The sequence below is a fragment of the Coregonus lavaretus genome (genome assembly GCF_964263955.1).
Source record: "Coregonus lavaretus genome assembly, chromosome: 28".
In the NCBI taxonomy this organism is placed as follows: Eukaryota; Metazoa; Chordata; class Actinopteri; order Salmoniformes; family Salmonidae; genus Coregonus; species Coregonus lavaretus.
Window position 1 is genome coordinate 38,396,806 of NC_140015.1, and position 72,089 is coordinate 38,468,894.

General features: G+C 41.4%; 3 protein-coding genes and 2 pseudogenes across 5 annotated transcripts; all 5 read left to right on the forward strand.

The window, feature by feature from the left end:
* Nucleotides 1-4,518: 4,518 nt before the first annotated feature.
* Nucleotides 4,519-10,781, forward strand: LOC311104049 (uncharacterized protein; the record flags this gene model as incomplete). The annotated part of the gene is made up of 2 exons (XM_084145702.1): nucleotides 4,519-4,599; nucleotides 7,980-10,781. The coding sequence occupies 2 exons, from the start codon at nucleotides 4,519-4,521 to the stop codon at nucleotides 10,779-10,781; spliced, it is 2,883 nt and encodes a 960-aa protein (XP_084001828.1).
* A 5,417-nt stretch (nucleotides 10,782-16,198) lies between these two features.
* Nucleotides 16,199-24,427, forward strand: LOC311103702 (annotated as a pseudogene). The gene is made up of 2 exons: nucleotides 16,199-16,457; nucleotides 21,785-24,427. The product of its transcript is annotated as an uncharacterized misc_RNA (transcript).
* Nucleotides 24,428-30,799: 6,372 nt separating this feature from the next.
* Nucleotides 30,800-31,500, forward strand: LOC311103258 (toll-like receptor 13; annotated as a pseudogene). Its single transcript has one exon. The product of its transcript is annotated as a toll-like receptor 13 (transcript).
* A 12,006-nt stretch (nucleotides 31,501-43,506) lies between these two features.
* On the forward strand, nucleotides 43,507-46,432 carry LOC311103629 (uncharacterized protein; the record flags this gene model as incomplete). The annotated part of the gene is made up of 1 exon (XM_084145229.1): nucleotides 43,507-46,432. The coding sequence occupies one exon, from the start codon at nucleotides 43,507-43,509 to the stop codon at nucleotides 46,387-46,389; it is 2,883 nt and encodes a 960-aa protein (XP_084001355.1). The 3' UTR covers nucleotides 46,390-46,432.
* Nucleotides 46,433-58,419: 11,987 nt separating this feature from the next.
* Nucleotides 58,420-61,345, forward strand: LOC311103703 (uncharacterized protein; the record flags this gene model as incomplete). The annotated part of the gene is made up of 1 exon (XM_084145317.1): nucleotides 58,420-61,345. The coding sequence occupies one exon, from the start codon at nucleotides 58,420-58,422 to the stop codon at nucleotides 61,300-61,302; it is 2,883 nt and encodes a 960-aa protein (XP_084001443.1). The 3' UTR covers nucleotides 61,303-61,345.
* Between the last annotated feature and the right edge of the window lie 10,744 nt (nucleotides 61,346-72,089).

The window sequence follows — 72,089 nt, forward strand, 5'->3', positions numbered from 1 at the left end:
GAGGTCTAGCATTGTCTTGCATTAGGAGGAACCCAGGGCCAACCGCACCAGCATATGGTCTCACAAGGGGTCTGAGGATCTCATCTCGGTACCTAATGGCAGTCAGGCTACCTCTGGCGAGCACATGGAGGGCTGTGCGGCCCCCCAAAGAAATGCCACCCCACACCATGACTGACCCACCGCCAAACCGGTCATGCTGGAGGATGTTGTAGGCAGCAGAACGTTCTCCACGGCGTCTTCAGACTCTGTCATGTCTGTCACATGTGCTCAGTGTGAACCTGCTTTCATCTGTGAAGAGCACAGGGCGCCAGTGGCGAATTTGCCAATCTTGGTGTTCTCTGGCGAATGCCAAACGTCCTGCACGGTGTTGGGCTGTAAGCACAACCCCCACCTGTGGACGTCGGGCCCTCATACCACCCTCATGGAGTCTGTTTCTGACCGTTTGAGCAGACACATGCACATTTGTGGCCTGCTGGAGGTCATTTTGCAGGGCTCTGGCAGTGCTCCTCCTGCTCCTCCTTGCACAAAGGCGGAGGTAGCAGTCCTGCTGCTGGGTTGTTGCCCTCCTACGGCCTCCTCCACATCTCCTGATGTACTGGCCTGTCTCCTGGTAGCGCCTCCATGCTCTGGACAGACACAGCAAACCTTCTTGGCACAGCTCGCATTGATGTGCCATCCTGGATGAGCTGCACTACCTGAGCCACTTGTGTGGGTTGTAGACTCCGTCTCATGCTACCACTAGAGTGAAAGCACCGCCAGCATTCAAAAGTGACCAAAACATCAGCCAGGAAGCATAGGAACTGAGAAGTGGTCTGTGGTCACCACCTGCAGAACCACTTCTTTATTGGGGGTGTCTTGCTAATTGCCTATGATTTCGACCTGTTGTCTATTCCATTTGCACAACAGCATGTGACATTTATTGTCAATCAGTGTTGCTTCCTAAGTGGACAGTTTGATTTCACAGAAGTGTGATTGACTTGGAGTTCCATTGTGTTGTTTAAGTGTTCCCTTTATTTTTTTGAGCAGTGTATTATGGACCCTACACCAGACATGTGTTCAAAGTATTCATTTTCTTTCAAATACTTTTAAGTGTGCTTTATTGGGCTGGCCTGGCTTGATGGAACCAATGTAATAGTCCCAAAAGAGCAACCCATGCCTATCGGTTACAACAGTAATGCTATTTGAACCCAGGTCTGGATCCAACAAAACCTCCCCATCCAGCTTGGTTAGAGAGGTAGGGAGGGAGGGAGGAAGGAAGGAAGGAAGGAGCAAGGGAGGGAGGGAGGGAGGGAGGGAGGGAAGGAAGGAAGGAAGGAAGGAAGGAAGGAAGGAAGGAAGGAAGGAAGGAAGGAAGGAAGGAAGGAAGGAAGGAAGGAAGGAAGGAACGAAGGAAGGAAGGAAGGAACGAAGGAACGAAGGAAGGGAGGAAGGAAGGAAGGAAGGAAGGAAGGAAGGAAGGAAGGAAGGAAGGAAGGAAGGAAGGAAGGAAGGAAGGAATGAAGGAAGGAAGGAAGGAAGGAAGGAAGGAAGGAAGGAAGGAAGGAAGGAAGGAAGGAAGGAAGGAAGGAAGGAAGGAAGGAAGGAAGGAAGGAAGGAAGGAAGGAAGGAAGGAAGGAAGGAAGGAAGGAAGGAAGGAAGGAAGGAAGGAAGGAAGGAAGGAAGGATGGAAGGAAGGAAGGAAGGAGGGGAACAGAGAGAGAGAAGGAAGGAGGGAGGCAAAGGCAGACTTGGTTGGGGAGAGAGAGAGCGAGAGAGAGAGAGAGAGAGAGAGAGAGAGAGAGAGAGAGAGAGAGAGAGAGAGAGAGAGAGAGAGAGAGAGAGAGAGAGAGAGATGTCATCTCTGTGACAATGAGTGGCAAGAACAGCCTTAAAACCATGGTAACTCTTGGAATTCAGCAGCATGCCTTCAGATGGAGTAAAACTGGGAGTAGATGAGGGGAGGAGGGAGGAGGGGGAAAGAGGAGGGAGGTGGGGAGGAGTGGAGGAGGGAGGAGGAAAGAAGGAGGATGGGAGGAGGGAGGAGAGAGGAGGGTGAGGAGGGAGGAAGGAGGATGGGAGGCAGGATTGGAGTCCATTGAGTTTAAGAATGTATTCATTATGGTCACAATCTAAGAATGAGAAAATATACATTTGAAGGGTTATGAAGCCTTTGTTAACCCTTTATAAGGGCTGTATAGATGATTCATAAATCATTCATTACCAATTATCATGCTGTATAAAGGGTGGCAAAAGGGTTGAATTAATTTGTTTTATTATGAACTTCCGTCAATCCAAAGTGTGATGGAACGCAGTCACAGAGGTGAGTAGGAGTTGTGATTGTGAACAGAACTTTGCAAACATATTTCTATTTGGAGACCCCTGTTAACATGTTTGGAACCTCATTGCCATGGATACATATCACTTCGACAACAACAACAGAAATAACAACAACAACAACAGCTACATCTTGAGATACAAAAAGCAACAAAACATAAGCAAAACAAAACCTTTGCTATTCTGCTTTATAGTGTGCTGTTTTGGGCTAAGGTCAAACCCTGTCAGAAGAAAACAGAGAAAGGGAATGTGGAATTTTCCAGGAGCAGATAGGCGATTCCACTGTATGGTGAATATGAATATGAGATAAACAGAGAGTAGTGAAAGAGGCATCTTGGGAAATCCCCTTGCTTGGCTCTAGCATGGCTTTAATATCCCTACTAGTCTCCTGAGTGGCGCAGTGGTCTAAGGCACTGCATTGCAGTGCTAACTGTGCCACTAGAGATCCTGGTTCGAATCCAGGCTCTGTCGCAGCCGGCCGCGACCGGGAGACTCATGGGCGGCGCACAATTGGCCCAGCGTCGTCCAGGGTAGGGGAGGGAATGGCCGGCAGGGATGTAGCTCAGTTGATAGAGCATGGCGTTTGCAACGCCAGGGTTGTGGGTTTGATTCCCACGGGGGGCCAGTATAAAAAAATATATATATGTATTCACTAACTGTAAGTCGCTCTGGATAAGAGAGTCTGCTAAATGACTAAAATGTAAATGTAAAATGTTTAATCCCAGGAGCAGACGTTTAACCAACCAATTAATTGCATAATCAGATTAAAGACTTGAAATGATCTCGGGTATGGCCCTATGGGCCCTGGTCAAAAGTAGTGCACTATAAAGGAAATAGGGTGCCATTTATCAAGCAGACTGTGTTAAGTGTTTGGGTCGCCCCAGGCACATATGAATATTATCCGCTAGGACTTTAATTGTTATTGTAAGATCTTGGTACTGTGTCCATATTAGGAAAGCCTCATTTCTGCTGAGACCGTCCCAGCAAGACAAAGGAGCTGATTGTGGACTACAGGAAACATTCACATCGACGGGGCTGTAGTGAAGTGGGTCGAGAGTTTCAAGTTCTTCTGTGTCCACATCACTAAAGATCTATCATGGTCCAAACACACCAACACAGTCGTGACGAGGGTACGACAACGCCTCTTCCCCCTCAGGAGAATGAAAAAATATGACATTGGCCCTCAGATCATCAAAAAGTTCCACAGCTGCATCATTCAGCGCATATTGTCTGGTTGCATCACCGCCTGGTATGGCAACTGCTTGGCATCCGACAGCAAGGCGCTACAGTGCGTACGGCCCTGTACATCACTGGGGCCAAGCTTCCTGCCATCCAGGACCTCTATACCAGGCGGTGTCAGAGGAAGGCCCTAAAAATGGTCAAAGACTCCAGCCACCCAAGCCATAGACTGTTCTCTCTGTTATAGCATGGCAAGCGGTACCAACGCACCACATCTGGAACCAACAGGACACTGAACAGTTTCTACCCCCAAGCCATAAGACTGCTAAACAGTTAGTTAAATAGTTAACCAAATAGCTACTCTGTTTTCTTTCTCTATGCAATGTTGGGAATGGCCCGTTAGTAAACATTTCACTGTTAGTCCACACCTGTTGTTTACGAAGCATGTGCTGTACTCCAATTCATATTTCATTACAAACTGCAGATATTTTAGTGAGACTCATCTATCCTCTGAAATCTATCACGTCCAAACAGGTCCTTCATGTAAATTGTCTTTTTTATAGACAGTACGTTTATTTTCAGGAACTGAAAGAGAGAAGCTGTTTAAAATACAGTGTGACTGTGCTGTACAAACAGGATGCTGCTCTTCGAATGTATACAGACATCAACTGTGATGGTCAGATAACACATTGTAGCTCTGTATTCATTTCTTCATTGACTGTGGGACATTTGATAATTTCTTTACTTTTGGAACCAAACTAAACATCAAATATTTATTCCAGTATCCTTGAGATACAATTCAACTGGAGGGTGAAAGGGCAGAATATTGGAACAACTGAAAGGTATGAGCTGCTGTTAGTTACCAAGGAGGAACCAATCTGACAAACAAGAAGAAGTAGAAAAGACTCTATACTGTTTGCAGCATTCTGAAGCGTGTTACTGTATCAAACCAACGTTCTACAGATATCAACCGGAACCAAACTATTCTGACAATTATCTCAGTAGATTTGACTGACGTCAGGAGAGATGAGAGCTATGTTTTCCCACCCTGCAGTCCTGTTCCTGTGGATTCAGAGTGCTAGCGGATGGATGCATCGCAAATGCCAGATTTAAAGGCCAAGAACAGCGCCGGAAGAAGATGGCTGCCGTTTTACAGCCCTCTAACCAATTGTACTATTATGTGTGTTTTTCCGCGTTATTTGTAATTTATTTTGTACATAATGTTTATGCCATCGTCTCTTATAACCAAAGAGAGCTTCTGGATATCAGGACAGCGATTACTCACCTCGCGTTGGACGAACACTTTTTTTTCAACGAGGCGTTCGCGAAGGATATTCTACAGACTCCAGACAAGGCCCAGATCCCCGTCATTCGCGTGAGGAAGAGACGGAGATACCGTGGACGTAGGTCGGGGTGCCTTGTAAAGATCCGACGGCGAACGAGTAAACTGCCTCTCCCATCAATCCTATTAGCCAACGTTCAAGCTTTGGATAATAAAATGGACGATTTAAGATTACGGTTATCCTACCAACGGGACATTAAAAACTGTAATATCTTATGTTTCACGGAGTCGTGGCTGAATGACAACAATGACAACATTCAGCTAGCAGGCTATACGCTACATCGGCAGGACAGAACGGCAGACTCGGGTAAGACGAGGGGTGGCGGTCTCTGTATTTTTGTAAACAACAGCTGGTGCACAAAATCAAATACTAAGGAAGTCTCAAGGTTTTGCTCGCCTGAGGTAGAGTATCTTATGATAAGCTGTAGACCACACTATTTACCAAGAGAGTTTTCATCTATACTTTTCATAGCTGTCTATTTACCACCACAAACCAATGCTGGCATTAAGATTGCACTGAATGAGTTGTACAAGGCCATTAATCAACAGGAAAACGCTCATCCAGATGCAGCGCTCCTAGTAGCAGGGGACTTTAATGCAGGGAAACTTAAATCCGTTCTACCTCATTTCTACCAGCATGTTAAATGTGCAACCAGAGGGGAAAAAACTCTAGACCACCTTTACTCCACACACAGAGACGCATACAAAGCTCTCCCTCGCCCTCCATTTGGCAAATCTGACCATAACTCTATCCTCCTGATTCCTGCTTATAAGCAAAAACTGAAGCAGGAAGCACCAGTGACTCGGCTAATAAAAAAGTGGTCAGATGACGCAGATGCTAAGCTACAGGACTGTTTTGCTAGCACAGACTGGAACATGTTCAGGGATTCTTCAGACAGCATTGAGGAGTACACCACATCAGTCACTGGCTTCATCAATAAGTGCATCGATGATGTCGTCCCCACAGTGACCGTACGTACATACCCCAACCAGAAGCCATGGATTACAGGAAACATCCGCACTGAGCTAAAGGGTAGAGCTGCCGCTTTCAAGGAACGGGACTCTAACCCGGACGCTTATAAGAAATCCCGCTATGACCTCCGACGAACCATCAAACAGGCAAAGAGTCAATACAGGTCTAAGATTGAATCATACTACACTGGCTCTGACGCTCGTCGGATGTGGCAGGGCTTGAAAACTATTACAGACTACAAAGGGAAGCACAGCCGCGAGCTGCCCAGTGACACAAGCCTACCAGACGAGCTAAACCACTTCTATGCTCGCTTCGAGGCAAGTAACACTGAAGCATGCATGAGAGCACCAGCTGTTCCGGACGACTATGTGATCACGCTCTCCGTAGCCGATGTGAGTAAGACTTTTAAGCAGGTCAACATTCACAAGGCCGCAGGGCCAGACGGATTACCAGGACGTGTACTCCGAGCATGTGCTGACCAACTGGCAAGTGTCTTCACTGACATTTTCAACATGTCCCTGACTGAGTCTGTAATACCAACATGTTTCAAGCAGACCACCATAGTCCCCGTGCCCAAGAACTCTAAGATAACCTGCCTAAATGACTACCGACCCGTGGCACTGACGTCTGTAGCCATGAAGTGCTTTGAAAGACTGGTCATGGCTCACATCAACAGCATAATCCCAGAAACCCTAGACCCACTCCAATTTGCATACCGCCCCAACAGATCCACAGATGATGCAATCTCTATCGCACTCCACACTGCCCTTTCCCACCTGGACAAGAGGAACACCTACGTGAGAATGCTATTCATTGACTACAGCTCAGCATTCAACACCATAGTGCCCTCAAAGCTCATCACTAAGCTAAGGATCCTGGGACTAAACACCTCCCTCTGCAACTGGATCCTGGACTTCCTGACGGGCCGCCCCCAGGTGGTAAGGGTAGGTAACAACACATCTGCCACACTGATCCTCAACACGGGGGCCCCTCAGGGGTGCGTGCTCAGTCCCCTCCTGTACTCTCTGTTCACCCATGACTGCATGGCCAGGCACGACTCCAACACCATCATTAAGTTTGCCGACGACACAACAGTGGTAGGCCTGATCACCGACAACGATGAGACAGCCTATAGGGAGGAGGTCAGAGATCTGGCCGTGTGGTGCCAGGACAACAACCTCTCCCTCAACGTGACCAAGACAAAGGAGATGATTGTGGACTACAGGAAAAAAAAGAGGACTGAGCACGCCCCCATTCTCATCGACGGGGCTGTAGTGGAACAGGTTGAGAGCTTCAAGTTCCTTGGTGTCCACATCACCAACGAACTATCATGGTCCAAACACACCAAGACAGTCGTGAAGAGGGCACGACAAAGCCTATTCCCCCTCAGGAGACTAAAAAGATTTGGCATGGGTCCTCAGATCCTCAAAAAATTCTACAGCTGCACCATCGAGAGCATCCTGACTGGTTGCATCACCGCCTGGTATGGCAACTGCTTGGCCTCTGACCGCAAGGCACTACAGAGGGTAGTGCGTACGGCCCAGTACATCACTGGGGCAAAGCTCCCTGCCATCCAGGACCTCTATACCAGGCGGTGTCAGAGGAAGGCCCTCAAAATTGTCAAAGACTCCAGTCACCCTAGTCATAGACTGTTCTCTCTGCTACCGCACGGCAAGCGGTACCGGAGTGCCAAGTCTAGGTCCAAAAGACTTCTCAACAGCTTCTACCCCCAAGCCATAAGACTCCTGAACAGCTAATCATGGCTACCCGGACTATTTGCACTGCCCCCCCACCCCATCCTTTTTACGCTGCTGCTACTCTGTTAAGTATTTATGCATAGTCACTTTAACTCTACCCACATGTACATATTACCTCAACTAGCCGGTGCCCCCGCACATTGACTATGCAACGGTACCCCCCTGTATATATAGCCTCCCTACTGTCACTTTATTCTATTGTATATATAGCCTCCCTACTGTCACTTTATTTTTTACTTCTGCTCTTTTTTTTTTTTTCTCAACACTTTTTTGTTGTTGTTTTATTCTTACTTTTTTGTTTAAAATAAATGCACTGTTGGTTAAGGGCTGTAAGTAAGCATTTCACTGTAATGTCTGCACCTGTTGTATTCGGCGCATGTGACCAATAAAATTTGATTTGATTTGATTTGATTTGATTTATGACAGTGGTGAAGACTTGGGTGACTTTGCCACCTGGAACTGCACCAACCTACCTCATCATGAAGAACATTACACTGCTGCCTGTGAAGATGTTACAGCCATCGAAGAAGATCTACTTGGACTTCCCCCTAATATCAATAACCTCTGCATAACTATGACACATGGCGAAAATAGATCCATGTCTCTTGGCTTTTTCTCTCAGTTTCAGGATCTGGAGTACCTGTACATTGACGGCTGTTTTGCTCAAATCCTTCCAACTGGGAATAGCCACCTTCCAAATCTGGAACACATGTACTTGATAGGTAAATGGGGAATGGGCTCTGGGTGCTGTGATTGTCATATTGGGCCTCATACATTCAGAGATCTAGTTAAGTTAAGTCATTTGACCATACATGGTTACAGGTTAAGAGCAATGACCCCAGATGTTTTCCATGGCATCCCTCAGTTACAAAGATTCAGCATTAGTGAAACCTGTGAAGAGGATTTGTCAGAGATACTATGCAGAATAATGAATATAAAGTCACTTATAGAGATAAGTGTAGACGCACCAGTGATACAATCGTTAAACCAATCAAACTGCTCCAACAACAACCAAAGCGTGACATCTGTTTTTAACAATCTAACAAGAGTTGACTTATTATTTGGTAAAATAACACATATAGAGGAAGGTGCAATGGCTTGGCTCCAGAACCTGACATTTTTAAATGCGGCTTTCAGCCAGGAAGTCCTACTGCGCCTTCCCCTTTCTGGGATTAAGCAAATCCAGCACTTCAGTTGCTGTGGTAGCAATGACATTGATATTGAAAGTATCTGTAATGTCGTGTTTTTGCTTTCAATCCAGCAAATATATGTATTCAATGCCAATACAAGCAGCCTCTCTATGTCCAGTTTTGAATTGTGCATTGGGCTAGAACATATGCATTTATCTGGACCTGGAGCCATCTATCCTACTCCCCATTTGAAATGGAATTTCATTTCCAGTCTCAAAAACCTTAATCAATTAACAATATATGGCCTGACAGATAACATACTTGATATTTGCTCCTGCCAAAAACAACCAATCACATGGTTAACAAAACTCACTTTAAGGTTGAACAATCCACAAATACTTTTTGCAAAACAATTTAGCTGTCTTGTTAAACTGCAGTACCTGGATTTAACACATAATTTTATTTCAAACATTGAAGACTTTGCTTTCCTGGGATTGACAAATCTGGAGTCCTTAATCATTACAAGAAACAACATAACACAGATCCATGCAAACACATTTTTTGGTTTAAGTAGTTTGACACGTTTAGACCTCAGGAACAATCCACTTATTCACAACATTGAGGCAATGTCTTTCACACACCTCACGTCTCTAAAACAAGTGTTTCTCGGGCAAGTGCACAATCCACTAACAGAACCTGTGATCAAGCTGAATCTGACACTTATATTTGGTGGCATTCTGAGTCAGCTGACTGATCTGTACATTAGTTCAGCTATGAGGCCGATGCAGTTGACTATCGGCAGTAACATCACATCTAAACAGAACCTGAGTCTCCAGGTCAAAGGCCAGACGGTTTCATTTGAAGACTGTGACAGACCATTCTTTCAGTCCGTAACCCATCTTAATACTGATGCTGAAGAATTCCTTTGTGGATCTGAATTCATGGGAAAGTACTTCACGTCTGTGGAGACATTTGACTACAGATCTAAGCTTTCAGCTAAAAGTGTTGATTTAACATCAATTAATCAGCTGATTCACCTGAGGAAACTGGCTCTAAGACGGGTGGATCTTTTAATACAGCGTTCTGCCAACATCATTTTTCACAACCTGACCAAACTGGAGGTTCTGGAACTTTATAACTGCAGGATTTATTCTTTGGAGGGGAGTTTAACTAAAGACTTAAAATCTTTGAAAACATTGTATTTGCATATCGAGAACATTTATAATGTATTCTACAGCTTTACTGAACCTCTCTCTAGCCTTAAGTATTTGATACTTTTGAAGTTTCAGATGTTTTGCAGTTGTGACAATGCTTGGCTCATTACATGGGCCAAGGGGTACAGGCAAGTTGAGGTGATCATGATTTCTCCGTATTCACATCAAGTTATGTATGCTCTGGACGATTTGATATGCTTGTCGGACAACGGAATAGACACACCTAATTTTGTAAAGTACACAGAAGACAACTGCTCAACAGAGGTGGACTTTGTGCTCTTTGCTGCGACTGGTCTGGGAGTCCTGTTCTTCATGCTGGTGGTGTTGGTTCACAACCTGGCCGGCCCCTACCTCCTCCCCCTCTACCACATCACCCTTGGCTGGCTGTCGGAGGCCATGCGATCCAACACCAGGGGGCGCTACCACTACGATGCGTTTGTCTCCTACAGCGGGAAGGACGAACACTGGGTGGTGGAGGACCTGCTTCCCAATTTGGAGCAGAGGGGTCCTCCTTTCCTGCGCCTCTGTCTGCACAGCAGGGACTTCCAGCTGGGGAAGGACATTGTGGAGAACATCACAGACAGCCTCTACCAGAGCCGCCACACCCTCTGCCTAGTCAGCCGCCACTACTTGCGCAGTAACTGGTGCTCCCTGGAGATGAAGCTGGCCACCTCCAGGCTGCAGGTGGAGCAAAGGGACGTCATCCTCCTGGTCTTCCTGGAGAAGATCCCCCCTCGCCAGCTGTCTGCCCACCACAGGCTGGCTCGCCTGGTGAAGACCAGGACCTATCTGGACTGGCCCCAAGACCCCAATCAGCACCAGGCATTCTGGGACAGACTGTGGGCTAAACTGAAACCTCACACTGAAGCGTGAGATCAGAGGTTGATGTAGAATCTTGTGTTTATGCAGATGTAATGTTGACACATATTTTGAGGTATTGAATTTGTCGTTTTTGAGATTTGTTAAGACAATTGTGATGAAGTCCTTTTAAATGCTCTGTCTGGAGTGTACTTTCTCTGATTCATCTGAAATTACTTAGAAATAATCCTATTTAAATTTCATAGAAAAAAAGCCAATAATTTTACTTCCCCAAATTTCATCAGCTCCTGTTTGTATTTTTCAACAACTAATCACTAACACAAATCTTTGCTTGTATATTTGTTGCTAAGAGGAACTGAAAAAGGTGTGATTTAGCTCATTTCTGTTGTATTTCAGATAACAACTACTGTATGCTCCTGTGAATGACAATACATGAATGACCAATGACCATGAACCATTTATTAACGGCAATCCGTGAATGACCAATGACCATGAAGCAGGTATTAATGACAATACATGAATTACCACGAAGCAGTTATTTTTATTTCAAAATCGATCAAAGAGTTTTATACAGAAATGTAGTTGCTAGTTGTTTAACTAAATGTGTTGCTAGTTGTTTAACTAAATGTGTTGCTAGTTGTTTAACTAAATGTGTTGCTAATTGGCAACTAAATGTGTTGCTAGTTGTTTATCTAAATGTGTTGCTAGTTGTTTAACTAAATGTGTTGCTAGTTGTTTAACTAAATGTGTTGCTAGTTGTTTAACTAAATGTGTTGCTAGTTGTTTAACTAAATGTGTTGCTAGTTGTTTAACTAAATGTGTTGCTAGTTGTTTATCTAAATGTGTTGCTAGTTGTTTAACTAAATGTGTTGCTAGTTGTTTAACTAAATGTGTTGCTAGTTGTTTAACTAAATGTGTTGCTAGTTGTTTATCTAAATGTGTTGCTAGTTGTTTAACTAAATGTGTTGCTAGTTGTTTAACTAAATGTGTTGCTAGTTGTTTAACTAAATGTGTTGCTAGTTTTTTAACTAAATGTGTTGTTTGAATGTTGTCTGTATATGGTTTATTACACATTTATTTGATACATTTCTTATCTCATGGGCGTGGGGAGGTGTCCCCCTTTCTGGCCAATGAAGTGATTTCTGCACAATATTTGTTGGAAACTGGCATCTGTTTCTGATTTGAAATAAAATGCTATATGTCCCTGCTCCCTGCCTTAGCATTACTCATTTTAATGTTATATTCTAGAATGCCTCCATATTCTATATTCTACATGTTCTTCGCTCTCAAATCAAATAATATTTTATTCATCACATGCGCCGAATACCACATGTGTAGACCTTACCGTGAAGTGCTTACTTACAAGCCCTTAACCAACAATGCAGTTCAAGAAATAGAGTTAAGAGAAAATGTACAAAATAAACTAAAGTAAAATAATAAAATCAAAAAGTAACACAATAAAATTACATAACAGTAACGAGGCTATATACAGGGGGTACCGGTACCGAGTCAATGTGCGGGGGTGACTGTAATAAACAGCGAGTATAAACAGCGAGTAGCAGCAGTTTAAAAACAATGGGGGCGGGGGGTGAAATGTAAATTGTCTGGGTGGCCAGTTGATTAATTGTTCAGGAGTCTTATGGCTTGGGGGAAGAAGCTGTTAAGGACACTTTTGGTTATAGACTTGGCGCTCCGGTACCGCTTGCCATGCTGTAGCTGGGAGAACAGTCTAAGGCTTGGGTGACTTGTGTCTTTGACAATTTTTTGGGCCTTCCTCTGACATTGTCTAGTACATAGGTCCTGGATGTCTGGAATGTTGGCCAAATTGATGTACTGGGCAGTACGCACTACCTCTCCCTTAATGTGAGCAACACAAAGGAGCTGATCGTGGACTATAGGAAAAGGAGGGCCGAACAGGCCCCCATTAACATCGACAGGCCTGAAGTGGAGCGGGTTGAGAGTTTCAAGTTCCCTGGTGTCCACATCACCAATCATGGTCCAAACACACCAAGACAGTTGTGAAGAGGGCACGACAACACCATTTCCCCCTCAGGAGACTGAAAAGTTTTGGCATGGGTCCCCAGTTCCTCAAAAGGTTATACAGCTGCACCATCGAGAGCATCCTGACCAGTTGCATCACTGCCTGGTATTGCAACTGCTCTGCATCTGACCATAAGGCGCTACAGAAGGTAGAGCGTACGGTCTTCTGAGCAGGTCAATGTAGGAGTAGGTGAAAGTCCCATACAGACAGCAGACAGACCAGTCTATAATCTCACAGGGGCTCCCAGTCATTGTCTAGTTTGCTTTTGGCTCCATAGAGAGTAGGGGGCTACATACACGTGACCTTGTCACAGGGAAAGCCAGGGGGGATGGGACTGGAGCTGTCTGAGCTTCCTGGTTGGGTGGGGTTACAGAGGTGAGGAGGAGGAAGAGGAATCAAAAGACCTCTGTTGTGTTTTCAGCCACATAAACACAAAGTAGCTCTGTCATACTGTACATTCCTGTAGATTGGAACAGATAGCTTTTAGTGAGTACAGTAGAATATCTAATCAGAGTGGAACAGTTACCTTTTAGTGAGTACAGTATAATTTCTAATCAGAGTGGAACAGTTACCTTTTAGTGAGTACAGTAGGATATCTAACCAGAGTGGAAAGGGAACATTTTTGTGAGTAGAGTAGGATATATAACCAGAGTGGAACACATACCTTTTAGTGAGTACAGTAGCATATCTAACCAGAGTGGAACAGATACCTTTTAGTGAGTACAGTAGGATATATAACCAGAGTGGAACAGATACCTTTTAGTGAGTACAGTAGGATATCTAACCAGAGTGGAACAGATAGCTTTTAGTGAGTACAGTAGGATATCTAACCAGAGTGGAACAGATAGCTTTTAGTGAGTACAGTAGGATATCTAACCAGAGTGGAACAGATAGCTTTCAGTGAGTACAGTTGGATATCTAATCAGAGTGGAACAGATACCTTTTAGTGAATAGAGAAGTATATTTAACCAGAGTGGAAAGGAAACCTTTAGTGAGTAGAATAGGATATATAACCAGAGTGGAACAGATAGCTTTCAGTGAGTTGTAGTGTATTAGGATTATGTCTTTGTTAATGGTTTTTAAGTGGAACTGAAGGGATGTTTATTTTTGTTCAAAAGTAGCCATTTGTAGGGTGACGCCCCACGGGAGACAGGTGATTGGACAGCAGGGGCAGCAACCCATATTTTTGCATTCTTTATAAGTATAGGCTGGAGGCAGAGGGGGTTGGAACAGACAGATTATCTTTGGAACACTGTTCTCAAGCCCTGCAGGGTCTGTAAACTTATGCTGACATCTTGTGATATGAATAAAACTTATAATCAAAGTGCAGCCTAAGCGGACTCTTTGTTTGACAGCAATAATCACCAGCATCGACGCGATACGACAAATGGGGGCTCGTCCGAGATCTGTCTGCATCGTTCTTTGTTCCATTCCTGAGTCGCGAGGTGACTACCGCTCAAGCCGGCTATAAGGTGAGATTTCTCACAAAAATTGGGCGTTAGTTGTTTCGCTGGCTCATTGGGGGGCATTGGAAGGGTGTACCGTGTAAATTACTTGGGTTTGTGCTGATGTGGTGTTATTGGAACAGATAGCTTTTAGTGAGTACAGTTGAATATCTAATCAGAGTGGAACAGTTACCTTTTAGTGAGTACGGTAGGATTTCTAATCAGAGTGGAACAGTTACCTTTTAGTGAGTACAGTAGGATATATAACCAGAGTGGAACAGATAGCTTTTAGTGAGTACAGTTGGATATATAATCAGAGTGGAACAGATACCTTTTAGTGAGTACAGTAGTATATCTAACCAGAGTGGAACAGATAGCTTTTAGTGAGTACAGTTGGATATATAATCAGAGTGGAACAGATACCTTTTAGTGAATAGAGAAGTATATTTAACCAGAGTGGAAAGGAAACCTTTAGTGTGTAGAATAGGATATATAACCAGAGTGGAACAGATAGCTTTCAGTGAGTACAGTAGGATATATAACCAGAGTGGAACAGATACCTTTTAGTGAGTACAGTAGGATATCTAATCAGAGTGGAACAGATACATTTTAGTGAGTACATTTAGTTATCTAATCAGAGTGGAACAGTTACCTTTTAGTGAGTACAGTAGGATGTCTAACCTGAGTGGAACAGATACCTTTTAGTGAGTACAGTAGCATTTCTAACCAGAGTTGAAAGGAAACCTTTAGTGAGTACAGTATGATATCTAACCAGAGTGGAACAGATACATTTTAGTAAGTGCAGTAGGATATCTAACCAGAGTGGAACAGATAGCTTTTAGTGAGTACAGTAGGATATCTAATCACAGTGGAACAGATAGCTTTTAGTCAGTACAGTAGGATATCTAACCAGAGTAGAATAGTTACCTTATAGTAAATATAATAATAAAAACAGCAATAATAATAACAGTAGTAGTAATAATAATAATAATAATAATAATAGTAATAATAACAATACTAATAATATTTTTTATAATAATGATGTCAACAGCACAACTTCATTAAAGAAGTTTCCCACTTCCTCTTTTGATATTTACTAGAGAAATTAGTAAAGTTAGAAAAAATATTAAGTACTGTATTAAAATTCATATTTTTATTTTACCTTTATTTAACTAGGCAAGTGAGTTAAGAAGAAATTCTCATTTACATTAACAGCCCCCCTACCCCGTCCAAACCCTACCCTAACGACAATGGGCCAATTGTGCACTCCCCTATGGGACTCCCAATCACAGCCGGCTGTGATACAGTCCGGGATCGAACCGGCGTCTCTAGTGACACCTCTTAAACTGAGATGCAGTGCCTTAGACCTCTGCTCCACTCGGGAGCCCCTAACGTTTCGTTACAATCTTCAGATATTTTAGTTAGACTCATCTGTCTTCTGAAATCTATCAGATCCAAACAGGTACTTCATGTAAATTGTATTTCTTAAAGACAGTACGTTTCTTTTCAGGAACTGAAAGAGAGAACCGTAAAAACAGGTAAAAATAGACTTTCACAAGCTGTCTAACATACAGTGTGACTGTGCTGTACAAACAGGATGCTGCTCCTCGAACATATGCAGACATCATTTGTGATGGTCAGAGAACACGTTGCAGCTCTGCATTAATTTCTTCATTGACTGTGGGACATTTTATTATTTATTTACTTTTGGAACCAAACTAAACATTAAATATTTATTCCTGTATCCTTGAGATACAATTCATCTGGAGGGTGAAAGGGCAGAATATTGGAACAACTGAAAGGTATGAGCTGCTGTTAGTTACCAAGGAGGAACCAATCTGACAAACAAGAAGAAGTAGAAAGACTCCATACTGTTTGCAGCATTCTGAAGCGTGTTACTGTATCAAACCAACGTTCTACAGATATCAACCGGAACCAAACTATTCTGACAATTATCTCAGTAGATTTGACTGACGTCAGGAGAGATGAGAGGTATGTTTTCCCACCCTGCAGTCCTGTTCCTGTGGATTCAGAGTGCTAGCGGATGGATGCATCCCAAATGCCAGATTTATGACAGTGGTGAAGACTTGGGAGACTTTGCCACCTGGACCTGCACCTACATACGTCATCATGAAGAACATTACACTGCTGCCTGTGAAGATGTTACAGCCATCGAGGAAGATCTACTTGGACTTCCCCCTAATATCAATAACCTCTGCATAACTATGACACATGGCGAAAATTGTCAGCTTCCTGCCTCCTGTTTGTCTCCGGGCCTCTAGAGGTCATCTGTGTTCCCCTCTGCCTTAGTTCTTCCTCGTGTGTCCTAATTAGCTTGATCCAGGTCACCTGTGCCTTGTTTCCCCTTGTGTATTTTAGCTGTGTGTTTTCCCCTTGTTTCTCACTTGGTTATTGAGTCCTGGCTATGTGTCTCCTGCTTTGTTCCACCGTGTCTTTCCAAGTAAGGTTTTCTAAGTTATCTTTAGTTTGTTTTTCTCCCCTCGTGGAGTTATTTTGTTTTGCCTCCTGTTTTGTTAACATACCTCTTTCTGAGAAGAAATTTTGTTGGACTATTTGTGAATGGCGAAGAACCTTTGTTTTTATATTAAATCTACTGGCCTGGAGTATTGCCTTGGGTGTTTCATTTGGGTCCTACTACACCTCCTCTGTGGCTAAGGGGTATTACCCCCAGCTCTCCACATCTGAGACCGGAGTTCTAGCACGGCTTGTGACAGAATAACCAAGTCCATCATGGACCCAGAAACACTCAGTTCCCAGGACCTGTTGGCGGTGATCACTCGACATGAGGCTTCTTTCCAGCGCCATGAAGCCGTTCTCAGCCGACAAGAGGAGCTGATGGCTAGACATTCTCAACTCCTGGCCGAAATGATGAGTTCCCTTCACCAGCTCTTTGAACGCCTCCTTGGTCCTCTCCCTTCCCCCAGGTCACCTCCCAGTGACGACAGGCCTTCTCGGTTGGCGGAGCCCCGACTACCACCTCCCAAGCCCTTTTCTGGGGATCCAAGCTCTTGCCAGGGATTCCTCACCCAATGCTCCCTCACCTTCGAGCTCCAATCCTCAAGTTTTCCCACAGACCGTTCCAAGATTGCCTACATCATTACCCTTCTTTCAGACAAGGCGCTCGCCTGGGCCTCTGCGGTGTGGCAGTCCCAGGAGGCCTGTTGTGATTCCCACGCTGCATTTGTAGAAGAGTTCAAGCGGGTGTTCGATCATCCTGTCAGTGGGCGGGAGGCTTCCAAGCGCCTACTGTCTCTCCGTCAGGGCTCCCGAAGCACGGCAGATTTCGCCATTGATTTTCGGACCATAGCAGCAAGGAGCGGATGGAATGATGAAGCGCTGAGGGTCTGCTTTCAGGGAGGGTTATCTGAGCCCCTTCAAGATGAGTTAGCCACCCGAGAACCAGCTGGAGATCTCGAGTCCCTCATAGCCTTGGCCATCCGCCTGGACAATCGTCTAAGAGAGCGGAGAACGGCTCGCCGCCAGGTGTCTCAGTCCCAAGTTCCTCGGAGCAGCTCTGTTTCTCCTGTTTGGACTCTGTCATTCAGAGCTTCCCCGGCTCCTGAACTGCTCCAGGATTCCCCGGAGAGCATGCAGTTAGGCCGTTCCAGGCTTTCTCCCAATGAAAGGGAACGTCGCATGAGGGAGCGTCGGTGCCTCTACTGCGGGGTTGCCGGCCACTTCCGATCCACTTGCCCCGAGCTTTCGGGAAACGCCAGTCCCCGCCCAGCTACAGGAGGGCTGTGATGGGGAGAATTAGAGCTCCTCCTACTAACGCTGTCCTGGCTATTCCAGCCACTCTGTCCTGGGAGGGCCACCAGCATCGGGTCCAGGCTATGATCGATTCCGGTGCCGCAGGTGATTTCCTGGATGTAACCTTGGCTAAGGAACTTAAGATCCCTACCCAACTACTTCCTCATCCCCAGGCAGTTACAGCCTTAGATGGCAGACCTCTGGAACCAGGAAAGGTTACCGAGGCGACTCAGTCCCTGCGACTTACCATCTCTCAACACCAGCAGGAGGAAACCTTCTATCTCATTGACTCTCCCGAGTATCCTATTATCCTGGGTCACCCTTGGCTATGCAGACATAATCCCCAGATCGACTGGCCTACTGGCACCATTCTAAGCTGGGGTCCCACTTGCCAACTCACCTGCATGCTTCAGAGTCCCTCAGCCCCTAGTACCCAGTTTCAAGAGTCTGTTGACGTCTCCCTAGTCCCCAGTGTTTACCATCGGTTCAAGGCTGTGTTCAGCAAGGCCCGGGCTACTTCCTTACCGCCTCATCGCACGTATGACTGTGCCATTGATCTACTCCCTGGGTGCTGCCCTCCTAGAGGTCGGATCTTTTCCTTGTCCTCCCCCGAGCACGCAGCTATGGACACCTACATTAAGGAGTCCTTGGCAGCCGGCCTCATCCATGCCTCTACTTCCCCGGCTGGGGCGGGCTTCTTTTTTGTTGAAAAGAAGGACGGGGGTCTTAGGCCTTGTATTGATTACCGGGGACTCAACAAGATCACGGTTCGGAATCGATATCCTCTTCCTCTCATGGCCACTGCTTTTGAGCTGCTTCAAGGGGCTTCCATTTTTTCTAAACTGGATCTCCGCAATGCTTACCATCTCGTGCGGATCCGGCAAGGTGACGAATGGAAGACGGCGTTCAACACGCCCACGGGGCACTATGAATACCGGGTGATGCCGTTCGGGCTCACCAATGCCCCCGCAGTATTCCAAGCCCTGATTAATGATGTTCTCCGGGATATGCTTAATCTGTTCGTCTTCGTGTACCTGGACGATATCCTCATCTTCTCGAGGTCACTGAAGGAGCATGAGGGGCATGTTAGCCGGGTTCTCCAGAGGCTCCTTGACAATCACCTCTATGTTAAACCTGAGAAGTGTGAATTTCATGTTTCTCAGACTCAGTTTCTCGGGTTTATTGTCACTCCCGGGCACCTAGAGATGGATCCCAAGAAGGTCGAAGCGGTCCGCAGCTGGCCCACACCTGCCACGGTCAAGGAGGTTCAACGGTTCATTGGCTTTTCTAACTTCTATCGGAAGTTCATCAAGAATTTCAGCTCAGTGGTAGCCCCCTTGACGACGCTTACCAAGGGAGGAGGGACCAAGGTTCACTGGGGTCCGGAAGCAGCAGGGGCCTTCGAGGATCTCAAGCGCCGCTTCACGTCTGCTCCGATTCTGGTGACTCCTGACCCAGAAAGACCTTTCGTGGTGGAGGTGGACGCCTCAGAGGTGGGGGTGGGAGCCGTCCTGTCACAGAGGGGTGAGGATGGGAGATTACACCCTTGTGCCTTCATGTCTCGCCGCCTGTCTGAGGCCGAGCGCAACTACCACGTGGGGGATCTAGAGTTGCTTGCAGTAAAACTGGCCTTGGAAGAGTGGCGCCATTGGCTTGAGGGGGCTCAGCACCCGTTCCAGGTTCTCACAGACCACAAGAACCTGGAATATCTCCAACAGGCTAAGCGGATGAACCCTCGGCAAGCACGATGGTCCCTTTTCTTTAATCGATTCCAGTTCCTCCTGTCTTACCGACCTGGCACCAAGAACGTCAAGCCGGATGCCCTGTCTCGAGCCTATTCTCCCGAGGTACAAGAGAAGCCCTTGGCATCGATTATTCCGAGGTCTAGGATCGTCGCACCTCTTCAGTGGGAACTAGAAAGAGGGGTACGAGAAGCCCTTGTCCATGAGCCCGATCCAGGCGGTGGTCCTGCCGGTCGCCTGTACGTTCCTCTCTCTGTTCGGGCCCGCGTCTTGCAGTGGGGTCATGAGTCGCCCTTGACATGCCATCCAGGCAGTGCTCGCACACTGGAATTCCTCCGACGGCGGTTTTGGTGGCCGTCCATCAAGAAGGACGTGCAGGTCTATGTTGAGGCCTGCCCGGTGTGCAACCAGGGAAAGTCGACGCGCCAGCGACCCCAGGGACTGCTCCATCCCTTACCTATTCCTCGAAGGCCATGGTCACACCTTTCTCTGGACTTTGTTACGGGACTTCCTCCATCCCAGGGCAACACCGTCATCCTAGTGATCGTTGACCGGTTCTCTAAGGCTGCCCGGTTTATTCCCCTGCCCAAGCTGCCCTCGGCTAAGGAGACCGCTGAGCTCCTCATGAACCATGTCTTCCGGATATTTGGCATTCCCCTGGACGTGGTCTCTGACCGAGGTCCCCAATTCTCGTCCCGGTTTTGGGGGGCCTTCTGCAGGCTTATTGGGGCCACAGCCAGCCTATCGTCAGGGTTCCATCCAGAGTCTAATGGCCAAACGGAACGGATTAATCAGGATCTGGAGACCACCCTGCGGTGTATGGCGGCCAGTAATCCCACGTCTTGGGCCACCTATATCATTTGGGCTGAATATGCCCACAACACCCTCCAGTCTTCAGCCACCGGATTGTCCCCCTTCGAATGCCAGTTCGGTTACAACCCTCCATTATTTCCAGAGGAAGAGGCGCAAGTTGGTGTTCCCTCGGCCCAGCGCTTTGTCCAACGCTGTAGGCGGACCTGGAAGAAGGCCAGGTGTATCCTCCTTCGGACCTCCCAGAGATACCAAAGTCAGGCTAATCGACACCGCCGGACGGCCCCTAGTTTCCGAGCTGGTCAGAGAGTTTGGTTGGCCACTAAGAACCTGCCACTCCGGGTCGAATCCAAGAAGCTTTCCCAGAGATACATCAGCCCTTTCCGCATTGCTAGAAAGGTTAACCCTGTTTCGTATCGTTTGGTTCTGCCTCGCTCCCTTAGAGTTAACCCCACTTTCCATGTTTCACTCCTTAAACCTGTCTTGTCTTCTCCTTTTGCCCCCCCACGCAGACCCCCGCCACCTCCCAGGATCATTGACGGCCAGCCAGCCTACACAGTCCGCCGGATGCTGGACTCCCGGAGGGTCCAGAACTCTCTGCAGTATCTGGTGGACTGGGAGGGCTACGGGCCAGAGGAGCGCTCCTGGGTTCCAGCCAGGGACATCCTGGACCCAGGTTTGATCCGAGATTTTCGCACCCTGGGGCCGGGGTGTTCTGGAAGGAACGTCAGGAGTCGTTCCTAGAGGAGGGGGTCCTGTCAGCTTCCTGCCTCCTGTTTGTCTCCGGGCCTCTAGAGGTCATCTGTGTTCCCCTCTGCCTTAGTTCTTCCTCGTGTGTCCTAATTAGCTTGATCCAGGTCACCTGTGCCTTGTTTCCCCTTGTGTATTTTAGCTGTGTGTTTTCCCCTTGTTTCTCACTTGGTTATTGAGTCCTGGCTATGTGTCTCCTGCTTTGTTCCACCGTGTCTTTCCAAGTAAGGTTTTCTAAGTTATCTTTAGTTTGTTTTTCTCCCCTCGTGGAGTTATTTTGTTTTGCCTCCTGTTTTGTTAACATACCTCTTTCTGAGAAGAACTTTTGTTGGACTATTTGTGAATGGCGAAGAACCTTTGTTTTTATATTAAATCTACTGGCCTGGAGTATTGCCTTGGGTGTTTCATTTGGGTCCTACTACACCTCCTCTGTGGCTAAGGGGTATTACCCCCAGCTCTCCACATCTGAGACCGGAGTTCTAGCACGGCTTGTGACAGAAAATAGATCCATGTCTCTTGGCTTTTTCTCTCAGTTTCAGGATCTGGAGTACCTGTACATTGACGGCTGTTTTGCTCAAATCCTTCCAACTGGGAATAGCCACCTTCCAAATCTGGAACACATGTACTTGATAGGTAAATGGGGAATGGGCTCTGGGTGTTGCGATTGTCATATTGGGCCTCATACATTCAGAGATCTAGTTAAGTTAAGTCATTTGTATATACAGGGTTACAGGTTAAGAGCAATGGCACCAGATGTTTTCCATGGCATCCCTCAGTTACAAAGATTCAGCATTGGTGAACCCTGTGAAGAGGATTTGTCAGAGATACTATGCAGAATAATGAATATAAAGTCACTTATAAAGATAACTGTAAACGCACCAGTGATACAATCGTTAAACCAATCAAACTGCTCCAACAACAACCAAAACGTGACATCTGTTTTTAACAATCTAACAAGAGTTGACTTATTATTTGATGAAATAACACATATAGAGGAAGGTGCAATTGCTTGACTCCAGAACCTGACAATTTTAAATACGGCTTTCAGCCAGGAAGTCCTACTGCGCCTTCCCCTTTCTGGGATTAAGCAAATCCAGTAATTCAGTTGCTTTGGTAGCAATGACATTGATATTGAAAGTATCTGTAATGTCGTGTTTTTGCTTTCAATCAAGCAAATATATTTATACAATGCCAATACAAGCAGCCTCTCTATGTCCAGTGTTGAATTGTGCATTGGGCTAGAATATATGCATTTATCTGGACCTGGAGCCATCTATCCTACTCCCCATTTGAAATGGAATTTCATTTCCAGTCTCAAAAACATTAATCAATTAACAATAGATGGCCTGACAGATAACATACTTGATATATGCTCCTGCCAAAAACAACCAATCACATGGTTAACAAAACTCACTTTAGAGTTGAACAATCCACAAATACTTTTTGCAAAACAATTTAGCTGTCTTGTTAAACTGCAGTACCTGGATTTAACACATAATTTTATTTCAAACATTGAAGACTTTGCTTTCCTGGGATTGACAAATCTGGAGTCCTTAAACATTACAAGAAACAACATAACACAGATCCATGCAAACACATTTTTTGGTTTAAGTAGTTTGACACGTTTAGACCTCAGGAACAATCCACTTATTCACAACATTGAGGCAATGTCTTTCACACACCTCACGTCTCTAAAACAAGTGTTTCTCGGGCAAGTGCACAATCCACTAACAGAACCTGTGATCAAGCTGAATCTGACACTTATATTTGGTGGCATTCTGAGTCAGCTGAGTCATCTGTACATTAGTTCAGCTATGAGGCCGATGCAGTTGACTATCGGCAGTAACATCACATCTAAACAGAACCTGAGTCTCCAGCTCAAAGGCCAGACGGTTTCATTTGAAGACTGTGACAGACCTTTCTTTCAGTCCGTAACCCATCTTAATACTGATGCTGAAGAATTCCTTTGTGGATCTGAATTCATGGGAAAGTACTTCACGTCTGTGGAGACATTTGACTACAGATCTAAGCTTTCAGCTAAAAGTGTTGATTTAACATAAATTAATCAGCTGATTCACCTGAGGAAACTGGCTCTAAGACGGGTGGATCTTTTAATACAGCGTTCTGCCAACATCATTTTTCACAACCTGACCAAACTGGAGGTTCTGGAACTTTATAACTGCAGGATTTATTCTTTGGAGGGGAGTTTAACTAAAGACTTAAAATCTTTGAAAACATTGTATTTGCATATCGAGAACATTTATAATGTATTCTACAGCTTTACTGAACCTCTCTCTAGCCTTAAGTATTTGATACTTTTGAAGTTTCAGATGTTTTGCAGTTGTGACAATGCTTGGCTCATTACATGGGCCAAGGGGTACAGGCAAGTTGAGGTGATGATGCTTTCTCCGTATTCACATCCAGTTATGTATGTTCTGGAGGATTTTATATGCTTGTCGGACAATGGACTAGACACACCTAATTTTGTAAAGTACACAGAAGACAACTGCTCAACAGAGGTGGACTTTGTGCTCTTTGCTGCGACTGGTCTGGGAGTCCTGTTCTTCATGCTGGTGGTGTTGGTTCACAACCTGGCCGGCCCCTACCTCCTCCCCCTCTACCACATCACCCTTGGCTGGCTGTCGGAGGCCATGCGATCCAACACCAGGGGGCGCTACCACTACGATGCGTTTGTCTCCTACAGCGGGAAGGACGAACACTGGGTGGTGGAGGACCTGCTTCCCAATTTGGAGCAGAGGGGTCCTCCATTCCTGCGCCTCTGTCTGCACAGCAGGGACTTCCAGCTGGGGAAGGACATTGTGGAGAACATCACAGACAGCCTCTACCAGAGCCGCCACACCCTCTGCCTAGTCAGCCGCCACTACTTGCGCAGTAACTGGTGCTCCCTGGAGATGAAGCTGGCCACCTCCAGGCTGCAGGTGGAGCAAAGGGACGTCATCCTCCTGGTCTTCCTGGAGAAGATCCCCCCTCTCCAGCTGTCTGCCCACCACAGGCTGGCTCGCCTGGTGAAGACCAGGACCTATCTGGACTGGCCCCAAGACCCCAATCAGCACCAGGCATTCTGGGACAGACTGTGGGCTAAACTGAAACCTCAGACTGAAGCGTGAAATCAGAGGTTGATGTAGAATCTTGTGTTCATGCAGATGTAATGTTGACACATATTTTGAGGTATTGAATTTGTCGTTTTTGAGATTTGTTAAGACAATTGTGATGAAGTCCTTTTAAATGCTCTGTCTGGAGTGGACTTTCTCTGATTCATCTGAAATTACTTAGAAATAATCCTATTTAAATTTCATAGAAAAAAAGGCAATTTTTTTACTTCCCCAAATTTCATCAGCTCCTGTTTGTATTTTTCAACAACTAATCACTAACACAAATCTTTGCTTGTATATTTGTTGCTAAGAGGAACTGAAAAAGGTGTGATTTAGCTCATTTCTGTTGTATTTCAGATAACAACTACTGTATGCTCCTGTGAATGACAATACATGAATGACCAATGACCATGAACCATTTATTAACGGCAATCCGTGAATGACCAATGACCATGAAGCAGGTATTAATGACAATACATGAATTACCACGAAGCAGTTATTTTTATTTCAAAATCGATCAAAGAGTTTTATACAGAAATTTAGTTGCTAGTTGTTTAACTAAATGTGTTGCTAGTTGTTTAACTAAATGTGTTGCTAGTTGTTTAACTAAATGTGTTGCTAATTGGCAACTAAATGTGTTGCTAGTTGTTTATCTAAATGTGTTGCTAGTTGTTTAACTAAATGTGTTGCTAGTTGTTTATCTAAATGTGTTGCTAGTTGTTTAACTAAATGTGTTGCTAGTTGTTTAACTAAATGTGTTGCTAGTTGTTTAACTAAATGTGTTGCTAGTTGTTTATCTAAATGTGTTGCTAGTTGTTTAACTAAATGTGTTGCTAGTTGTTTAACTAAATGTGTTGCTAGTTGTTTAACTAAATGTGTTGTTTGAATGTTGCCTGTATATGGTTTATTACACATTTATTTGATACATTTCTTATCTCATGGGCGTGGGGAGGTGTCCCCCTTTCTGGACAATGAAGTGATTTCTGCACAATATTTGTTGGAAACTGGCTTCTGTTTCTGATTTGAAATAAAATGCTATATGTCCCTGCTCCCTGCCTTAGCATTACTCATTTTAATGTTATATTCTAGAATGCCTCCATATTCTATATTCTACATGTTCTTCGCTCTCAAATCAAATAATATTTTATTCATCACATGCGCCGAATACCACATGTGTAGACCTTACCGTGAAATGCTTACTTACAAGCCCTTAACCAACAATGCAGTTCAACAAATAGAGTTAAGAGAAAATGTACAAAATCAACTAAAGTAAAATAATAAAATCAAAAAGTAACACAATAAAATGACATAACAGGTAACGAGGCTATATACAGGGGGTACCGGTACAGAGGCAATGTGCATAGATAATAAACAGCGAGTAGCAGCAGTTTAAAAACAATGGGGGGGGGATGTAAATAGTCTGTATGGCCAGTTGATTAATTGTTCAGCAGTCTTATGGCTTGGGGGAAGAAGCTGTTAAGGACACTTTTGGTTATAGACTTGGCGCTCTGGTACCGCTTGCCATGCTGTAGCTAGGAGAACAGTCTATGGCTTGGGTGACTTGTGTCTTTGACAATTTTTGGGGCCTTCCTCTGACATTGTCTAGTACATAGGTCCTGGATGTCTGGAATGTTGGCCAAATTGATGTACTGGGCAGTACGCACTACCTCTCCCTTAATGTGAGCAACACAAAGGAGCTGATCGTGGACTATAGGAAAAGGAGGGCCGAACAGGCCCCCATTAACATCGACAGGGCTGAAGTTGAGCGGGTTGAGAGTTTCAAGTTCCCTGGTGTCCACATCACCAATCATGGTCCAAACACACCATGACAGTTGTGAAGAGGGCACGACAACACCATTTCCCCCTCAGGAGACTGAAAAGATTTGGCATGGGTCCCCAGTTCCTCAAAAGGTTATACAGCTGCACCATCGAGAGCATCCTGACCAGTTGCATCACTGCCTGGTATTGCAACTGCTCTGCATCTGACCGTAAGGCGCTACAGAAGGTAGAGCGTACGGTCTTCTGAGCAGGTCAATGTAGGAGTAGGTGAAAGTCCCATACAGACAGCAGACAGACCAGTCTATAATCTCACAGGGGCTCCCAGTCATTGTCTAGTTTGCTTTTGGCTCCATAGAGAGTAGGGGGCTACATACACGTGACCTTGTCACAGGGAAAGCCAGGGGGGATGGGACTGGAGCTGTCTGAGCTTCCTGGTTGGGTGGGGTTACAGAGGTGAGGAGGAGGAAGAGGAATCAAAAGACCTCTGTTGTGTTTTCAGCCACATAAACACAAAGTAGCTCTGTCATACTGTACATTCCTGTAGATTGGAACAGATAGCTTTTAGTGAGTACAGTAGAATATCTAATCAGAGTGGAACAGTTACCTTTTAGTGAGTACAGTAGGATATCTAACCAGAGTGGAAAGGGAACATTTTTGTGAGTAGAGTAGTATATATAACCAGAGTGGAACACATACCTTTTTGTGAGTACAGTAGCATATCTAACCAGAGTGGAACAGATACATTTTAGTGAGTACAGTAGGATATATAACCAGAGTGGAACAGATAGCTTTTAGTGAGTACAGTAGGATATCTAACCAGAGTGGAACAGATAGCTTTTAGTGAGTACAGTAGGATATCTAACCAGAGTGGAACAGATACCTTTTAGTGAGTACAGTAGGATATCTAACCAGAGTGGAACAGATAGCTTTCAGTGAGTATAGTAGGATATCTAACCAGAGTGGAACAGATAGCTTTCAGTGAGTATAGTAGAATATCTAACCAGAGTGGAACAGATACCTTTTAGTGAGTACAGTAGTATATCTAACCAGAGTGGAACAGATAGCTTTTAGTGAGTACAGTAGAATATCTAAGCAGAGTGTAAAACAGCTTTTAGTGAGTAGAGTAGGATATCTAATCAGAGTGGAACAGATACATTTTAGTGAGTACATTTAGTTATCTAACCAGAGTGTAACAGACAGCTTTTAGTGAGTACAGTTGGACATATAACCAGAGTGGGACAGTTACCTTTTAGTGAGTACAGTAGGATATCTAACCAGAGTGGAACAGATACATTTTAGTGAGTACAGTAGGATATCTAACCAGAGTGGAACAGATAGCTTTTAGTCAGTTCAGTAGGATATCTAACCCGAGTGGAAAAGTTACCTTATAGTAAATATATTAATAAAAACTGCAATAATAATAACAGTAGTAGTAATAATAATAATAATAATAATAGTAATAATAACAATACTAATAATATTTTTGATAATAATGATGTCAACAGCACAACTTCATTAAAGAAGTTACCCACTTCCTCTTTTGATATTTACTAGAGAAATTAGTAAAGTTAGAAAAAATATTAAGTACTGTATTAAAATTCATATTTTTATTTTACCTTTATTTAACTAGGCAAGTGAGTTAAGAAGAAATTCTCATTTACATTAACAGCCCCCCTACCCCGTCCAAACCCTACCCTAACGACGATGGGCCAATTGTGCACTCCCCTATGGGACTCCCAATCACAGCCGGCTGTGATACAGTCCGGGATCGAACCGGCGTCTCTAGTGACGCCTCTTAAACTGAGATGCAGTGCCTTAGACCTCTGCTCCACTCGGGAGCCCCTAACGTTTCATTACAATCTTCAGATATTTTAGTGAGACTCATCTATCCTCTGAAATCCATCACGTCCAAACGGGTCCTTCATGTAAATTGTATTTTTTATAGACAGTACGATTATTTTCAGGAACTGAAAGAGAGAGATGTAAAAACAGGTAAAAATAGACTTTCACAAGCTGTCTAACATACGGTGTGACTGTGCTGTACAAACAGGATGCTGCTCTTCGAATATATACAGACATCAACTGTGATGGTCAGATAACACATTGTAGCTCTGTATTGATTTCTTCATTGACTGTGGGACATTTGATCATTTCTTTACTTTTGGAACCAAACTAAACATCAAATATTTATTCCAGTATCCTTGAGATACAATTCATCTGGAGGGTGAAAGGGCAGAATATTGGAACAACTGAAAGGTATGAGCTGCTGTTAGTTACCAATGAGGAACCAATCTGACAAACAAGAAGAAGTAGAAAAGACTCCATACTGTTTGCAGCATTCTGAAGCGTGTTACTGTATCAAACCAACGTTCTACAGATATCAACCGGAACCAAACTATTCTGACAATTATCTCAGTAGATTTGACTGACGTCAGGAGAGATGAGAGGTATGTTTTCCCACCCTGCAGTCCTGTTCCTGTGGATTCAGAGTGCTAGCGGATGGATGCATCCCAAGTGCCAGATTTATGACAGTGGTGAAGACTTGGGAGACTTTGCCACCTGGACCTGCACCTACCTACGTCATCATGAAGAACATTACACTGCTGCCTGTGAAGAAGTTACAGCCATCGAGGAAGATCTACTTGGACTTCCCCCTAATATCAATAACCTCTGCATAACTATGACACATGGCGAAAATAGATCCGTGTCTCTTGGCTTTTTCTCTCAGTTTCAGGATCTGGTGTACCTGTACATTGACGGCTGTTTTGCTCAAATCCTTCCAACTGGGAATAGCCACCTTCCAAATCTGGAACACATGTACTTGATAGGTAAATGGGTAATGGGCTCTGGGTGTTGCGATTGTCATATTGGGCCTCATACATTCAGAGATCTAGTTAAGTTAAGTCATTTGACCATAAAGGGTTACAGGTTAAGAGCAATGGCCCCAGATGTTTTCCATGGCATCCCTCAGTTACAAAGATTCAGCATTAGTGAACCCTGTGAAGAGGATTTGTCAGAGATACTATGCAGAATAATGAATATAAAGTCACTTATAGAGATAACTGTAAACGCACCAGTGATAAAATCGTTAAACCAATCAAACTGCTCCAACAACAACCAAAGCGTGACATCTGTTTTTAACAATCTAACAAGAGCTGACTTATTATTTGATGAAATAACACATATAGAGGAAGGTGCAATGGCTTGGCTCCAGAACCTGACAATGTTAAAAGCGTCTTTCAGCCAGGAAGTCCTACTGCGCCTTCCCCTTTCTGGGATTAAGCAAATCCAGTTCTTCAGTTGCTTTTGTAGCAATGACATTGATATTGAAAGTATCTGTAATGTCGTGTTTTTGCTTTCAATCCAGCAAATATATTTAGACAATGCCAATACAAGCAGCCTCTCTATGTCCAGTGTTGAATTGTGCATTGGGCTAGAACTAATGCATTTATCTGGACCTGGAGCCATCTATCCTACTCCCCATTTGAAATGGAATTTCATTTCCAGTCTCAAAAACCTTAATCAATTAACAATAGATGGCCTGACAGATAACATACTTGATATTTGCTCCTGCCAAAAACAACCAATCACATGGTTAACAAAACTCACTTTAGAGTTAAACAATCCACAAATACTTTTTGCAAAACAATTTAGCTGTCTTGTTAAACTGCAGTACCTGGATTTAACACATAATTTTATTTCAAACATTGAAGACTTTGCTTTCCTGGGATTGACAAATCTGGAGTCCTTAATCATTACAAGAAACAACATAACACAGATCCATGCAAACACATTTTTTGGTTTAAGTAGTTTGACACGTTTAGACCTCAGGAACAATCCACTTATTCACAACATTGAGGCAATGTCTTTCACACACCTCACGTCTCTAAAACAAGTGTTTCTCGGGCAAGTGCACAATCCACTAACAGAACCTGTGATCAAGCTGAATCTGACACTTATATTTGGTGGCATTCTGAGTCAGCTGAGTCATCTGTACATTAGTTCAGCTATGAGGCCGATGCTGTTGACTATCGGCAGTAACATCACATCTAAACAGAACCTGAGTCTCCAGCTCAAAGGCCAGACGGTTTCATTTGAAGACTGTGACAGACCATTCTTTCAGTCGGTAACCCATCTTAATACTGATGCTGAAGAATTCCTTTGTGGATCTGAATTCATGGGAAAGTACTTCACGTCTGTGGAGACATTTGACTACAGATCTAAGCTTTCAGCTAAAAGTGTTGATTTAACATCAATTAATCAGCTGATTCACCTGAGGAAACTGGCTCTAAGACGGGTGGATCTTTTAATACAGCGTTCTGCCAACATCATTTTTCACAACCTGACCAAACTGGAGGTTCTGGAACTTTATAACTGCAGGATTTATTCTTTGGAGGGGAGTTTAACTAAAGACTTAACATCTTTGAAAACATTGTATTTGCATATCGAGAACATTTATAATGTATTCTACAGCTTTACTGAACCTCTCTCTAGCCTTAAGTATTTGATACTTTTTAAGTTTCAGATGTTTTGCAGTTGTGACAATGCTTGGCTCATTACATGGGCCAAGGGGTACAGGCAAGTTGAGGTGATCATGCTTTCTCCGTATTCACATCCAGTTATGTATGTTCTGGAGGATTTGATATGCTTGTCGGACAATGGACTAGACACACCTAATTTTGTAAAGTACACAGAAGACAACTGCTCAACAGAGGTAGACTTTGTGCTCTTTGCTGCGACTGGTCTGGGAGTCCTGTTCTTCATGCTGGTGGTGTTGGTTCACAACCTGGCCGGCCCCTACCTCCTCCCCCTCTACCACATCACCCTTGGCTGGCTGTCAGAGGCCATGCGATCCAACACCAGGGGGCGCTACCACTACGATGCGTTTGTCTCCTACAGCGGGAAGGACGAACACTGGGTGGTGGAGGACCTGCTTCCCAATTTGGAGCAGAGGGGTCCTCCTTTCCTGCGCCTCTGTCTGCACAGCAGGGACTTCCAGCTGGGTAAGGACATTGTGGAGAACATCACAGACAGCCTCTACCAGAGCCGCCACACCCTCTGCCTAGTCAGCCGCCACTACTTGCGCAGTAACTGGTGCTCCCTGGAGATGAAGCTGGCCACCTCCAGGCTGCAGGTGGAGCAAAGGGACGTCATCCTCCTGGTCTTCCTGGAGAAGTTCCCCCTCGCCAGCTGTCTGCCCACCACAGGCTGGCTCGCCTGGTGAAGACCAGGACCTATCTGGACTGGCCCCAAGACCCCAATCAGCACCAGGCATTCTGGGACAGACTGTGGGCTAAACTGAAACCTCAGACTGAAGCATGAGATCAGAGGTTGATGTAGAATCTTGTGTTCATGCAGATGTAATGTTGACACATATTTTGAGGTATTGAATTTGTCGTTTTTGAGATTTGTTAAGACAATTGTGATGAAGTCCTTTTAAATGCTCTGTCTGGAGTGTACTTTATCTGATTCATCTGAAATTACTTAGAAATAATCCTATTTAAATTTCATAGAAAAAAAGCCAATTTTTTTACTTCCCCAAATTTCATCAGCTCCTGTTTGTATTTTTCAACAACTAATCACTAACACAAATCTTTGCTTGTATATTTGTTGCTAAGAGGAACTGAAAAAGGTGTGATTTAGCTCATTTCTGTTGTATTTCAGATAACAACTACTGTATGCTCCTGTGAATGACAATACATGAATGACCAATGACCATGAACCATTTATTAACGGCAATCCGTGAATGACCAATGACCATGAAGCAGGTATTAATGACAATACATGAATTACCACAAAGCAGTTATTTTTATTTCAAAACCGATCAAAGAGTTTTATACAGAAATGTAGTTGCTAGTTGTTTAACTAAATGTGTTGCTAGTTGTTTAACTAAATGTGTTGCTAGTTGTTTAACTAAATGTGTTGCTAATTGGCAACTAAATGTGTTGCTAGTTGTTTATCTAAATGTGTTGCTAGTTGTTTAACTAAATGTGTTGCTAGTTGTTTATCTAAATGTGTTGCTAGTTGTTTAACTAAATGTGTTGCTAGTTGTTTAACTAAATGTGTTGCTAGTTGTTTAACTAAATGTGTTGCTAGTTGTTTATCTAAATGTGTTGCTAGTTGTTTAACTAAATGTGTTGCTAGTTGTTTAACTAAATGTGTTGCTAGTTGTTTAACTAAATGTGTTGCTAGTTTTTTAACTAAATGTGTTGTTTGAATGTTGCCTGTATATGGTTTATTACACGTTTATTTGATACATTTCTTATCTCATGGGCGTGGGGAGGTGTCCCCATTTCTGGACAATGAAGTGATTTCTGCACAATATTTGTTGGAAACTGGCTTCTGTTTCTGATTTGAAATAAAATGCTATATGTCCCTGCTCCCTGCCTTAGCATTACTCATTTTAATGTTAAATTCTAGAATGCCTCCATATTCTATATTCTACATGTTCTTCGCTCTCAAATCAAATAATATTTTATTCATCACATGCGCCGAATACCACATGTGTAGACCTTACCTTGAAATTTTACTTACAAGCCCTTAACCAACAACGCAGTTCAAGAAATAGAGTTAAGAGAAAATGTACAAAATCAACTAAAGTAAAATAATCAAATCAAAAAGTAACACAATAAAATGACATAACAGTAACGAGGCTATATACAGGGGGTACCGGTACCGAGGCAATGTGCATAGATAATAAACAGCGAGTAGCAGCAGTTTAAAAACAATGGGGGGGGGGGGATGTAAATTGTCTGGGTGGCCAGTTGATTAATTGTTCAGCAGTCTTATGGCTTGGGGGAAGAAGCTGTTAAGGAAACTTTTGGTTATACACTTGGCGCCCCGGTACCGCTTGCCATGCTGTAGCTGGGTGAACAGTCTATGGCTTGGGTGACTTGTGTCTTTGACCATTTTTTGGGCCTTCCTCTGACATTGTCTAGTACATAGGTCCTGGATGTCTGGAAATTTGGCCAAATTGATGTACTGGGCAGTACGCACTACCTCTCCCTTAATGTGAGCAACACAAAGGAGCTGATCGTGGACTGTAGGAAAAGGAGGGCCGAACAGGCCCCCATTAACATCGACAGGGCTGAAGTGGAGCGGGTTGAGAGTTTCAAGTTCCTTGGTGTCCACATCACCAATCATGGTCCAAACACACCAAGACAGTTGTGAAGAGGGCACGACAACACCATTTCCCCCTCAGGAGACTGAAAAGTTTTGCCATGGGTCCCCAGTTCCTCAAAAGGTTATACAGCTGCACCATCGAGAGCATCCTGACCAGTTGCATCACTGCCTGGTATTGCAACTGCTCTGCATCTGACCATAAGGCGCTACAGAAGGTAGAGCGTACGGTCTTCTGAGCAGGTCAATGTAGGAGTAGGTGAAAGTCCCATACAGACAGCAGACAGACCAGTCTATAATCTCACAGGGGCTCCCAGTCATTGTCTAGTTTGCTTTTGGCTCCATAGAGAGTAGGGGGCTACATACACGTGACCTTGTCACAGGGAAAGCCAGGGGGGATGGGACTGGAGCTGTCTGAACTTCCTGGTTGGGTGGGGTTACAGAGGTGAGGAGGAGGAAGAGGAATCAAAAGACCTCTGTTGTGTTTTCAGCCACATAAACACAAAGTAGCTCTGTCATACTGTACATTCCTGTTTTAGTGAGTACAGTAGGATATCTAACCAGAGTGGAAAGGGAACATTTTTTGTGAGTAGAGTAGGATATCTAACCAGAGTGGAACAGATAGCTTTCAGTGAGTACAGTTGGATATCTAACCAGAGTGGAACAGATACATTTTAGTGAGTACAGTAGAATATCTAATCAGAGTGTAACAGTTACCTTTTAGTGAGTATAGTAGCATATCTAACCAGAGTGGAACACATACCTTTTAGTGAGTACAGTAGGATATCTAACCAGAGTGGAACAGATACCTTTTAGTGAGTACAGTAGTATATCTAACCAGAGTGGAACAGATTGCTTTTAGTGAGTACAGTAGGATATCTAATCAGAGTGGAACAGATACCTTTTCGTGAATAGAGAAGTATATTTAACCAGAGTGGAAAGGAAACCTTTAGTGAGTAGAATAGGATATCTAACCAGAGTGGAACAGATACCTTTTAGTGAGTACAGTAGTATATCTAACCAGAGTGGAACAGATAGCTTTTACTGAGTACAGTTGGATATCTAATCAGAGTGGAACAGATACCTTTTAGTGAATAGAGAAGTATATTTAACCAGAGTGGAAAGGAAACCTTTAGTGAGTAGAATAGGATATATAACCAGAGTGGAACAGATAGCTTTCAGTGAGTACAGTAGGATATCTAATCAAAGTGGAAATTGAACATTTTTGTGAGTACAGTAGTATATAACCAGAGTGGAACAGATAGCTTTCAGTGAGTTGTAGTGTATTAGGGCATTGGAAGGGTGTACCGTGTAAATTACTTGGGTTTGTGCTGATGTGGTGTTATTGCGGTCGACTAAGGGTCTGTCATAATTATTCTAAAATTGTAGAGCAATTGATGGTAGTGAATAAAGGCAGATGAATAAGGCAGATATACGTATACAATTAGGGCATTGTGAATCTGAAAAGACCTCGAAACGAGGCCATCATAGGATGGGCCAATAAAATCCTCTAACGCATTAGGTGTTGAAGGTCAGTCTGGGACTGGGGTTTTTCGAATATATTCTATTGCATGTTACCGCTCAGCGGGTGGTTGACGAAGCATTTTGTTTGATGTAACTCATAGGATATCCATGAACTCACGGCAGCATAAAGTTAGTGGTAAAGAAAAAATAATTTAGGCACAATGCAGGTTATATTGTTACGTGTTGCAAGCCACATGTTAGATACATGCTAATGCTAAATGCTAATGCTAATATGCGCCATGCTACATGCTAACGTGTGACCTTAGAGGGCCATTGCGATGGAATAAAGCCCCTTAAATTATGTTTGTGTGTGTGTAGAATTCAGGTTCTATGCGTTGTGAGCTCTGTTAAATGTTGTTTGACTATGAGGGGAAAACTGAGTTACAGCAGGACTGTTAACTGTGTGTTTGGGTTGGGGAGAGAACTGATAATTTCCCTTCCACGATGAAATCGTATTTTTGAATGTATTGCGCCTGCGTGTGATTTTACTACACTAGGTTACGACACGTGGGAGTTTACGGCACGAGATTATGACACGTTTGATTTTACGGTACTAAACTACAACACGGGATTTTACTAAAACTACAACGAGGGGGATTTTGGGTAAATCGGTCATACTTCTGTTGGACTGTGCTGCAGGGGGAGACAGAGAAACAGACACAGACAAAGAGAAGAGATTTGAAAACGAAGGGAATCTTCTAGTTGTTACGTCGGCTGTTGTTTGAAAATGAAACTATTTGTTGAGATCTATTACATTTATAAATTAGATATATGTTGACGGATTAAAATAAATAAAATAAAATGACGGATTAAAATAAAAAAAAATGTTATTGAGCTATTTAGTCCTGAGTTGATTCTTAGAGCGAATGGGAGTGGAGGAATATTGAATGGTTGAAGTGACTCAGTGACTGCATAGACTGCTAAATTCTTTTTATGTGTCTCTGTTCTTTTGTCATATGAGAGGAACGATGGGGCGAGAGGAGAGGAGAGAGAGAGAAAGAAAGAGAGGTGCTGACGTATACATCACGTGACGCGACAGAGGATCGAGTCAAAAGTATTTTTTTTTGGTGCTGTTCTGTTTACAAAATCTTCCCCTACAGGATATTTGATGTTATGACAATTTCACAGAGGCTTGGCAAATACTTATTCATAAAAAATTTGCATTTTGGAGTTTCTGTGCATCACTTGGCTTGATTAGAGTTGTGTTGGGAATCGAGGACTGACATTATTCTGTAAAATTAAGATAATTAGGTGCTTATAGAGCAAGGGGGTTTATGGGTATTGTAGTGTTGTAGGGTTAGAAGGCTTTGTTTATGGGTATGGTAGTCTGAAGGTGACTACTTGCATTTATTTTCCGGATGGGTTGTGGTAAGATAGCCACTAATTGATAAATTGGTAAAATAGGATATGGAAATAAAAAATTGTTTTAAATATTCATAATTTTTAATTTATTTTTTAATTGATTTATTTTAAGTAAAAAAAAAATGATTTTTTTTTTTTATATAGAATTTTGGATATTCATATTTTTGTTGATTGATTTAGAATTTTTTTTTTTTTGTTTTGGGTTTGTTGTTTAGGTTATATTAATAATTAAAGGGGGGAAGCCATAGGCTATATAGTCTAAAATAAAATAATTCACAATAAAGGAATATAAAAGGGTTGTTACAATGGGGAAAAACGACATCAAGGCTATGAAGGTAATTACACCTGTTGATATAGTACAAAATAGTAATCCTTTAACTAAAGTATTGCTAGGTTATCCGGCAAATGAAACAAAAGTTGGCCTGACATTGAACAAACCATAGCTAGTAGAGGGAATCTTAACCCTGACGTCATCAACATAATGAAAGTGCTTCTGTCGATTCATAAAGCAGGACAAAAGAAGGGAAAAAAGGGAACTACGTAAAGAAAAGAGACAGAGAGCTGGGTGTTCTTAAGTTGTCCTTCATTCTCAAACAAAAACTGATAAAAGATTCTAGCGATAAGATAAACAAAGGTATAGAGAAAATTGTGAAACAAGGAAAGGCGACAGAAAAACTAATGGCAGAAGTTAGTACACCTTTCTCACATACGGATTCAGCAAAAAGACCCCACCTTATGAGAAGGAAGTAGAGTTTAGGGATGTTTATCCTCAGCTTCCAGGGATCATCCAGGAGGGTGATTATTGCATCAGAGATGAAGATGAACGAATAATAGAGAGAGGACAAGCAGAAACGACCAGAAAGATGAATCCAAAACTCCAGAAGTAAGAAAAACCGAGATGTCTGGAAACTAGGAGAAGAATACATTGAGGCCAAGGAAAAAGGCCACTAGTAAGAAGATGATGGAAGATGATATTTCGAGGGCAAAACTTAGAATATAAGCTGTTGAAGAATACTGATATGTCAACAACAAGAAAGAACAGGATCAAGAAACTCTCAGAAAACTCAATCAAATACAACTGGTGGAGAAGGAGAAGAAACAAGCTTTGGTTATGAAGAATCAGAGTGAACCAAATCAACAATCACTGCTACAGCTTCAACTGAACAAGGTCAAATGCAATTGTACCAGCCACCAAGGACGGTACCAGTTGTTTCATATCCACAGCCTGTTTCTGGACAGACACAGAATTGGAGAGGAAGAGGACGAGAAGGCTTAGAAGGAGGAGGAAGATTTCAGCCACACTTCCAGCAACATTCAGAAGAGTGTTATAATTGTGGACAGGTTGGTCACTTTACCTGTTAGTGAAATGCGCCAGGAGGAAACAACAGAGGACATTTCTGAGGAAGATAAAGGAGCAAGTGAAGATCACCTGTTCTCTAGGTGAACCCTTAAAATAGCAAAAATTCTAGAGTGCCTAGAAGATACGAAGGGGGGTGTCAGCTGATAGCACTGATTAGAGAAGAAGTGAAAATAAAAAGGACTATGAGAAGTGATGGTGAATAGTGGAAAAGCTTTTATCTGTGTTCAGCCTAAAGAGGTTAAACATCTCACTATGTAAAATTAACTAATTAGGATAGGGATTTGAGGTAGTAAAACAGCTAATTACTCTTAAGGAACCAATTGAGCTCTGCTATAAAAAATCAAAGAGAAATTAAAATAGACATACTAATATTAGAACATATACCTATTGCATTGTTGGGGAGAGATGCATGGTGTAAATTGAACTGTACAATAAGATGTACACTAGACGGCTGTCTGGTAGAAGATTTTAAAAGAGTAGGGTTTTTGGGAATCATATTTGCTTGAAAAGATAATATCATAGGAAGGATGAGAATCTATGACTGCCTATTAGACAATCTGTCTGAAAAATAAAGTTAAAAGGGTGACTGTTATTCTTGGTTACATTCCTACACCAAGAGGGGAAAGAGATTTCAAACTAGGCTAAAAGAGGTTTGATCGTTTGCCAAGTCTGTGTAAAGAAGTCAGAAGCAGGTGGGGACTTCCCAATCACATATTCTAAAAATTGGTGGTAAAGGGATTTTGTGAATAAATCAGTGGAAAAGGTTTTTAAAGGTTAGGAGAAAAGATTAGATTAAAAAAATTTAGGAGAACTAGGGTTGAAGGAACGCTAAGACAGTAAGCTAAGTTTCAAAGTTAGTAGTAAGAGAGAGAGAGCAGTGGTGAAGGACATTTTAGAGTTTAGTGGGAAGATAGATATGGTAGGAGTTTAGATCTGTTAGGAGCAGATGCATTGAGAAAGTATGCGTTGCTGAATGATAAGAGAAGATTAGGGAGAATATATGTGTACTTATCTAGTGCAAGCATTAAAATTTGTTCCGGTTAAGAATTATTGGTTAAAAGGCTATGTAATCCGTAAAGTGACGCTTATAATGGAAGAGTTGAAGTCTGTTGAAGCTTCCACAGTCACCAAAGGAGTTCAGGAGAAGTATATTACAGTAGCCACTCCAACAGTAAATAATACACAGAGGATATTGGTAGCTTTCCCACTAGAAGTAGTTAAGGGTGTTAATACAACAACTAAATCAACTACTTTAATGGTAACTTTGGAAGGGATTAATGGTACGACGGCAATGGCAAATGTAGGAAGTATGACACCGACACCGACAACAACTTTTCTGAAATTAAAGGGGGTAGCAAGAGGGACTCAGGAATTTATGGTATGGATGGAGAGTGCTGTCAATGATAGTAAGGATAGGGTTAAAATAGGAGAGCAGATAGTGGTAGAGAACAATATAGATTCATCTGAAATAGTGAAGGATACTATCATGGAGGTACAGGATGAGGTCTTTGATTTTAATGACAGACAGGGAGAGGTATCTGATCAGTACCGCTCGTTAGGGAAGAGAGAAACTAAATGGAAGGCATATGGGTTTGATTCTTCTGTTGTGAAAATTAAAGATGGATGGGCAGGTAGGAATCTTTGGTTCCAGCAGCTAGCTCATTCTGTAAGATCAGTGAGGAATCTTGAGGGTTCATGTCTGTTGAGAATTCCAGCACCAGACACGTGGTGAGACGGTCGCTCGACCTCTATCAAGTATGTGTCAGTCTTATGCTTTGTCATGGCTATTGTATCAGCAACAATCATTAACAGATAAAATAATGTCGTTGTCAAAACATTTGTTTAAGCCTAGGTTTAGGTGTTATTGGGTTAAGTGAATTAACCTATGTGAATTTGTTAGATGGGAAGGAAAATCAGGTAACAGCGAACCCTGAAGCATTGGAGGTGAAACCAGTGAGGGCTAAAAGTTGTTTTTGTTCTAATAAAATATATGATGGAAGGGGTATGTTCATGGGAATATCAGATTGTGATGATTATATGATGACTTTGGGTAAGCATGACCTTAAGGGTAGTAATGAGAAATATAATGTTACTTTTTACGTTCCAGTTAGTAAGAAGAGCAGGACTTTGATGGTGAAAGATTAGCTTTTGCCTGACAATGTGACTATTGGGAAGTTTAGAGATATTTGGAGGGTTTGTGGTGATAAAGCGTATATATTCTTACCCTATGGATGGACAGGATGTTGTTACATGTCAACGTTGAAGCTTCCATATGAGGCTTTTACCATTAAAAGAGGGGTAGCACCGGACACAGATAAATCTGAAGCTAGGGTTGAAAATAGGGTGAAAAGAGACATGGCGACATTTCATAGTCTTGAAGCCTACCATTGGAAAATAAGTCTAGGAGAGAAGTGGGGACTGGGACTTTTTCTATGGTATGGGGTAACATTTGGGAAGATCATATTGATAATATTAGTTATACTTTGATCCCAGATAGTTCCGATAATATCACGAGTGTTATAGATGCGTTGAAGAATATAAGGGATGCGTTTGGTAGATCTGAAGGAGCTGGATGGTCAGCGAAGACTTGGTTGCAAGATCAGTTAGGCCCAGTAGGAGCAGTGATGGTTCAGGTTTTAGTTGCAGCTCTGATAGCGCTGTGTGTGATGTTTTGCTTTTGTACTTTGTTACTGACCTTTGCGAAAGCTATGATATTAAGATGGGTTGGAGTTGTGATGCCTGGAGACAACACTCAGATGCCGTTGTTGACTATTCCTGATCTGGATGAAGAGGGACAAGTGGGACTGGATGGAGTATTGATGATAAATATCCTTTTGGATTATTTGATCATTTTTCAATTTTTTTTTTCAATATTAGTGTGATTTTAGTATGATGTTATGAATCAAAGGGGGGAAATAGGATGATGTGATTCATACATCATTTATATATAATTTTTTATATTCTTAGTTGATATTGATGTTTAATTTGAAAGTGTTGTTTTGCAAAAGATACTGTTTGGTCTTTTCTTTTCTTCCAGAAGCATTTGGGGGAAAATGTAGAGATTGAAATACGCAAACAAGGACAATATGAAAGGACAATATGAAAGGAGAATGACTGGAGGAGATGGAACAAGGAAGGGGTGGAAATGTTCCGATTCCATCATCAACAATGCATTGGAAGTCGAGACTACGGAGGAGATGAAGTGTAGTGGACTACATTCCAGTGTCTGCAATGAAATATAGACATATTTGCATGTGTAATACATAATTTGTGTCATATTCTTAGGTATTACTTTTTGTAGAATGATATTTGATGTTATTGAATACATGTGGGGATCTTAGATGTTTTTGTTTATTTCGTGAATGCTTAGGGACATGGAGTCTAGGCAGGGATAGAGGTCCACTGTAGGGTCCGATGGGTTGACCAGCCTTAGAGTGGACATTTTGGATAGTATTTTGTTTGCTGAGGCTTTCATGTGTATTTAATTGCATCATAGTTTCAAATGCATTTATAAGGATTTATGAATTCATCAGGAGTACCTAGGTGGTTGCCTGGGGCAGAGGGACCGTGAGAGAATTTTACTGTCTTGATTGATGGATGGATATTTGGAACGATGGCTGCCAGACAGGTTTTTCGCTCTCACACTCCATAAAGATTTGTTCATATTTCATAGTAATATATTCACACTTCATAAACATTTATTCATATTTCATAGAAAGGTATTTACACTCTAGAGGAAAATGTTTTTGGTTTAATGTTAAAGATACTCAGTAAGATAAATTGTTACTTGTCATAATCCTATTCTGTTTGTTTTCGAGACTTTTAGTTCGTCTCGAAGGGGGGAAGGTAGTGTATTAGGATTATGTCTTTGTTAATGGTTTTTAAGTGGAACTGAAGGGATGTTTATTTTTGTTCAAAAGTAGCCATTTGTAGGGTGACGCCCCAGGGGAGACAGGTGATTGGACAGCAGGGGGAGCAACCCATATTTTTGCATTCTTTAAAAGTATAGGCTGGAGGCAGAGGGGGTTGGAACAGACAGATTATCTTTGGAACACTGTTCTCCAGCCCTGCAGGGTCTGTAAACTTATGCTGACATCTTGTGATATGAATAAAACTTATAATCAAAGTGCAGCCTAAGCGGACTCTTTGTTTGACAGCAATAATCACCAGCATCGACGCGATACGACATAGTACAGTAGGATATCTAACCAGAGTGGAAAGAAAACATTTTAGTGAGTAGAGTAGGATATATGTAATCAGAGTGGAACATACCTTTTATTGAGTACAGTAGAATATCTAACCAGAGTTGAAAAGGAACATTTTTGTGAGTACAGTAGTATATAACCAGAGTGGAACAGTTACCTTTTAGTGAGTACAGTAGCATATCTAACCTGAGTGGAACAGATAGCTTTTAGTGAATACAGTAGGATATCTAACCAGAGTGGAACAGATAGCTTTTAGTGAGTACAGTAGGATATCTAACCAGAGTGGAACAGATAGCTTTTAGTGAGTACAGTAGGATATCTAACCAGAGTGTAAAACAGCTTTTAGTGAGTAGAGTAGGATATCTAATCAGAGTGGAACAGATACATTTTAGTGAGTACATTTAGTTAGCTAACCAGAGTGTAACAGACAGATTTTAGTGAGTACAGTTGTATATATAACCAGAGTGGGAAAGTTAACCTTTTAGTGAGTACAGTAGGATATCTAACCAGAGTGGAACAGATACATTTTAGTGAGTACAGTAGGATATCTAATCAGAGTGGAACAGATACCTTTTAGTGAGTACAGTAGGATATATATAACCAGAGTGGAACACATACCTTTTAGTGAGTACAGTAGTATATATAATCACAGTGGAACAGATAGCTTTTAGTCAGTACAGTAGGATATCTAACCATTGTGGAATAGTTACCTTATAGTAAATATAATAATAAAAACAGCAATAATAACAACAGTAGTAGTAATAATAATAATAACAATAATAGTAATAATAACAATACTAATAATATTTTTTATAATAATGATGTCAACAGCACAACTTCATTAAAGAAGTTACCCACTTCCTCTTTTGATATTTACTAGAGAAATTAGTAAAGTTAGAAAAAATATTAAGTACTGTATTAAAATTCATATTTTACCTTTATTTAACTAGGCAAGTGAGTTAAGAATAAATTCTCATTTACATTAACAGCCCCCCTACCCCGTCCAAACCCTACCCTAACGACGATGGGCCAATTGTGCACTCCCCTATGGGACTCCCAATCACAGCCGGTTGTGATACAGTCCGGGATCGAACCGGCGTCTCTAGTGACCCTCTTAAACTGAGATGCAGTGCCTTAGACCTCTGCTCCACTCGGGAGCCCCTAACGTTTCGTTACAATCTTCAGATATTTTAGTTACACTCATCTGTCTTCTGAAATCTATCAGATCCAAACAGGTCCTTCATGTAAATTGTATTTCTTAAAGACAGTACGTTTCTTTTCAGGAACTGAAAGAGAGAACCGTAAAAACAGGTAAAAATAGACTTTCACAAGCTGTCTAACATACGGTGTGACTGTGCTGTACAAACAGGATGCTGCTCCTCGAACATTTGCAGACATCATCTGTGATGGTCAGAGAACACGTTGCAGCTCTGCATTAATTTCTTCATTGACTGTGGGACATTTTATTATTTATTTACTTTTGGAACCAAACTAAACATTAAATATTTATTCCTGTATCCTTGAGATACAATTCATCTGGAGGGTGAAAGGGCAGAATATTGGAACAACTGAAAGGTATGAGCTGCTGTTAGTTACCAAGGAGGAACCAATCTGACAAACAAGAAGAAGTAGAACGACTCCATACTGTTTGCAGCATTCTGAAGGGTGTTACTGTATCAAACCAACGTTCTACAGATATCAACCGGAACCAAACTATTCTGACAATTATCTCAGTAGATTTGACTGACGCCAGGAGAGATGAGAGGTATGTTTTCCCACCCTGCAGTCCTGTTCCTGTGGATTCAGAGTGCTAGCGGATGGATGCATCCCAAGTGCCAGATTTATGACAGTGGTGAAGACTTGGGAGACTTTGCCACCTGGACCTGCACCTACCTACGTCATCATGAAGAACATTACACTGCTGCCTGTGAAGAAGTTACAGCCATCGAGGAAGATCTACTTGGACTTCCCCCTAATATCAATAACCTCTGCATAACTATGACACATGGCGAAAATAGATCCATGTCTCTTGGCTTTTTCTCTCAGTTTCAGGATCTGGTGTACCTGTACATTGACGGCTGTTTTGCTCAAATCCTTCCAACTGGGAATAGCCACCTTCCAAATCTGGAATACATGTACTTGATAGGTAAATGGGTAATGGGCTCTGGGTGCTGTGATTGTCATATTGGGCCTCATACATTCAGAGATCTAGTTAAGTTAAGTCATTTGTATATACAGGGTTACAGGTTAAGAGCAATGGCCCCAGATGTTTTCCATGGCATCCCTCAGTTACAAATATTCAGCATTGGTGAACCCTGTGAAGAGGATTTGTCAGAGATACTATGCAGAATAATGAATATAAAGTCACTTATAAAGATACGTGTAAACGCACCAGAGATACAATCGTTAAACCAATCAAACTGCTCCAACAACAACCAAAACGTGACATCTGTTTTTAACAATCTAACAAGAGTTGACTTATTATTTGATGAAATAACACATATAGAGGAAGGTGCAATGGCTTGGCTCCAGAACCTGACTATTTTAAATGCGGATTTCAGCCAGGAAGTCCTACTGCGCCTTCCCCTTTCTGGGATTAAGCAAATCCAGTACTTCAGTTGCTTTGGTAGCAATGACATTGATATTGAAAGTATCTGTAATGTCGTGTTTTTGCTTTCAATCAAGCAAATATATTTAAACATTGCCAATACAAGCAGCCTCTCTATGTCCAGTGTTGAATTGTGCATTGGGCTAGAATATATGCATTTATCTGGACCTGGAGCCATCTATCCTACTCCCCATTTGAAATGGAATTTCATTTCCAGTCTCAAAAACCTTAATCAATTAACAATAGATGGCCTGACAGGTAACATACTTGATATATGCTCCTGCCAAAAACAACCAATCACATGGTTAACAAAACTCACTTTAGAGTTGAACAATCCACAAATACTTTTTGCAAAACAATTTAGCTGTCTTGTTAAACTGCAGTACCTGGATTTAACACATAATTTTATTTCAAACATTGAAGACTTTGCTTTCCTGGGATTGACAAATCTGGAGTCCTTAAACATTACAAGAAACAACATAACACAGATCCATGCAAACACATTTTTTGGTTTAAGTAGTTTGACACGTTTAGACCTCAGGAACAATCCACTTATTCACAACATTGAGGCAATGTCTTTCACACACCTCACGTCTCTAAAACAAGTGTTTCTCGGGCAAGTGCACAATCCACTAACAGAACCTGTGATCAAGCTGAATCTGACACTTATATTTGGTGGCGTTCTGAGTCAGCTGAGTCATCTGTACATTAGTTCAGCTATGAGGCCGATGCTGTTGACTATCGGCAGTAACATCACATCTAAACAGAATCTGAGTCTCCAGCTCAAAGGCCAGACGGTTTCATTTGAAGACTGTGACAGACCTTTCTTTCAGTCCGTAACCCATCTTAATACTGATGCTGAAGAATTCCTTTGTGGATCTGAATTCATGGGAAAGTACTTCACGTCTGTGGAGACATTTGACTACAGATCTAAGCTTTCAGCTAAAAGTGTTGATTTGACATCAATTAATCAGCTGATTCACCTGAGGAAACTGGCTCTAAGACGGGTGGATCTTTTAATACAGCGTTCTGCCAACATCATTTTTCACAACCTGACCAAACTGGAGGTTCTGGAACTTTATAACTGCAGGATTTATTCTTTGGAGGGGAGTTTAACTAAAGACTTAAAATCTTTGAAAACATTGTATTTGCATATCGAGAACATTTATAATGTATTCTACAGCTTTACTGAACCTCTCTCTAGCCTTAAGTATTTGATACTTTTTAAGTTTCAGATGTTTTGCAGTTGTGACAATGCTTGGCTCATTACATGGGCCAAGGGGTACAGGCAAGTTGAGGTGATCATGCTTTCTCCGTATTCACATCCAGTTATGTATGCTCTGGAGGATTTGATATGCTTGTCGGACAACGGAATAGACACACCTAATTTTGTAAAGTACACAGAAGACAACTGCTCAACAGAGGTGGACTTTGTGCTCTTTGCTGCGACTGGTCTGGGAGTCCTGTTCTTCATGCTGGTGGTGTTGGTTCACAACCTGGCCGGCCCCTACCTCCTCCCCCTCTACCACATCACCCTTGGCTGGCTGTCGGAGGCCATGCGATCCAACACCAGGGGGCGCTACCACTACGATGCGTTTGTCTCCTACAGCGGGAAGGACGAACACTGGGTGGTGGAGGACCTGCTTCCCAATTTGGAGCAGAGGGGTCCTCCTTTCCTGCGCCTGTGTCTGCACAGCAGGGACTTCCAGCTGGGGAAGGACATTGTGGAGAACATCACAGACAGCCTCTACCAGAGCCGCCACACCCTCTGCCTAGTCAGCCGCCACTACTTGCGCAGTAACTGGTGCTCCCTGGAGATGAAGCTGGCCACCTCCAGGCTGCAGGTGGAGCAAAGGGACGTCATCCTCCTGGTCTTCCTGGAGAAGATCCCCCCTCGCCAGCTGTCTGCCCACCACAGGCTGGCTCGCCTGGTGAAGACCAGGACCTATCTGGACTGGCCCCAAGACCCCAATCAGCACCAGGCATTCTGGGACAGACTGTGGGCTAAACTGAAACCTCAGACTGAAGCGTGAGATCAGAGGTTGATGTAGAATCTTGTGTTTATGCAGATGTAATGTTGACACATATTTTGAGGTATTGAATTTGTCGTTTTTGAGATTTGTTAAGACAATTGTGATGAAGTCCTTTTAAATGCTCTGTCTGGAGTGGACTTTCTCTGATTCATCTGAAATTACTTAGAAATAATCCTATTTAAATTTCATAGAAAAAAAGCCAATAATTTTTTTACTTCCCCAAATTTCATCAGCTCCTGTTTGTATTTTTCAACAACTAATCACTAACACAAATCTTTGCTTGTATATTTGTTGCTAAGAGGAACTGAAAAAGGTGTGATTTAGCTCATTTCTGTTGTATTTCAGATAACAACTACTGTATGCTCCTGTGAATGACAATACATGAATGACCAATGACCATGAACCATTTATTAACGGCAATACGTGAATGACCAATGACCATGAAGCAGGTATTAATGACAATACATGAATTACCATGAAGCAGTTATTTTTATTTCAAAATCGATCAAAGAGTTTTATACAGAAATGTAGTTGCTAGTTGTTTAACTAAATGTGTTGCTAGTTGTTTAACTAAATGTGTTGCTAGTTGTTTAACTAAATGTGTTGCTAATTGGCAACTAAATGTGTTGCTAATTGTTTATCTAAATGTGTTGCTAGTTGTTTAACTAAATGTGTTGCTAGTTGTTTATCTAAATGTGTTGCTAGTTGTTTAACTAAATGTGTTGCTAGTTGTTTAACTAAATGTGTTGCTAGTTGTTTAACTAAATGTGTTGCTAGTTTTTTAACTAAATGTGTTGTTTGAATGTTGCCTGTATATGGTTTATTACACATTTATTTGATACATTTCTTATCTCATGGGCGTGGGGAGGTGTCCCCCTTTCTGGCCAATGAAGTGATTTCTGCACAATATTTGTTGGAAACTGGCTTCTGTTTCTGATTTGAAATAAAATGCTATATGTCCCTGCTCCCTGCCTTAGCATTACTCATTTTAATGTTATATTCTAGATTGCCTCCATATTCTATATTCTACATGTTCTTCGCTCTCAAATCAAATAATATTTTATTCATCACATGCGCCGAATACCACATGTGTAGACCTTACCGTGAAGTGCTTACTTACAAGCCCTTAACCAACAATGCAGTTCAAGAAATAGAGTTAAGAGAAATGTAAATAGTCTGGGTGGCCAGTTGATTAATTGTTCAGCAGTCTTATGGCTTGGGGGAAGAAGCTGTTAAGGACACTTTTGGTCATAGACTTGGCGCTCCGGTACCGCTTGCCATGCTGTAGCTGGGAGAACAGTCTATGGCTTGGGTGACTTGTGTGTTTGACAATTTTTTGGGCCTTCCTCTGACATTGTCTAGTACATAGGTCCTGGATGTCTGGAATCTTGGCCAAATTGATGTACTGGGCAGTACGCACTACCTCTCCCTTAATGTGAGCAACACAAAGGAGCTGATCGTGGACTATAGGAAAAGGAGGGCCGAACAGGCCCCCATTAACATCGACAGGGCTGAAGTGGAGCGGGTTGAGAGTTTCAAGTTCCTTGGTGTCCACATCACCAATCATGGTCCAAACACACCAAGACAGTTGTGAAGAGGGCACGACAACACCATTTCCCCCTCAGGAGACTGAAAAGATTTGGCATGGGTCCCCAGTTCCTCAAAAGGTTCTACAGCTGCACCATCGAGAGCATCCTGACCAGTTGCATCACTGCCTGGTATTGCAACTGCTCTGCATCTGACCGTAAGGCGCTACAGAAGGTAGAGCGTACGGTCTTCTGAGCAGGTCAATGTAGGAGTAGGTGAAAGTCCCATACAGACAGCAGACAGACCAGTCTATAATCTCACAGGGGCTCCCAGTCATTGTCTAGTTTGCTTTTGGCTCCATAGAGAGTAGGGGGCTACATACACGTGACCTTGTCACAGGGAAAGCCAGGGGGGGATGGGACTGGAGCTGTCTGAGCTTCCTGGTTGGGTGGGGTTACAGAGGTGAGGAGGAGGAAGAGGAATCAAAAGACCTCTGTTGTGTTTTCAGCCACATAAACACAAAGTAGCTCTGTCATACTGTACATTCCTGTTTTAGTGAGTACAGTAGGATATCTAACCAGAGTGGAAAGGGAACATTTTTTGTGAGTAGAGTAGGATATCTAACCAGAGTGGAACAGATAGCTTTCAGTGAGTACAGTTGGATATCTAACCAGAGTGGAACAGATACATTTTAGTGAGTACAGTAGAATATCTAATCAGAGTGTAACAGTTACCTTTTAGTGAGTATAGTAGCATATCTATCCAGAGTGGAACACATACCTTTTAGTGAGTACAGTAGGATATCTAACCAGAGTGGAACAGATACCTTTTAGTGAGTACAGTAGTATATCTAACCAGAGTGGAACAGATTGCTTTTAGTGAGTACAGTAGGATATCTAATCAGAGTGGAACAGATACCTTTTCGTGAATAGAGAAGTATATTTAACCAGAGTGGAAAGGAAACCTTTAGTGAGTAGAATAGGATATCTAACCAGAGTGGAACAGATACCTTTTAGTGAGTACAGTAGTATATCTAACCAGAGTGGAACAGATAGCTTTTACTGAGTACAGTTGGATATCTAATCAGAGTGGAACAGATACCTTTTAGTGAATAGAGAAGTATATTTAACCAGAGTGGAAAGGAAACCTTTAGTGAGTAGAATAGGATATATAACCAGAGTGGAACAGATAGCTTTCAGTGAGTACAGTAGGATATCTAATCAAAGTGGAAATTGAACATTTTTGTGAGTACAGTAGTATATAACCAGAGTGGAACAGATAGCTTTCAGTGAGTTGTAGTGTATTAGGGCATTGGAAGGGTGTACCGTGTAAATTACTTGGGTTTGTGCTGATGTGGTGTTATTGCGGTCGACTAAGGGTCTGTCATAATTATTCTAAAATTGTAGAGCAATTGATGGTAGTGAATAAAGGCAGATGAATAAGGCAGATATACGTATACAATTAGGGCATTGTGAATCTGAAAAGACCTCGAAACGAGGCCATCATAGGATGGGCCAATAAAATCCTCTAACGCATTAGGTGTTGAAGGTCAGTCTGGGACTGGGGTTTTTCAAATATATTCTATTGCATGTTACCGCTCAGCGGGTGGTTGACGAAGCATTTTGTTTGATGTAACTCATAGGATATCCATGAACTCACGGCAGCATAAAGTTAGTTGTAAAGGAAAAATAATTTAGGCACAATGCAGGTTATATTGTTACGTGTTGCAAGCCACATGTTAGATACATGCTAATGCTAAATGCTAATGCTAAATGCTAATATGCGCCATGCTACATGCTAACGTGTGACCTTAGAGGGCCATTGCGATGGAATAAAGCCCCTTAAATTATGTTTGTGTGTGTGTAGAATTCAGGTTCTATGCGTTGTGAGCTCTGTTAAATGTTGTTTGACTATGAGGGGAAAACTGAGTTACAGCAGGACTGTTAACTGTGTGTTTGGGTTGGGGAGAGAACTGATAATTTCCCTTCCACGATGAAATCGTATTTTTGAATGTATTGCGCCTGCGTGTGATTTTACTACACTAGGTTACGACACGTGGGAGTTTACGGCACGAGATTATGACACGTTTGATTTTACGGTACTAAACTACAACACGGGATTTTACTAAAACTACAACGAGGGGGATTTTGGGTAAATCGGTCATACTTCTGTTGGACTGTGCTGCAGGGGGAGACAGAGAAACAGACACAGACAAAGAGAAGAGATTTGAAAACGAAGGGAATATTCTAGTTGTTACGTCGGCTGTTGTTTGAAAATGAAACTATTTGTTGAGATCTATTACATTTATAAATTAGATATATGTTGACGGATTAAAATAAATAAAATAAAATGACGGATTAAAATAAATAAAAATGTTATTGAGCTATTTAGTCCTGAGTTGATTCTTAGAGCGAATGGGAGTGGAGGAATATTGAATGGTTGAAGTGACTCAGTGACTGCATAGACTGCTAAATTATTTTTATGTGTCTCTGTTCTTTTGTCATATGAGAGGAACGATGGGGCGAGAGGAGAGGAGAGAGAGAGAAAGAAAGAGAGGTGCTGACGTATACACGTGACGCGACAGAGGATCGAGTCAAAAGTTGTTTTTTTTGGTGCTGTTCTGTTTACAAAATCTTCCCCTACAGGATATTTGATGTTATGACAATTTCACAGAGGCTTGGCAAATACTTATTCATAAAAAATTTGCATTTTGGAGTTTCTGTGCATCACTTGGCTTGATTAGAGTTGTGTTGGGAATCGAGGACTGACATTATTCTGTAAAATTAAGATAATTAGGTGCTTATAGAGCAAGGGGGTTTATGGGTATTGTAGTGTTGTAGGGTTAGAAGGCTTTGTTTATGGGTATGGTAGTCTGAAGGTGACTACTTGCATTTATTTTCCAGATGGGTTGTGGTAAGATAGCCACTAATTGATAAATTGGTAAAATAGGATATGGAAATAAAAAATTGTTTTAAATATACATCATTTTTGATTTATTTTTTAATTGATTTATTTTAAGTCAAAAAAAAAATGGATTTTTTTTTTTATATAGAATTTTGGATATTCATATTTTTGTTGATTGATTTAGAAAAAAAAAAGTTTTTTTTTTTTTTTTGGGTTTGTTGTTTAGGTTATATTAATAATTAAAGGGGGGAAGCCATATGCTATATAGTCTAAAATAAAATAATTCACAATAAAGGAATATAAAAGGGTTGTTACAATGGGGAAAAACGACATCAAGGCTATGAAGGTAATTACACCTGTTGATATAGTACAAAATAGTAATCCTTTAACTAAAGTATTGCTAGGTTATCCGGCAAATGAAACAAAAGTTGGCCTGACATTGAACAAACCATAGCTAGTAGAGGGAATCTTAACCCTGACGTCATCAACATAATGAAAGTGCTTCTGTCAATTCATAAAGCAGGACAAAAGAAGGGAAAAAAGGGAACTACGTAAAGAAAAGAGACAGAGAGCTGGGTGTTCTTAAGTTGTCCTTCATTCTCAAACAAAAACCGATAAAAGATTCTAGCGATAAGATAAACAAAGGTATAGAGAAAATTGTGAAACAAGGAAAGGCGACAGAAAAACTAATGGCAGAAGTTAGTACACCTTTCTCACATACGGATTCAGCAAAAAGACCCCCACCTTATGAGAAGGAAGTAGAGCTTAGGGATGTTTATCCTCAGCTTCCAGGGATCATCCAGGAGGGTGATTATTGCATCAGAGATGAAGATGAACGAATAATAGAGAGAGGACAAGCAGAAACGACCAGAAAGATGAATCCAAAACTCCAGAAGTAAGAAAAACCGAGATGTCTGGAAACTAGGAGAAGAATACATTGAGGCCAAGGAAAAAGGCCACTAGTAAGAAGATGATGGAAGATGATATTTCGAGGGCAAAACTTAGAATATAAGCTGTTGAAGAATACTGATATGTCAACAACAAGAAAGAACAGGATCAAGAAACTCTCAGAAAACTCAATCAAATACAACTGGTGGAGAAGGAGAAGAAACAAGCTTTGGTTATGAAGAATCAGAGTGAACCAAATCAACAATCACTGCTACAGCTTCAACTGAACAAGGTCAAATGCAATTGTACCAGCCACCAAGGACGGTACCAGTTGTTTCATATCCACAGCCTGTTTCTGGACAGACACAGAATTGGAGAGGAAGAGGACGAGAAGGTTTAGAAGGAGGAGGAAGATTTCAGCCACACTTCCAGCAACATTCAGAAGAGTGTTATAATTGTGGACAGGTTGGTCACTTTACCTGTTAGTGAAATGCGCCAGGAGGAAACAACAGAGGACATTTCTGAGGAAGATAAAGGAGCAAGTGAAGATCACCTGTTCTCTAGGTGAACCCTTAAAATAGCAAAAATTCTAGAGTGCCTAGAAGATACGAAGGGGGGTGTCAGCTGATAGCACTGATTAGAGAAGAAGTGAAAATAAAAAGGACTATGAGAAGTGATGGTGAATAGTGGAAAAGCTTTTATCTGTGTTCAGCCTAAAGAGGTTAAACATCTCACTATGTAAAATTAACTAATTAGGATAGGGATTTGAGGTAGTAAAACAGCTAATTACTCTTAAGGAACCAATTGAGCTCTGCTATAAAAAATCAAAGAGAAATTAAAATAGACATACTAATATTAGAACATATACCTATTGCATTGTTGGGGAGAGATGCATGGTGTAAATTGAACTGTACAATAAGATGTACACTAGACGGCTGTCTGGTAGAAGATTTTAAAAGAGTAGGGTTTTTGGGAATCATATTTGCTTGAAAAGATAATATCATAGGAAGGATGAGAATCTATTAGACTGCCTATTAGACAATCTGTCTGAAAAATAAAGTTAAAAGGGTGACTGTTATTCTTGGTTACATTCCTACACCAAGAGGGGAAAGAGATTTCAAACTAGGCTAAAAGAGGTTTGATCGTTTGCCAAGTCTGTGTAAAGAAGTCAGAAGCAGGTGGGGACTTCCCAATCACATATTCTAAAAATTGGTGGTAAAGGGATTTTGTGAATAAATCAGTGGAAAAGGTTTTTAAAGGTTAGGAGAAAAGATTAGATTAAAAAAAGTTAGGAGAACTAGGGTTGAAGGAACGCTAAGACAGTAAGCTAAGTTTCAAAGTTAGTAGTAAGAGAGAGAGAGCAGTGGTGAAGGACATTTTAGAGTTTAGTGGGAAGATAGATTTGTTAGGAGCAGATGCATTGAGAAAGTATGCGTTGCTGAATGATAAGAGAAGATTAGGGAGAATATATGTGTACTTATCTAGTGCAAGCATTAAAATTTGTTCCGGTTAAGAATTATTGGTTAAAAGGCTATGTAATCCGTAAAGTGACGCTTATAATGGAAGAGTTGAAGTCTGTTGAAGCTTCCACAGTCACCAAAGGAGTTCAGGAGAAGTATATTACAGTAGCCACTCCAACAGTAAATAATACACAGAGGATATTGGTAGCTTTCCCACTAGAAGTAGTTAAGGGTGTTAATACAACAACTAAATCAACTACTTTAATGGTAACTTTGGAAGGGATTAATGGTACGACGGCAATGGCAAATGTAGGAAGTATGACACCGACACCGACAACAACTTTTCTGAAATTAAAGGGGGTAGCAAGAGGGACTCAGGAATTTATGGTACGGATGGAGAGTGCTGTCAATGATAGTAAGGATAGGGTTAAAATAGGAGAGCAGATAGTGGTAGAGAACAATATAGATTCATCTGAAATAGTGAAGGATACTATCATGGAGGTACAGGATGAGGTCTTTGATTTTAATGACAGACAGGGAGAGGTATCTGATCAGTACCGCTCGTTAGGGAAGAGAGAAACTAAATGGAAGGCATATGGGTTTGATTCTTCTGTTGTGAAAATTAAAGATGGATGGGCAGGTAGGAATCTTTGGTTCCAGCAGCTAGCTCATTCTGTAAGATCAGTGAGGAATCTTGAGGGTTCATGTCTGTTGAGAATTCCAGCACCAGACACGTGGTGAGACGGTCGCTCGACCTCTATCAAGTATGTGTCAGTCTTATGCTTTGTCATGGCTATTGTATCAGCAACAATCATTAACAGATAAAATAATGTCGTTGTCAAAACATTTGTTTAAGCCTAGGTTTAGGTGTTATTGGGTTAAGTGAATTAACCTATGTGAATTTGTTAGATGGGAAGGAAAATCAGGTAACAGCGAACCCTGAAGCATTGGAGGTGAAACCAGTGAGGGCTAAAAGTTGTTTTTGTTCTAATAAAACATATGATGGAAGGGGTATGTTCATGGGAATATCAGATTGTGATGATTATATGATGACTTTGGGTAAGCATGACCTTAAGGGTAGTAATGAGAAATATAATGTTACTTTTTACGTTCCAGTTAGTAAGAAGAGCAGGACTTTGATGGTGAAAGATTAGCTTTTGCCTGACAATGTGACTATTGGGAAGTTTAGAGATATTTGGAGGGTTTGTGGTGATAAAGCGTATATATTCTTACCCTATGGATGGACAGGATGTTGTTACATGTCAACGTTGAAGCTTCCATATGAGGCTTTTACCATTAAAAGAGGGGTAGCACCGGACACAGATAAATCTGAAGCTAGGGTTGAAAATAGGGTGAAAAGAGACATGGCGACATTTCATAGTCTTGAAGCCTACCATTGGAAAATAAGTCTAGGAGAGAAGTGGGGACTGGGACTTTTTCTATGGTATGGGGTAACATTTGGGAAGATCATATTGATAATATTAGTTATACTTTGATCCCAGATAGTTCCGATAATATCACGAGTGTTATAGATGCGTTGAAGAATATAAGGGATGCGTTTGGTAGATCTGAAGGAGCTGGATGGTCAGCAAAGACTTGGTTGCAAGATCAGTTAGGCCCAGTAGGAGCAGTGATGGTTCAGGTTTTAGTTGCAGCTCTGATAGCGCTGTGTGTGATGTTTTGCTTTTGTACTTTGTTACTGACCTTTGCGAAAGCTATGATATTAAGATGGGTTGGAGTTGTGATGCCTGGAGACAACACTCAGATGCCGTTGTTGACTATTCCTGATCTGGATGAAGAGGGACAAGTGGGACTGGATGGAGTATTGATGATAAATATCCTTTTGGATTATTTGATCATTTTTCAATTTTTTTTTTCAATATTAGTGTGATTTTAGTATGATGTTATGAATCAAAGGGGGGAAATAGGATGATGTGATTCATACATCATTTATATATAATTTTTTATATTCTTAGTTGATATTGATGTTTAATTTGAAAGTGTTGTTTTGCAAAAGATACTGTTTGGTCTTTTCTTCCAGAAGCATTTGGGGGAAATGTAGAGATTGAAATACGCAAACAAGGACAATATGAAAGGACAATATGAAAGGAGAATGACTGGAGGAGATGGAACAAGGAAGGGGTGGAAATGTTCCGATTCCATCATCAACAATGCATTGGAAGTCGAGACTACGGAGGAGATGAAGTGTAGTGGACTACATTCCAGTGTCTGCAATGAAATATAGACATATTTGCATGTGTAATACATAATTTGTGTCATATTCTTAGGTATTACTTTTTGTAGAATGATATTTGATGTTATTGAATACATGTGGGGATCTTAGATGTTTTTGTTTATTTCGTGAATGCTTAGGGACATGGAGTCTAGGCAGGGATAGAGGTCCACTGTAGGGTCCGATGGGTTGACCAGCCTTAGAGTGGACATTTTGGATAGTATTTTGTTTGCTGAGGCTTTCATGTGTATTTAATTGCATCATAGTTTCAAATGCATTTATAAGGATTTATGAATTCATCAGGAGTACCTAGGTGGTTGCCTGGGGCAGAGGGACCGTGAGAGAATTTTACTGTCTTGATTGATGGATGGATATTTGGAACGATGGCTGCCAGACAGGTTTTTCGCTCTCACACTCCATAAAGATTTGTTCATATTTCATAGTAATATATTCACACTTCATAAACATTTATTCATATTTCATAGAAAGGTATTTACACTCTAGAGGAAAATGTTTTTGGTTTAATGTTAAAGATACTCAGTAAGATAAATTGTTACTTGTCATAATCCTATTCTGTTTGTTTTCGAGACTTTTAGTTCGTCTCGAAGGGGGGAAGGTAGTGTATTAGGATTATGTCTTTGTTAATGGTTTTTAAGTGGAACTGAAGGGATGTTTATTTTTGTTCAAAAGTAGCCATTTGTAGGGTGACGCCCCAGGGGAGACAGGTGATTGGACAGCAGGGGGAGCAACCCATATTTTTGCATTCTTTATAAGTATAGGCTGGAGGCAGAGGGGGTTGGAACAGACAGATTATCTTTGGAACACTGTTCTCCAGCCCTGCAGGGTCTGTAAACTTAGGCTGACATCTTGTGATATGAATAAAACTTATAATCAAAGTGCAGCCTAAGCAGACTCTTTGTTTGACAGCAATAATCACCAGCATCGACGCGATATGACAGAGTACAGTAGGATATCTAACCAGAGTGGAAAGGAAACATTTTAGTGAGTAGAGTAGGATATATGTAATCAGAGTGGAACATACCTTTTAGTGAGTACAGTAGAATATCTAACCAGAGTTGAAAAGGAACATTTTTGTGAGTACAGTAGTATATAACCAGAGTGGAACAGTTACCTTTTAGTGAGTACAGTAGCATATCTAATCAGAGTGGAACAGTTACCTTTTAGTGAGTACAGTAGGATATCTAACCTGAGTGGAACAGATAGCTTTTAGTGAATACAGTAGGATATCTAATCAGAGTGGAACAGTTACCTTTTAGTGAGTACAGTAGGATATCTAACCTGAGTGGAACAGATAGCTTTTAGTGAATACAGTAGTATATTTAATCAAAGTGGAAAGGGAACATTTTAGTGAGTACAGTATGATATCTAACCAGAGTGGAACAGATAGCTTTCAGTGAGTACAGTAGCATATCTAACCAGAGTGGAAAGGAAACCTTTAGTGAGTACAGTATGATATCTAACCAGAGTGGAACAGATAGCTTTCAGTGAGTACAGTAGGATATCTAACCAGAGTGGAACAGATAGCTTTTAGTGAGTACAGTAGAATATCTAACCAGAGTGTAAAACAGCTTTTAGTGAGTAGAGTAGGATATCTAATCAGAGTGGAACAGATACATTTTAGTGAGTACATTTAGTTAGCTAACCAGAGTGTAACAGACAGATTTTAGTGAGTACAGTTGTATATATAACCAGAGTGGGAAAGTTACCTTTTAGTGAGTACAGTAGGATATATAACCAGAGTGGAACAGATACATTTTAGTGAGTACAGTAGGATATCTAATCAGAGTGGAACAGATACCTTTTAGTGAGTACAGTAGGATATATATAACCAGAGTGGAACACATACCTTTTAGTGAGTACAGTAGTATATATAATCACAGTGGAACAGATAGCTTTTAGTCAGTACAGTAGGAATAGTTGTGGAATAGTTACCTTTGTGGAATAGTTACCTTATAGTAAATATAATAATAAAAACAGCAATAATAACAACAGTAGTAGTAATAATAATAATAACAATAATAGTAATAATAACAATACTAATAATATTTTTTATAATAATGATGTCAACAGCACAACTTCATTAAAGAAGTTACCCACTTCCTATTTTGATATTTACTAGAGAAATTAGTAAAGTTAGAAAAAATATTAAGTACTGTATTAAAATTCATATTTTACCTTTATTTAACTAGGCAAGTGAGTTAAGAATAAATTCTCATTTACATTAACAGCCCCCCTACCCCGTCCAAACCCTACCCTAACGACGATGGGCCAATTGTGCACTCCCCTATGGGACTCCCAATCACAGCCGGTTGTGATACAGTCCGGGATCGAACCGGCGTCTCTAGTGACCCTCTTAAACTGAGATGTAGTGCCTTAGACCTCTGCTCCACTCGGGAGCCCCTAACGTTTCGTTACAATCTTTAGATATTTTAGTTAGACTCATCTGTCTTCTGAAATCTATCAGATCCAAACAGGTCCTTCATGTAAATTGTATTTCTTAAAGACAGTACGTTTCTTTTCAGGAACTGAAAGAGAGAACCGTAAAAACAGGTAAAAATAGACTTTCACAAGCTGTCTAACATACGGTGTGACTGTGCTGTACAAACAGGATGCTGCTCCTCGAACATTTGCAGACATCATCTGTGATGGTCAGAGAACACGTTGCAGCTCTGCATTAATTTCTTCATTGACTGTGGGACATTTTATTATTTATTTACTTTTGGAACCAAACTAAACATTAAATATTTATTCCTGTATCCTTGAGATACAATTCATCTGGAGGGTGAAAGGGCAGAATATTGGAACAACTGAAAGGTATGAGCTGCTGTTAGTTACCAAGGAGGAACCAATCTGACAAACAAGAAGAAGTAGAACGACTCCATACTGTTTGCAGCATTCTGAAGGGTGTTACTGTATCAAACCAACGTTCTACAGATATCAACCGGAACCAAACTATTCTGACAATTATCTCAGTAGATTTGACTGACGCCAGGAGAGATGAGAGGTATGTTTTCCCACCCTGCAGTCCTGTTCCTGTGGATTCAGAGTGCTAGCGGATGGATGCATCCCAAGTGCCAGATTTATGACAGTGGTGAAGACTTGGGAGACTTTGCCACCTGGACCTGCACCTACCTACGTCATCATGAAGAACATTACACTGCTGCCTGTGAAGAAGTTACAGCCATCGAGGAAGATCTACTTGGACTTCCCCCTAATATCAATAACCTCTGCATAACTATGACACATGGCGAAAATAGATCCATGTCTCTTGGCTTTTTCTCTCAGTTTCAGGATCTGGTGTACCTGTACATTGACGGCTGTTTTGCTCAAATCCTTCCAACTGGGAATAGCCACCTTCCAAATCTGGAACACATGTACTTGATAGGTAAATGGGTAATGGGCTCTGGGTGCTGTGATTGTCATATTGGGCCTCATACATTCAGAGATCTAGTTAAGTTAAGTCATTTGTATATACAGGGTTACAGGTTAAGAGCAATGGCCCCAGATGTTTTCCATGGCATCCCTCAGTTACAAATATTCAGCATTGGTGAACCCTGTGAAGAGGATTTGTCAGAGATACTATGCAGAATAATGAATATAAAGTCACTTATAAAGATACGTGTAAACGCACCAGAGATACAATCGTTAAACCAATCAAACTGCTCCAACAACAACCAAAACGTGACATCTGTTTTTAACAATCTAACAAGAGTTGACTTATTATTTGATGAAATAACACATATAGAGGAAGGTGCAATGGCTTGGCTCCAGAACCTGACTATTTTAAATGCAGATTTCAGCCAGGAAGTCCTACTGCGCCTTCCCCTTTCTGGGATTAAGCAAATCCAGTACTTCAGTTGCTTTGGTAGCAATGACATTGATATTGAAAGTATCTGTAATGTCGTGTTTTTGCTTTCAATCAAGCAAATATATTTAAACATTGCCAATACAAGCAGCCTCTCTATGTCCAGTGTTGAATTGTGCATTGGGCTAGAATATATGCATTTATCTGGACCTGGAGCCATCTATCCTACTCCCCATTTGAAATGGAATTTCATTTCCAGTCTCAAAAACCTTAATCAATTAACAATAGATGGCCTGACAGATAACATATTTGATATATGCTCCTGCCAAAAACAATCAATCACATGGTTAACAAAACTCACTTTAGAGTTGAACAATCCACAAATACTTTTTGCAAAACAATTTAGCTGTCTTGTTAAACTGCAGTACCTGGATTTAACACATAATTTTATTTCAAACATTGAAGACTTTGCTTTCCTGGGATTGACAAATCTGGAGTCCTTAAACATTACAAGAAACAACATAACACAGATCCATGCAAACACATTTTTTGGTTTAAGTAGTTTGACACGTTTAGACCTCAGGAACAATCCACTTATTCACAACATTGAGGCAATGTCTTTCACACACCTCAGGTCTCTAAAACAAGTGTTTCTCGGGCAAGTGCACAATCCACTAACAGAACCTGTGATCAAGCTGAATCTGACACTTATATTTGGTGGCGTTCTGAGTCAGCTGAGTCATCTGTACATTAGTTCAGCTATGAGGCCGATGCTGTTGACTATCGGCAGTAACATCACATCTAAACAGAACCTGAGTCTCCAGGTCAAAGGCCAGACGGTTTCATTTGAAGACTGTGACAGACCTTTCTTTCAGTCCGTAACCCATCTTAATACTGATGCTGAAGAATTCCTTTGTGGATCTGAATTCATGGGAAAGTACTTCACGTCTGTGGAGACATTTGACTACAGATCTAAGCTTTCAGCTAAAAGTGTTGATTTGACATCAATTAATCAGCTGATTCACCTGAGGAAACTGGCTCTAAGACGGGTGGATCTTTTAATACAGCGTTCTGCCAACATCATTTTTCACAACCTGACCAAACTGGAGGTTCTGGAACTTTATAACTGCAGGATTTATTCTTTGGAGGGGAGTTTAACTAAAGACTTAAAATCTTTGAAAACATTGTATTTGCATATCGAGAACATTTATAATGTATTCTACAGCTTTACTGAACCTCTCTCTAGCCTTAAGTATTTGATACTTTTTAAGTTTCAGATGTTTTGCAGTTGTGACAATGCTTGGCTCATTACATGGGCCAAGGGGTACAGGCAAGTTGAGGTGATCATGCTTTCTCCGTATTCACATCCAGTTATGTATGCTCTGGAGGATTTGATATGCTTGTCGGACAACGGAATAGACACACCTAATTTTGTAAAGTACACAGAAGACAACTGCTCAACAGAGGTGGACTTTGTGCTCTTTGCTGCGACTGGTCTGGGAGTCCTGTTCTTCATGCTGGTGGTGTTGGTTCACAACCTGGCCGGCCCCTACCTCCTCCCCCTCTACCACATCACCCTTGGCTGGCTGTCGGAGGCCATGCGATCCAACACCAGGGGGCGCTACCACTACGATACGTTTGTCTCCTACAGCGGGAAGGACGAACACTGGGTGGTGGAGGACCTGCTTCCCAATTTGGAGCAGAGGGGTCCTCCTTTCCTGCGCCTGTGTCTGCACAGCAGGGACTTCCAGCTGGGGAAGGACATTGTGGAGAACATCACAGACAGCCTCTACCAGAGCCGCCACACCCTCTGCCTAGTCAGCCGCCACTACTTGCGCAGTAACTGGTGCTCCCTGGAGATGAAGCTGGCCACCTCCAGGCTGCAGGTGGAGCAAAGGGACGTCATCCTCCTGGTCTTCCTGGAGAAGATCCCCCCTCGCCAGCTGTCTGCCCACCACAGGCTGGCTCGCCTGGTGAAGACCAGGACCTATCTGGACTGGCCCCAAGACCCCAATCAGCACCAGGCATTCTGGGACAGACTGTGGGCTAAACTGAAACCTCAGACTGAAGCGTGAGATCAGAGGTTGATGTAGAATCTTGTGTTTATGCAGATGTAATGTTGACACATATTTTGAGGTATTGAATTTGTCGTTTTTGAGATTTGTTAAGACAATTGTGATGAAGTCCTTTTAAATGCTCTGTCTGGAGTGGACTTTCTCTGATTCATCTGAAATTACTTAGAAATAATCCTATTTAAATTTCATAGAAAAAAAGCCAATAATTTTTTTACTTCCCCAAATTTCATCAGCTCCTGTTTGTATTTTTCAACAACTAATCACTAACACAAATCTTTGCTTGTATATTTGTTGCTAAGAGGAACTGAAAAAGGTGTGATTTAGCTCATTTCTGTTGTATTTCAGATAACAACTACTGTATGCTCCTGTGAATGACAATACATGAATGACCAATGACCATGAACCATTTATTAACGGCAATACGTGAATGACCAATGACCATGAAGCAGGTATTAATGACAATACATGAATTACCATGAAGCAGTTATTTTTATTTCAAAATCGATCAAAGAGTTTTATACAGAAATGTAGTTGCTAGTTGTTTAACTAAATGTGTTGCTAGTTGTTTAACTAAATGTGTTGCTAGTTGTTTAACTAAATGTGTTGCTAATTGGCAACTAAATGTGTTGCTAATTGTTTATCTAAATGTGTTGCTAGTTGTTTAACTAAATGTGTTGCTAGTTGTTTATCTAAATGTGTTGCTAGTTGTTTAACTAAATGTGTTGCTAGTTGTTTAACTAAATGTGTTGCTAGTTGTTTAACTAAATGTGTTGCTAGTTTTTTAACTAAATGTGTTGTTTGAATGTTGCCTTTATATGGTTTATTACACATTTATTTGATACATTTCTTATCTCATGGGCGTGGGGAGGTGTCCCCCTTTCTGGCCAATGAAGTGATTTCTGCACAATATTTGTTGGAAACTGGCTTCTGTTTCTGATTTGAAATAAAATGCTATATGTCCCTGCTCCCTGCCTTAGCATTACTCATTTTAATGTTATATTCTAGATTGCCTCCATATTCTATATTCTACATGTTCTTCGCTCTCAAATCAAATAATATTTTATTCATCACATGCGCCGAATACCACATGTGTAGACCTTACCGTGAAGTGCTTACTTACAAGCCCTTAACCAACAATGCAGTTCAAGAAATAGAGTTAAGAGAAATGTAAATAGTCTGGGTGGCCAGTTGATTAATTGTTCAGCAGTCTTATGGCTTGGGGGAAGAAGCTGTTAAGGACACTTTTGGTTATAGACTTGGCGCTCCGGTACCGCTTGCCATGCTGTAGCTGGGAGAACAGTCTATGGCTTGGGTGACTTGTGTGTTTGACAATTTTTTGGGCCTTCCTCTGACATTGTCTAGTACATAGGTCCTGGATGTCTGGAATCTTGGCCAAATTGATGTACTGGGCAGTACGCACTACCTCTCCCTTAATGTGAGCAACACAAAGGAGCTGATCGTGGACTATAGGAAAAGGAGGGCCGAACAGGCCCCCATTAACATCGACAGGGCTGAAGTGGAGCGGGTTGAGAGTTTCAAGTTCCTTGGTGTCCACATCACCAATCATGGTCCAAACACACCAAGACAGTTGTGAAGAGGGCACGACAACACCATTTCCCCCTCAGGAGACTGAAAAGATTTGGCATGGGTCCCCAGTTCCTCAAAAGGTTCTACAGCTGCACCATCGAGAGCATCCTGACCAGTTGCATCACTGCCTGGTATTGCAACTGCTCTGCATCTGACCGTAAGGCGCTACAGAAGGTAGAGCGTACGGTCTTCTGAGCAGGTCAATGTAGGAGTAGGTGAAAGTCCCATACAGACAGCAGACAGACCAGTCTATAATCTCACAGGGGCTCCCAGTCATTGTCTAGTTTGCTTTTGGCTCCATAGAGAGTAGGGGGCTACATACACGTGACCTTGTCACAGGGAAAGCCAGGGGGGATGGGACTGGAGCTGTCTGAGCTTCCTGGTTGGGTGGGGTTACAGAGGTGAGGAGGAGGAAGAGGAATCAAAAGACCTCTGTTGTGTTTTCAGCCACATAAACACAAAGTAGCTCTGTCATACTGTACATTCCTGTAGATTGGAACAGATAGCTTTTAGTGAGTACAGTAGAATATCTAATCAGAGTGGAACAGTTACCTTTTAGTGAGTACAGTAGAATTTCTAATCAGAGTGGAACAGTTACCTTTTAGTGAGTACAGTAGGATATCTAACCAGAGTGGAAAGGGAACATTTTTGTGAGTAGAGTAGGATATATAACCAGAGTGGAACACATACCTTTTAGTGAGTACAGTAGCATATCTAACCAGAGTGGAACAGATACCTTTTAGTGAGTACAGTAGGATATATAACCAGAGTGGAACAGATACCTTTTAGTGAGTACAGTCGGATATCTAACCAGAGTGGAACAGATAGCTTTTAGTGAGTACAGTAGGATATCTAACCAGAGTGGAACAGATAGCTTTTAGTGAGTACAGTAGGATATCTAACCAGAGTGGAACAGATAGCTTTCAGTGAGTACAGTTGGATATCTAATCAGAGTGGAACAGATACCTTTTAGTGAATAGAGAAGTATATTTAACCAGAGTGGAAAGGAAACCTTTAGTGAGTAGAATAGGATATATAACCAGAGTGGAACAGATAGCTTTCAGTGAGTTGTAGTGTATTAGGATTATGTCTTTGTTAATGGTTTTTAAGTGGAACTGAAGGGATGTTTATTTTTGTTCAAAAGTAGCCATTTGTAGGGTGACGCCCCAGGGGAGACAGGTGATTGGACAGCAGGGGCAGCAACCCATATTTTTGCATTCTTTATAAGTATAGGCTGGAGGCAGAGGGGGTTGGAACAGACAGATTATCTGTTCTCCAGCCCTGCAGGGTCTGTAAACTTATGCTGACATCTTGTGATATTAATAAAACTTATAATCAAAGTGCAGCCTAAGCGGACTCTTTGTTTGACAGCAATAATCACCAGCATCGACGCGATACGACAACTGGGGGCTCGTCCGGGATCTGTCTGCATCGTTCTTTGTTCCATTCCTGAGTCGCGAGATGACTCATTGGGGGGCATTGGAAGGGTGTACCATGTAAATTACTTGGGTTTGTGCTGATGTGGTGTTATTGCGGTCGACTAAGGGTCTGTCATAATTATTCTGAAATTGTAGAGCAATTGATGGTAGTGAATAAAGGCAGATGAATAAGGCAGATATACGTATACAATTAGGGCATTGTGAATCTGATAAGACCTCGAAACGAGGCCATCATAGGATGGGCCAATAAAATCCTCTAACGCATTAGGTGTTGAAGGTCAGTCTGGGACTGGGGTTTTTCGAATATATTCTATTGCATGTTACCGCTCAGCGGGTGGTTGACGAAGCATTTTGTTTGATGTAACTCATAGGATATCCATGAACTCACGGCAGCATAAAGTTAGTGGTAAAGGAAAAATAATTTAGGCACAATGCAGGTTATATTGTTACGTGTTGCAAGCCACATGTTAGATACATGCTAATGCTAAATGCTAATGCTAATATGCGCCATGCTACATGCTAACGTGTGACCTTAGAGGGCCATTGCGATGGAATAAAGCCCCTTAAATTATGTTTGTGTGTGTGTAGAATTCAGGTTCTATGCGTTGTGAGCTCTGTTAAATGTTGTTTGACTATGAGGGGAAAACTGAGTTACAGCAGGACTGTTAACTGTGTGTTTGGGTTGGGGAGAGAACTGATAATTTCCCTTCCACGATGAAATCGTATTTTTGAATGTATTGCGCCTGCGTGTGATTTTACTACACTAGGTTACGACACGTGGGAGTTTACGGCACGAGATTATGACACGTTTGATTTTACGGTACTAAACTACAACACGGGATTTTACTAAAACTACAACGAGGGGGATTTTGGGTAAATCGGTCATACTTCTGTTGGACTGTGCTGCAGGGGGAGACAGAGAAACAGACACAGACAAAGAGAAGAGATTTTAAAACGAAGGGAATCTTCTAGTTGTTACGTCGGCTGTTGTTTGAAAATGAAACTATTTGTTGAGATCTATTACATTTATAAATTAGATATATGTTGACGGATTAAAATAAATAAAATAAAATGACGGATTAAAATAAAAATAAATGTTATTGAGCTATTTAGTCCTGAGTTGATTCTTAGAGCGAATGGGAGTGGAGGAATATTGAATGGTTGAAGTGACTCAGTGACTGCAAAGACTGCCAAATTATTTTTATGTGTCTCTGTTCTTTTGTCATATGAGAGGAACGATGGGGCGAGAGGAGAGGAGAGAGAGAGAAAGAAAGAGAGGTGCTGACGTATACATCACGTGACGCGACAGAGGATCGAGTCAAAAGTTTTTTTTTTTGGTGCTGTTCTGTTTACAAAATCTTCCCCTACAGGATATTTGATGTTATGACAATTTCACAGAGGCTTGGCAAATACTTATTCATAAAAAATTTGCATTTTGGAGTTTCTGTGCATCACTTGGCTTGATTAGAGTTGTGTTGGGAATCGAGGACTGACATTATTCTGTAAAATTAAGATAATTAGGTGCTTATAGAGCAAGGGGGTTTATGGGTATTGTAGTGTTGTAGGGTTAGAAGGCTTTGTTTATGGGTATGGTAGTCTGAAGGTGACTACTTGCATTTATTTTCCAGATGGGTTGTGGTAAGATAGCCACTAATTGATAAATTGGTAAAATAGGATATGGAAATAAAAAATTGTTTTAAATATACATCATTTTTAATTTATTTTTTAATTGATTTATTTTAAGTAAAAAAAAAAATGGATTTTTTTTTTATATAGAATTTTGGATATTCATATTATTGTTGATTGATTTAGAAAAAAAAAAAAATTTTTTTTTTTTTTTGGGTTTGTTGTTTAGGTTATATTAATAATTAAAGGGGGGAAGCCATATGCTATATAGTCTAAAATAAAATAATTCACAATAAAGGAATATAAAAGGGTTGTTACAATGGGGAAAAACGACATCAAGGCTATGAAGGTAATTACACCTGTTGATATAGTACAAAATAGTAATCCTTTAACTAAAGTATTGCTAGGTTATCCGGCAAATGAAACAAAAGTTGGCCTGACATTGAACAAACCATAGCTAGTAGAGGGAATCTTAACCCTGACGTCATCAACATAATGAAAGTGCTTCTGTCAATTCATAAAGCAGGACAAAAGAAGGGAAAAAAGGGAACTACGTAAAGAAAAGAGACAGAGAGCTGGGTGTTCTTAAGTTGTCCTTCATTCTCAAACAAAAACTGATAAAAGATTCTAGCGATAAGATAAACAAAGGTATAGAGAAAATTGTGAAACAAGGAAAGGTGACAGAAAAACTAATGGCAGAAGTTAGTACACCTTTCTCACATACGGATTCAGCAAAAAGACCCCCACCTTATGAGAAGGAAGTAGAGCTTAGGGATGTTTATCCTCAGCTTCCAGGGATCATCCAGGAGGGTGATTATTGCATCAGAGATGAAGATGAACGAATAATAGAGAGAGGACAAGCAGAAACGACCAGAAAGATGAATCCAAAACTCCAGAAGTAAGAAAAACCGAGATGTCTGGAAACTAGGAGAAGAATACATTGAGGCCAAGGAAAAAGGCCACTAGTAAGAAGATGATGGAAGATGATATTTCGAGGGCAAAACTTAGAATATAAGCTGTTGAAGAATACTGATATGTCAACAACAAGAAAGAACAGGATCAAGAAACTCTCAGAAAACTCAATCAAATACAACTGGTGGAGAAGGAGAAGAAACAAGCTTTGGTTATGAAGAATCAGAGTGAACCAAATCAACAATCACTGCTACAGCTTCAACTGAACAAGGTCAAATGCAATTGTACCAGCCACCAAGGACGGTACCAGTTGTTTCATATCCACAGCCTGTTTCTGGACAGACACAGAATTGGAGAGGAAGAGGACGAGAAGGCTTAGAAGGAGGAGGAAGATTTCAGCCACACTTCCAGCAACATTCAGAAGAGTGTTATAATTGTGGACAGGTTGGTCACTTTACCTGTTAGTGAAATGCGCCAGGAGGAAACAACAGAGGACATTTCTGAGGAAGATAAAGGAGCAAGTGAAGATCACCTGTTCTCTAGGTGAACCCTTAAAATAGCAAAAATTCTAGAGTGCCTAGAAGATACGAAGGGGGGTGTCAGCTGATAGCACTGATTAGAGAAGAAGTGAAAATAAAAAGGACTATGAGAAGTGATGGTGAATAGTGGAAAAGCTTTTATCTGTGTTCAGCCTAAAGAGGTTAAACATCTCACTATGTAAAATTAACTAATTAGGATAGGGATTTGAGGTAGTAAAACAGCTAATTACTCTTAAGGAACCAATTGAGCTCTGCTATAAAAAATCAAAGAGAAATTAAAATAGACATACTAATATTAGAACATATACCTATTGCATTGTTGGGGAGAGATGCATGGTGTAAATTGAACTGTACAATAAGATGTACACTAGACGGCTGTCTGGTAGAAGATTTTAAAAGAGTAGGGTTTTTGGGAATCATATTTGCTTGAAAAGATAATATCATAGGAAGGATGAGAATCTATTAGACTGCCTATTAGACAATCTGTCTGAAAAATAAAGTTAAAAGGGTGACTGTTATTCTTGGTTACATTCCTACACCAAGAGGGGAAAGAGATTTCAAACTAGGCTAAAAGAGGTTTGATCGTTTGCCAAGTCTGTGTAAAGAAGTCAGAAGCAGGTGGGGACTTCCCAATCACATATTCTAAAAATTGGTGGTAAAGGGATTTTGTGAATAAATCAGTGGAAAAGGTTTTTAAAGGTTAGGAGAAAAGATTAGATTAAAAAAAGTTAGGAGAACTAGGGTTGAAGGAACGCTAAGACAGTAAGCTAAGTTTCAAAGTTAGTAGTAAGAGAGAGAGAGCAGTGGTGAAGGACATTTTAGAGTTTAGTGGGAAGATAGATTTGTTAGGAGCAGATGCATTGAGAAAGTATGCGTTGCTGAATGATAAGAGAAGATTAGGGAGAATATATGTGTACTTATCTAGTGCAAGCATTAAAATTTGTTCCGGTTAAGAATTATTGGTTAAAAGGCTATGTAATCCGTAAAGTGACGCTTATAATGGAAGAGTTGAAGTCTGTTGAAGCTTCCACAGTCACCAAAGGAGTTCAGGAGAAGTATATTACAGTAGCCACTCCAACAGTAAATAATACACAGAGGATATTGGTAGCTTTCCCACTAGAAGTAGTTAAGGGTGTTAATACAACAACTAAATCAACTACTTTAATGGTAACTTTGGAAGGGATTAATGGTACGACGGCAATGGCAAATGTAGGAAGTATGACACCGACACTGACAACAACTTTTCTGAAATTAAAGGGGGTAGCAAGAGGGACTCAGGAATTTATGGTACGGATGGAGAGTGCTGTCAATGATAGTAAGGATAGGGTTAAAATAGGAGAGCAGATAGTGGTAGAGAACAATATAGATTCATCTGAAATAGTGAAGGATACTATCATGGAGGTACAGGATGAGGTCTTTGATTTTAATGACAGACAGGGAGAGGTATCTGATCAGTACCGCTCGTTAGGGAAGAGAGAAACTAAATGGAAGGCATATGGGTTTGATTCTTCTGTTGTGAAAATTAAAGATGGATGGGCAGGTAGGAATCTTTGGTTCCAGCAGCTAGCTCATTCTGTAAGATCAGTGAGGAATCTTGAGGGTTCATGTCTGTTGAGAATTCCAGCACCAGACACGTGGTGAGACGGTCGCTCGACCTCTATCAAGTATGTGTCAGTCTTATGCTTTGTCATGGCTATTGTATCAGCAACAATCATTAACAGATAAAATAATGTCGTTGTCAAAACATTTGTTTAAGCCTAGGTTTAGGTGTTATTGGGTTAAGTGAATTAACCTATGTGAATTTGTTAGATGGGAAGGAAAATCAGGTAACAGCGAACCCTGAAGCATTGGAGGTGAAACCAGTGAGGGCTAAAAGTTGTTTTTGTTCTAATAAAACATATGATGGAAGGGGTATGTTCATGGGAATATCAGATTGTGATGATTATATGATGACTTTGGGTAAGCATGACCTTAAGGGTAGTAATGAGAAATATAATGTTACTTTTTACGTTCCAGTTAGTAAGAAGAGCAGGACTTTGATGGTGAAAGATTAGCTTTTGCCTGACAATGTGACTATTGGGAAGTTTAGAGATATTTGGAGGGTTTGTGGTGATAAAGCGTATATATTCTTACCCTATGGATGGACAGGATGTTGTTACATGTCAACGTTGAAGCTTCCATATGAGGCTTTTACCATTAAAAGAGGGGTAGCACCGGACACAGATAAATCTGAAGCTAGGGTTGAAAATAGGGTGAAAAGAGACATGGCGACATTTCATAGTCTTGAAGCCTACCATTGGAAAATAAGTCTAGGAGAGAAGTGGGGACTGGGACTTTTTCTATGGTATGGGGTAACATTTGGGAAGATCATATTGATAATATTAGTTATACTTTGATCCCAGATAGTTCCGATAATATCACGAGTGTTATAGATGCGTTGAAGAATATAAGGGATGCGTTTGGTAGATCTGAAGGAGCTGGATGGTCAGCAAAGACTTGGTTGCAAGATCAGTTAGGCCCAGTAGGAGCAGTGATGGTTCAGGTTTTAGTTGCAGCTCTGATAGCGCTGTGTGTGATGTTTTGCTTTTGTACTTTGTTACTGACCTTTGCGAAAGCTATGATATTAAGATGGGTTGGAGTTGTGATGCCTGGAGACAACACTCAGATGCCGTTGTTGACTATTCCTGATCTGGATGAAGAGGGACAAGTGGGACTGGATGGAGTATTGATGATAAATATCCTTTTGGATTATTTGATCATTTTTCAATTTTTTTTTTCAATATTAGTGTGATTTTAGTATGATGTTATGAATCAAAGGGGGGAAATAGGATGATGTGATTCATACATCATTTATATATAATTTTATATATTCTTAGTTGATATTGATGTTTAATTTGAAAGTGTTGTTTTGCAAAAGATACTGTTTGGTCTTTTCTTTTCTTCCAGAAGCATTTGGGGGAAATGTAGAGATTGAAATACGCAAACAAGGACAATATGAAAGGACAATATGAAAGGAGAATGACTGGAGGAGATGGAACAAGGAAGGGGTGGAAATGTTCCGATTCCATCATCAACAATGCATTGGAAGTCGAGACTACGGAGGAGATGAAGTGTAGTGGACTACATTCCAGTGTCTGCAATGAAATATAGACATATTTGCATGTGTAATACATAATTTGTGTCATATTCTTAGGTATTACTTTTTGTAGAATGATATTTGATGTTATTGAATACATGTGGGGATTTTAGATGTTTTTGTTTATTTCGTGAATGCTTAGGGACATGGAGTCTAGGCAGGGATAGAGGTCCACTGTAGGGTCCGATGGGTTGACCAGCCTTAGAGTGGACATTTTGGATAGTATTTTGTTTGCTGAGGCTTTCATGTGTATTTAATTGCATCATAGTTTCAAATGCATTTATAAGGATTTATGAATTCATCAGGAGTACCTAGGTGGTTGCCTGGGGCAGAGGGACCGTGAGAGAATTTTACTGTCTTGATTGATGGATGGATATTTGGAACGATGGCTGCCAGACAGGTTTTTCGCTCTCACACTCCATAAAGATTTGTTCATATTTCATAGTAATATATTCACACTTCATAAACATTTATTCATATTTCATAGAAAGGTATTTACACTCTAGAGGAAAATGTTTTTGGTTTAATGTTAAAGATACTCAGTAAGATAAATTGTTACTTGTCATAATCCTATTCTGTTTGTTTTCGAGACTTTTAGTTCGTCTCGAAGGGGGGAAGGTAGTGTATTAGGATTATGTCTTTGTTAATGGTTTTTAAGTGGAACTGAAGGGATGTTTATTTTTGTTCAAAAGTAGCCATTTGTAGGGTGACGCCCCAGGGGAGACAGGTGATTGGACAGCAGGGGGAGCAACCCATATTTTTGCATTCTTTATAAGTATAGGCTGGAGGCAGAGGGGGTTGGAACAGACAGATTATCTTTGGAACACTGTTCTCCAGCCCTGCAGGGTCTGTAAACTTAGGCTGACATCTTGTGATATGAATAAAACTTATAATCAAAGTGCAGCCTAAGCAGACTCTTTGTTTGACAGCAATAATCACCAGCATCGACGCGATATGACAGAGTACAGTAGGATATCTAACCAGAGTGGAAAGGAAACATTTTAGTGAGTAGAGTAGGATATATGTAATCAGAGTGGAACATACCTTTTAGTGAGTACAGTAGAATATCTAACCAGAGTTGAAAAGGAACATTTTTGTGAGTACAGTAGTATATAACCAGAGTGGAACAGTTACCTTTTAGTGAGTACAGTAGCATATCTAATCAGAGTGGAACAGTTACCTTTTAGTGAGTACAGTAGGATATCTAACCTGAGTGGAACAGATAGCTTTTAGTGAATACAGTAGGATATCTAATCAGAGTGGAACAGTTACCTTTTAGTGAGTACAGTAGGATATCTAACCTGAGTGGAACAGATAGCTTTTAGTGAATACAGTAGTATATTTAATCAAAGTGGAAAGGGAACATTTTAGTGAGTACAGTATGATATCTAACCAGAGTGGAACAGATAGCTTTCAGTGAGTACAGTAGCATATCTAACCAGAGTGGAAAGGAAACCTTTAGTGAGTACAGTATGATATCTAACCAGAGTGGAACAGATAGCTTTCAGTGAGTACAGTAGGATATCTAACCAGAGTGGAACAGATAGC